This window comes from Buteo buteo, chromosome 16, assembly GCF_964188355.1.
Source record: "Buteo buteo chromosome 16, bButBut1.hap1.1, whole genome shotgun sequence".
In the NCBI taxonomy this organism is placed as follows: Eukaryota; Metazoa; Chordata; class Aves; order Accipitriformes; family Accipitridae; genus Buteo; species Buteo buteo.
In genome coordinates, this window is record NC_134186.1 from 4,470,470 (window position 1) to 4,534,158 (window position 63,689).

At 48.6% G+C, this 63,689-nt stretch overlaps 1 protein-coding gene and 1 long non-coding RNA gene across 6 annotated transcripts in view; both read left to right on the top strand.

Moving 5' to 3' along the window:
• Positions 1–986: 986 nt before the first annotated feature.
• On the top strand, positions 987–44,370 carry RPS6KA1 (ribosomal protein S6 kinase A1). 5 transcript variants are annotated; one of them, XM_075047531.1, is made up of 23 exons: positions 987–1,129; positions 8,129–8,173; positions 25,059–25,112; positions 29,851–29,967; positions 31,079–31,160; positions 31,457–31,537; positions 32,336–32,415; positions 33,027–33,133; positions 33,737–33,774; positions 33,908–34,050; positions 34,604–34,674; positions 34,924–35,012; positions 35,213–35,277; positions 36,281–36,383; positions 36,693–36,820; positions 37,294–37,419; positions 37,885–37,974; positions 38,217–38,375; positions 38,596–38,757; positions 39,395–39,471; positions 39,642–39,759; positions 40,182–40,319; positions 40,660–44,370. In XM_075047531.1, the coding sequence occupies exons 1-23, from the start codon at positions 1,067–1,069 to the stop codon at positions 40,780–40,782; spliced, it is 2,259 nt and encodes a 752-aa protein (XP_074903632.1). In that variant the 5' UTR covers positions 987–1,066; the 3' UTR covers positions 40,783–44,370. The 5 variants fall into 5 exon arrangements, with proteins under 5 accessions (XP_074903632.1, XP_074903633.1, XP_074903637.1 ...); XM_075047532.1 differs by lacking the exon at positions 25,059–25,112; XM_075047533.1 differs by lacking the exons at positions 987–1,129; positions 8,129–8,173 and adding an exon at positions 22,575–22,713.
• An 11,964-nt stretch (positions 44,371–56,334) lies between these two features.
• The window catches only part of LOC142040633 (uncharacterized), a 15,886-nt gene continuing 8,531 nt past the window's right edge, over positions 56,335–63,689 (top strand). The window contains exons 1-2 of the long non-coding RNA XR_012653244.1: positions 56,335–56,566; positions 60,278–60,364. This is a non-coding gene — a long non-coding RNA (uncharacterized LOC142040633). The remainder of the gene's footprint in view (positions 56,567–60,277; positions 60,365–63,689) is intronic.

Genomic DNA, 63,689 nt, shown 5'->3' on the forward strand with positions numbered 1-63,689 from the left:
AGCTGCCCTCAGAATGCAAAACCCCAGCTGCATATGCTTTTACTTAGGCTCATTAAGTATTTCCAGCCACACCTTGATGAAGTCAACCCTTAGCGATGCACCCTTTTAAAAAGATATTTTTTTTTTTTAACATATAATTTTATAATGAAATATGAAAACATGGTGCTTTGGGGTTTGGTAAAATGTGAGCAGAAGAAAACTTTTTCCTATTTGAGAAACCCAGCAGGTGAGAATAGCCATGAATTATGAACACTTGTGCTTAAGGCACCTTTCCTCTGAGGCTCTCCAAACGCTGTAGAAAGGTGGGTATGTTTTTTTATCCATGTTTTGTAGGGAAGGTGGCGGAGGGGGGGAGCACTGCAGGTGGTGATGAGCAGTGACTCATTGCACATCTCAAACTTGGAATCCGGATTTCCCAGAGCAGCTTCCTGCTTTAAGCAGCAATATCTGAATTGTGTCACCGAGTTTATCCTCACCACCTCTTCTTCTGGTGATGCTACACAGCGTTGCGCGTACAGTGAAGCAGCTGGACGCTCCTAGAGTTAAAAAAAAAATCTTTCCAAGGCACAGAAGAGTGGGACATTGGGGTGCTGGGTATTTTTCTGCAGATGTTTTCTGCTCAAGCGTTCTCAGTGCCTTGAGGATTCCCTTGCTGGACAGGAGCGAGCGGTACCCTCCCAACAATTTTAAACAATCTTTGCTTCCAAAATCTACCAGAGCAAAACGCCCAGGGAAGGGTGCCGCTGGCAGGGAACAGCTCACCCCCCCGAAAGGCTGCATCTAGCATCCACGCCCACCTCCTCATCTTCCTCCCCCCCCGAAACCCACCACAAACTGGGAGAACACCCCGCCGCCTCCCTCCACCTGAAGGGAACCCCCAGACCCCCCCCCCCCCTTCCCACCCCGCAGCCGAGTGGGCGGAGCCTCCCAGCCCCGCCCCACCTGGCCCCTCCCCTGCCCCGGCCCCGCCCCGCCGCTCCCGGCCCGGCCCGGGGAGCCGGTGCCCAGCGCGGGTCTCCGCTCCGAGCCCCAACCGGAGCCCCCTCGGGGCAGCCCCGCCGGCAGCATGCCGCTCGCCCAGTTGGCCGAGCCCTGGCCCAACATGGAGCTGGTGCATCTGGACACGGAGGTGAGCCGGGGGCGGCGGAGGGGGGGGGGGGAGGGAAAGCACCGGTCCTTCCCGGTGGGGAGACGGGGACGGGGGGGCGGCACGGAGGTTCCCCCCCCCACCCACCCCCCTCGCCTCTCCGGCGCCTCCCCGGGGGTCTCCACCGAACAAAGAAGCGCCCGGCCCGGCTTCCCCGCCCCGCCCGGTGGGACCCTCCCGGTTGCGGGGACCCCCTCCCGGCTGCGGGGACCCCCGCCCCGTCCGCTTCCCCCGGGTTTTGGGGGGGGCTGGTGGGGGTTTGGAGACCCCCGGTGTGCGTGGGGGGGTCGCAGCCCGCCGGAGGTACGCGGTGCCGGGGGCGGCCGCCGGCTGCTCCGGTGCGGTGGGGCACCGGGGGCTTCCCGGCTCCGCTGCTGCCCTTGCAGGCGTTGATTATTTGGGGAGCGTGAGCAGCGTGCGCCTAAATCCCTTCCCAGACCTAGAGGAAAACGGCCGCCACTGAAGGCCCAGGGAATAAATATCTTGGATTTTGAGTCTTTTTTTCCCCGCAAGCTTCCTCGCTATCCGCCGCCCCAGCTGCTCTCGCAGGCCTGTGTTGCAAACTCCGGTCGTGGTCCTGTGTCACTTTGCTGGATGTCTGCTCTCCCCTCCTGCTTTGCTCTTTTCCTTCTAATTAAGACCTCCGAGCCAGATGTGCAGGACAGCGCACAGCATCTGTCCACATCTGCAGGCTTGCATCACAGCCATTTCAGAATAAAGGGGACAGCTTGTAGCAGTTTTCACCCGTTGCAGAGCAGCCAGCTGAGGCACTGTATCCTGGCACTCTTTAGTTAAACATCTTCTCATCCAAATTGGAACTAGCAGCCTTCCTGGAGAAACCAGAGGGATGGTGGGGATTTTGTCCCAGGCGCTTTACTCAGACTTGGTGCTTTCCCATCATTTTGGCTGGGTTCGATGCTGTCACGCTCCTCTATCCTGCCAAGGGATGTCGCGACGGTGAATCAGTCAGATTTACTCATTCTTATTTAAAATTGCCTCTTAAGAGATCTCTGCTTGGAGTGGAGGCAGCGTTTCACCACTGCTGCAATGACAGCGGGGAGGTCTGCTGGCAATCAGAGGTGAGGTTGCTTCGTTTTCATCGGCCAGATACGGCACGACTTCTCGTAGAAGACCCCCCACGCGGGTGGAACGCTGTGCTGAGGGTCCGCCTGTGCGGACAGCCGGCACGAAGGTGCGGTGGGCTAAGAGTATCTGCTCTGAAGCATCGCTCGAGTCACGAGAGTGGGTTTGTGCTCGAAGGTGGGAGATGAGGGAAGTCCTGCGGCGACTTGATCGCGATTCCTGAAACCACATCGTGCGCCCAGAGCCAGGGTGTAGGTTATTGCTGCGAGACAGGGCTTTTTGGTTGCGGTTTCTCTCTTCCTAAGTAGGAAGATAGCCTGAAAAGCCAGAAAACGCAACTAGGCTCGTTATGGGAGGAAACTAATGCCAGTGCCCAGGGCAGCGAATGCCGTGGGCGAGATTCATTTACTCCTTAATCCCAGGTCTCCCAGGTGCCAGGCAGGCGCTGTGTCAGCATCACGGGATCTCTTCTGAGCGGAAGCGGCCAGGAGGGTCCGGTGTATTTGTCAGCCCGAGTCAGCTGCGAAGATCATGGCAGCAGCAAGGACTGTTTTCCCTATTGCATTAGTAACGGGTGTATTAATTGTAAACTGAAACTGGAGGGCCTGCCTCTGGCTTCTGAGCTATCCCATTCCCCCATCTCACCTTGGCCAGAGCTCTAGGTCAGGGTCAGGAGCTGCCTGCAGGCGATATTTCTGCAGATTAGTCTTTTTACGTCTTAAGATCACAAGTGGGACATTAGCAATTTACCTCCCTTTGTTTTAAGGTGAGCAAGTATGTGCGCTCAATTCCAGTGAGGAAAATAATATGGGCGTTCTTCACCTCCAAACCTGATGTGAGGTTGCTTCGTTTTCATCGGCCAGATACGGCACGGCTTCTCCTAGAGACCCCCCCTGCCGTGTGGCTGGGGTGCTGTGCCGAGGGTCCGCCTGTGCTGCGGGTGTCAAGCAGCCGGCACGAAGGTGCGGTGGGCTAAGAGCATCTGCTCTGAAGCATCGCTTGAGTCATGAGGATGGGTTTGTGCTTGAAGGTGGGAGACGAAGGAAGTCCTGCAGCGACTTGATCGCGATTCCTGAAACCACATCGTACGCCCGGAGCCAGGGTGTAGGTTATTGCCTGGGTCCGATGTTAGAGTGTTCCCTGAGATCCAGCAGCGTATCTGCGGAGAGGGACTTGGGCTTGGGGGGAGTTTTGCACCTTGAGGCTAAAATCACCAAGGGTAAGGGCCCAAGGAGAAAGTTTTCACCACTCCTGGGCAAGGTGGCACCACTGAGAAACCAAGGAGACTTTTCTGGAATGCCAGTTACGTGAATTGCCCTGGGATCGCTGCCATCCAGGTTAGAAACCGGCTTCCTCCAACCTTTGCTTTCTGAGTCATGGAGCAGAGGTGCTGTCACCATGCTGGTGGAGGCATCAGTCCTATTGTTAAGGGATTTGGGTTTTTTCCACTGTGCTCTGGGAGTGTTGGCTGTCTGCTGCTAGAGATGGGTCATGGCTGGTGCCCCTCGTCCCGGCCCGCCGGAGCTCAGCCTGGAGCTGTGCCGGGGAAATGCATGGGAGTGGGTGGCAGTGGGAGCTGGAACTGATCCCTTGCAGGAGACAAGTCCCTCTGTCCTGAGGACTGAGCTAGCTTCGTAATACTTTTTCCTTTTTTTTTTTTTTTTTCCCCCCTCCCTGTTCTCTCTGCTGCTTATATTATTCAGAATATTGCTTATGTAGTAGAAAAACTGGGCTGGGGCAGAGTACAAGTGATAGAGAGTGGAGTTGAATGACTTCATCACCATAGCGATGGATACTGTCATCAAGGCTATGCTTTTCTTTAAACTCTTGTTACACAAACATACAGCAACACAACTGACGTGGGATTACACCAAACCCAACCACTTCAAGCTAATTATTTTTGCCCGTATATGTGTATCATCCTTTATTGAGCAGGAGATATTCATGAATAACTATCTTTTTCAAGCATCTTCAGTGAACAATGCATAAAACAATGATCAAAAGATAGGGGAGGAAGCTGAGCAACTGTGGTCTCCGATATGCCTTGTGTGTAGACTCCTCAGTCTGCTTGGGCTACGTGAGTTCTTTTGGAGATCTTTATTTTTGCAGAATCATTTCCTTTCTCTGAACGGCAATAGGTAAGATTCATAAATTCCACTTAATAATAATAATAATAAAATCCCTTGTTCTTGTGTCAAACTAGCAGAAGCTCTGGGGTGAAGGGTTTCTTCCCCCACTCCTTTCTGCCTGAATGCTTCATGGTTCATCCAAGTTGGGTGAAACTGCATCTCTGGGTACCTGGTACCCTTGCTGTGTTGTGTATAGGCATCTCAAAAGTGACTAGTCAAAACCTAGAGGTCCAGAAATAGCAGCAGGCTGCTTTCCTAAGCAGAGCTGTCGATAATCCGGGATGACTTGTGCTGATGGTGCTAACTATAGAGCGCAGCCCTTGATGGCAGCAGGAGTGGGCACGGTCTCGCACGGTCCTGCCAGGGGTGCGACTCGTCCTGCGTGCAGATCAGAGCAGCACCGGCCTGTTCTGTAAATTGCTCCCTGTGCTGCGGATTATGTGGAATTAAAGGGATTTAAAATGCAAGATGTCCTAAGATAAATATCTCTCAAGTTCAGCCAGGCTGGCAGTTGCATAACTGAATGCACTTGTTTTCCAATATACTTTTCTGCGTGCTATTAAGAAAACTTATTAGAGCAGCGTGTGTGCAGAAGGGTTTTTGCGTTACCTCTCGGGCAGTTTTCGCTGTCGCTCGCCCAGAGGTGCCCTCGCTGCCAGGCTGCCGCTCCATGTGCCCATCAGATTAGCTCTGTAATCCCCATTTCCATTCGCCCCAGAGCAGTGCTGGCTGGAAAGCTGCAGGGACAGGCTGCTGGCCCCCAGTGAGGCTCGTGCCGCTGCCTTCTCGGTAGCCCAAGCCCTGCTCTGCCACCAGTCTGCGTCGGCTCCTTGCTGCCCTGGGCACCCAAGGGAAGTTGCTGTGCCTCCCTCCTGCAGCAGGTATTGCTTGGTTACTGCCTGCGGGGAGATCTTCGGGGTTGCTCTCGGAGTAGGACATTCAGGAGGCTCCTTTCCAACCCTGAGAACAATGTGCTGGAAAAGGGTATCTGGCACAGAGACAAACACACATGCACTTGCTAACACACTGCGCGTGGTATTCAGGGGGAGTGCAGAAATAAAGCATTTTAAAGAGACAAATGTCAAACCAAGAAACCCACAAACTATTTCAGCTCTACTTACAACGCAATGAATGGCTGTATTTTATCTCGGGAGGTGATGAGTCTGTAGCTGTGAGTGTGTTTCCATCTTCGATGCTTACAAATGGCTCTTGAATTCCATATGAGGGAATAAGGACTGGGTTTGCTCTGGGGTAGAAGGAAAGCTCTTGGCTCTAAATACTGCAGTTCTCTCCTTATACATCTGCCTTATGTCAGCTTGAGAAAGTGACTGTTTCATCAGAAGCTTCATCCCTCTAAGACTATGGACCTACATGCCCAGGAAACCTCCCTGGCACAGACACTGTTCTCTTTCTTTCCGCATCCCTTCCACCCCCAGGTAGGATGGATTTCTGTCAACAGCAGCGTGTAGGACAAGTGTTCCTCGGGGTAGGGAGCTGATGAAACACAGCGGTCTGGCAGGTCCAGAGGTAGCACCCGGTGTCTCCTGGCTTATCCTTGAAGCCGAAGGGTTGGACGGACCCTGCACTCGCTCACCGTGTGCTGGTCTTCCCAGGGGAATAAAAGAGCTTGTCCTACACATCAACTCACCCCTCTCCTGACACGTGCCTTGTAGATCTGTTCTCCAGCTCATGAGCCAGGCACTGCTTCCCTCTGTCCAACAAGGAAATTCTGCTTCTTAAGCTGTTTTAGACATAAACAGCCCTCCCTGAGCTATGGTTTGGATCAGCAGCAAGTTAGGAATTGTTGATCAGTGACAGCTGAGCCAGTAAACATAAGCATGTTTCCAAGTCTGGTTATCTTGAGCACAGTGTGTCCCCCCCCTCTATGTGGAGGCTATACATAAACACAAAATCTTACTTCACTTCTTAGCTATTCTTTGTGCTAATGGTACCAAGAGCTCCGTGTAAACATCAGGGCAACGTTCCTCTGGAAGAACTTGGCTTGCATGGTAGTGCTATTGCTTTTTTCAGTCATTGGCTGAAAATACTTAGGAACTTAAGCCCAGTTTAAGTTGGTACCGAGGTGAGTTACTGAGCTCCGAGGGGATCCGTATGAATGGAAATATTGCAGGGCCAGGGTCAGGCCGAGAGGCAGGTGGTCTTCTCCCCAGCTGGAGCGGTGGAACTCCACGTTGTGGTAGGACTAAGGTGCTCTGAGTTGCTGCAGGTAGCACAGGCTGGGCTGAGGTGGGAGTGGAGAGACCTAAATATGAAGATATATGGAGACTCTGGACTATTGTCTCTGGATTTGAAGTACCTGAAAACTAAACTTGTGCTTAAATTTAGCTCTTTAGCTTTACACTTTTTATTGTGAGCTAGCCATGAGCAGGTAGCCAAGCGGTTTAAAACCAGCTGTGATGACCTCCTATGGGAAGCAGAAGAGTGTGAACCTGGAAGCACCCAGTCAATGTTGTAGAAAGCAAGTGCAGCATTAGAGTGAGGTTTTCTCAGCAGCCCCTAAACTCTCTCAAGATCAACAATTGCAAGTTTTTCTTTGTATTAAAAGGAAGTTAAGTTCAATTTGGCCCAAGAGGGAGAAGGGGATAGTGTAGTTCTAAGACAGATGTCAGGGTGATGTCCTCTTGCTTCTCCAGGGAAGGAGCTAGCTTTGTTTCTGTTAGATTCCTGAAAGGCTCTAAAACCCAGGCATTTAAGTAACAGTCTGAGGCTGAAGTACAGTTGCATTGCAACTCTTCTCTTGGACCATAACATCTGAAGAGGAGTGAATAAATTTGCCTTGTTCTTTCAAAGAAAGAGAGGAATTCCATGATTTTTGGAGCCTGAGACTGTAGTGCAAATAGATGTCAAAGCAAAATCTTCTTGCCCTTGTTTTTCTTCACAGTCTGCAGAAAACCTTTTGTACGGGCTTATCCTGCTCTGAGTATCTGTGTCTAAGTAAATCCCACCCGCTTCTGCTCCCACTGGCTTCTCCAGGCACGGTGCTGTGCTGAACCCGATAAAGTCTCTGGTTCAGTGCCGAGCGTGACCGGCTGATGCTACTCCAGGCAGTTCAGGTCACCTGCTGTGACTTTGGACAGAGCTCCAGCAGCAGAAGCTGGACTTGCAGGCTAGAGGTGGCCTGGAGCCAAGCAGGTGGTGCAGATTTCCTGCAGCGGTATCAGCTGTGGTAGGGTAATAAATAACTGATAAATGTTCATGTTAAAGCCAACGTCATGGTAAAATGGCTGTTGACTGCACTCTAGCACTGCTTTCCCATCTTCACCTGATCTTCCCTGCTTGATTCTTCCAGTAGTCCCGGAGAAACAGTGGAGTGGGTAGCCGCAACGCGGGTGCGGGAGGTGGGATGGTGCAACCACAGGGCTGCGTCTCTAGAGCAGTTTCTGCAGCACGTGGTGCCGAGGGTGGGAATCCTGCACCCACCGCCCTGGGGATCCGCGCCTGAGGAGTGCAGGGGGGGCGTTCGCCCCACAAGCGATGGTCGGTATATAAGCAGCCCTAATTTCATCTGTGGGGAGCATGGAGAGTCTTTGAACAAGAGATATTTTTTCCCAAACAACTTTTTTCCTTAGTAGAAAGTGTCCCCTCGGTGTATGGGGAGCGTTCAGCTGTCTTGTACCGTGTCTGAAAGTGGCATCCTCCCTTGTTTGTCCTGCATGAAGGGCTCTCAAAGCCAACAGCCTTTGTAAGGGGGTGTAAGGAGCGGTCCCATGCCTGGCGTGTGCTAATGGCAGGTTCTCTTCCTTTGCAGAATGGGCAGGCTGCTCCAGAAGAAGGTGGGAATCCTCCAGCCAAGGTAAAAATGCTCTGGGGTTACGTCTTTAAGTCATCCCTCTGAGCTGCGTGTGGGGTGTGAGCTGACTTGGTGAATGGGTTGGGGACAACTATTTTTAAAGCCTGTAAGCTGCTGCTTTGTAATCTGGATGAGTGCATGTGGGAGTGTAAGGGTCTGGAGTAGGGGAAAAGATAAACCCTCTTTCATCCTGTCCCTTTTGTCAGCCAAACATATCTGGAAAAGTTTCCCAAAGGGCTACCTCAGTCCAGCACCCAGGAGATGGACTGGAGGCTGTAGCAGAGGGCTAGAAGTGAGAATCCCTGCAGTGTTCCAGTGCCGTGTTTACACCTTTCTCTGTGTTGTGATCTTGCCAGATGAGATGAGAAATAAAAGAGTATTTGATGGTTGTGGCACAGCTGCCCTTGCTGAGCTTATTCTCTTGCCTTGGTGGGGCTGGGAGAAGCTCCACTTTGGTCGAGTTGCCCTCTGTGTCCCCATTAACATCAGGTGGGAATGGTAGAGGGAACTGAGCTGCTGTCTTCCATGTTTTGGGCAAGGGTCTTAATCTGCTAGACCTTCTTCAGACACCTAAAGCTCTTGCTGCTCCACACATGGACAGCATGATGTTGAAGGACTTGACTTCTCTGATGTGAGCTCTCTCCAAGTATGAGACCGAGGACCGATGTTAGCGCGGGTATTTCCTGATTGTGTCCATATTTCTCTGTCCTGCGAGACACTGTGCTGGGCAGAAGTGCCATTTCAGTACCTTGAAACCCTAAGACTTTCAGGATTTCCTTTTCTGATACATACATGCTGTAACTGTGAAGAATGACACAACATGTTTGATTCGGCTTGGGAGACCTTGCCGAGCGGGTTGTCAAGAGTTTGTCCTGCGCCTTACCCTCAGTGTGTGCCCTGTAGCAGATTCTCTCTCTGAGTCATCGTCCGTGCTATAGGCCATGGGGGCTTGTTGTATTGTTTTTCCAGTTGGTTGTTGTCATATTTTTAGTAAAAGGAATTTAAACTTAAAAAGCGATTGTCTGCTTTTCAGGCAGTTCTTTGCCAGGAACTTATGCGGGACTTCTAGCATTGCCGTTGCATCTCTCCTACTTGTTCTGTATTTCTGTCCCAGTTGCTGGACTGGCACTTTTCCAGGGGGCCTGCAAGAAACCTCGCGTGGGTCAGATGAACTCAGGTTAATGGGACTGTGCACTTCCCTCCCCTGAGAATAGTGGTTTTACAGTTCTTCACTGTACCTGCATCTCTGACATGGGAAAAAAAAAAAAAAAAAAAATCTCTTTTCTGGTTGGATTCCAGCTGGGCTTCTAAGACTTGAGACTTTGCCTCTTTCATCTTCAAACACTTGGCTAAACTGGCCTCCTGTAAAAGCCGCTGAAGGATGTTGCTTTAAAAATAATTGAAGATTATTTTTTTTTGAAGGACATCACTGGGACAAACCCTGGCTGATTCCATCTGTAGATGCAGCCCCACAGAACGATCATGCGATAGAGGCCAAAAAGCACTTGGGGTTCTCTTTGCTGCTCTGTGTCTGTGTCTGTCCCTCTGTGGGACAGGGAAGTGAAATCCCCATTGCAGCTGGGGAGCTGGAGCAGAGCAGCAGGCAAGTTGTCCAACATCCCACAGCAGGGAAACCACAAGAGCCCTGTGCTGCTTGCAGGTGTCTTGCTTTCCGCTTTTCTGAGGCACCGTGGCCAAAATGCCTGTGAGCGGTGTCTGACAATCCCATTTTCAGTAACTTTTGAACATGTGAAGCCCTGCTACGTGCTCCCGAAATAACCTCGGTCGCCTTTTCCAAGTTTGTACAAGGTACGTTTGCTAGCAGCACAGACAAATGAAATCCCTCCTATAAACACATACCTTCAGCTTCAGGGCCAACTCTGGCACTCTGAACCAGCTGCGATGCTGCAGATGGGGGATGCAGGCAGCGCACTGAATATCTATGTATTTTTCTGCTCATTTTGGGGGTAGGTGTTGCTAACAGCAGCTTCTGGCACTGGCTCTACCTACAACATGGGCTAAGGAAGGAGAAGTAAACGGCAATAAACATCTGAGGTTGGCTATTCTCAAGTTGAAGGTTGCTCAGGATCCCTTCCATGCCCTCTGTTCTAGCTTTGTGTGGAAAACTGTAAGGGGAAGAGGCACCTTTATTCTAGGTCTGTACTTGCTACCGTTTTGCAGCTAATTCTGTGATCTCTTCTAAAAATAGCCTGAAGCAGCGACAATGACGATTACTCAACACCCACGCAGAAGTGCCATCCCTCCCCCCCGTCCCCATAAGTAGGATGCTGCCAGAAGTACAATCGTTATTTGCCTGGGCAATAACCAAAGACGCTTTGCAAAGGAGGAGATCCAAGAGTTCCTCAAAAGAGTTGGGAACTTCGCAGCTGGTAGTACGAGACTGATGCAGTCTCATGCCTCTGTCATCACCTCACCTGCTGTTGTTGCACATTTAGGGCCTTTGGGCATGAAACATGATGAAATGGTCACTGCAGAGGTAACGAGGGGATGTTTTGGGCCGGGCTGGCTGTGATCCAGTACTTTCTAGCTGCCTTTGTAGTTCCAACTCAGCTTCCTACCGAGGACAGCTGGTGCATTTCACAACTTCTTGTGGCTTTTACTCCTGTGTGGATTCCCACCTTTCAAGAACAATTGTGGTACGCAAGTCCCTGCAAGCATCGTACCTCGGTGTGTTTATCTGAGTATCTTGGAAATGCCTGCAAGATCCTACAGGTTGGGCAGAGAGCCGTCTGGAGCATCTGCCTCCCTTTGCATGGTGGCAGGGAAAGGAGCCTGGATCTGCAGTCAGGGCCATCCCAACAGCATTCCAGCTCTGTGGCCACAAGGAATTCCAAGCCAAACCCTCTCCTGACAGCGAGCAAAATCCTAGATTGCTTGTGCCTGAATCCTTGCTTGTCTGGATGTTCCTAGCGTGTCCCTACCATAAAAGTCTGCGATCTGCCAGGCAATCCTGGCCACATCCCTAAACCCAAATTGCTAATCCAACGCTACGTTGAACAGGAGCCTTTGGCAAAGATAGGTACAAGGATGACTTTTTTTTTTATCCCCCCTCTCCTGTTTGGTGGTGTTTGACCCTGTTTAAATTTGATGTTGGCTTTAGGATAGCAGCAGCGCAGTTGGTGCGAGGTTTCAGCGCGACGTCTGCGGGCTGCTGAACAGAAAAGCTCCTCTTTCACGTTCGTGTTGGCGGTAGAGGAGCAGGATGGATGCTCGCAGAGCAGGACTGCTGCCCCGGCATCCTCTGCATTGCAGAGAGCTCAGGGCCTGCTTTCTTCTTGTTCTGTTTCCTTTGACCCAGCCTGGGCTGACACCGAGAGAAACTTCTCCTGCGAGAGCCTTGGGTTGACCTCAGCTGCATCTCTGTGCAGGTCAGGAGCAGAAAGGGAGGTCTCTTGCCTTGCTCTCAAAAGCTGCTCTGCCCCAGGGGCTAATCAGCAGCGCTGTGCATTGGTCCCCAGGTACTGAACCTCGTTCTTTCCTATGTTCTTTAGATTTTAATTGTCAGGTAGGCTGAAGATTGATCCTTGTTCAGCTGCGGAACGGCAACAGAGGGCTTGAATTCAGTGGAAAAATGGAACCTCTCATAATTGGGGTTTTACAGCCTGCTCTGCAGCCAGCTTGGCTGAGGGGTGAGCTTGTGCTCCCTGAAGGTGCCAAGTGTGAGGAATTATGCATGAAAGTACAACACCCAATTAGTGAAATCACTTCATAATGAAGAGCAGAGGAGTGGATTTGCAGTGCTGAGCGTGCCCACTCTCTCTGGAGGTAACACTGGCTCAGGCTGGGAGTGCTGATCAGCTTGTTCTTGGGTGATAATCACAGTGCGCAATGGAAACTGGGGAAGTGAGTAAGTAACCTCTTCCAGCTCTGCTTTGCACCATAAAAGAGACCTTTGAGACTGGAGCGAGGGCTTTGCTTTGCTGCACAGACCAGGCATGAGGTGCCCCACCTGCTCAGGCTGAGCCTTGCTGTTAGGCAGCAAACCATAGTGGGAATGCAGTAAAGGGGAAGACACGGCTCTTTCCCAGATCTGTATAGCTCCTGCTGATTTATCCTTGTGTTCTGCCCAGGTGAAGCTTGCAGAAAGGTCTTCCCCTGCGGCATCTTCAGCAAGGGAAGCTATAGGCAGGAATCCTGGATGTGGACACTTCTGGCCAGAGAAATACCCATATCACCAGGGTAAACATTAGTTTGTGGTGTTCTGGGTGCAAACCCCTGCTATAACCCTCTAGTGATGACGAAGTACAGTTGCAGTCACAGCTCTGGATTGTAATTCTTTGGGATGACTTGGAGGAAACAGGGTCGTAGCCATCTACCTGTGAGATAGCTCGGTGCCAGTCCTCTGTGTGGTTCAATAGCAGTCGACTGCTGTTAGAAATAAGGCTGGATCTTGGTTTTGCTACGCTCCTCCCGCACCTGCTGAGGTACTCGAGACCGGCTCTTCGCTCCCGTCTGCAAACTGGATGCAGCTGGAGCAGCTTTCCTGCAGGCTGGGCTTCACTGCTGGTGAGGAATCCTGCTCTGACCTCTAGTCATGAAGTGGGAATTCTTCACGCTCCTCCAGCAGGATGTAAGAGGAAGGCTTTCTGCTGCTCCATCGTGGCATACTGCATTAGTGCTTGCTCAGAGCTCTGCTTTCCAACAGTACGTTTCTCTCCTTCACCCACTGCGCGTCTTGCTGTAGGCTTCGCTGACTGCCAGAACATCTACTGACAGTTGTCCTGTCTTCTCTGGAGCTGCATCACTAAGTCGGTGCTCAGAGGGGAAACTTGAAGCACCTTCCCTTCACAGGGGGGGAGGAAGAAAGAGTCACCCGAGACCTGCTGGCTACCAAAGGGCAAATCCTGTGTGCCCACCCAGAGTGCAGGTGATGGAGGGCTCTCGTTGCGTAGGCTGCCGGCGTTGAGCGTGAACTCCAGCTCCAGGCCGAGTGCGAGACAGAAGACACGTCCAGCGCTGCGATCCTCATCAGTCTTGGACATCACTCTAATTGCAGCCTCTTAACATGAAGGGGTTTAAAACAAACAAGTGAAACGCTCTGCTTTGAAACACGCCTGGCGTGTTTGCACAGCTGCTGCTGTTTTCTCCAAGAACTGGAAAGCTATCGAACGTGGGAAGAGACAGGTACCTCAGCAAATCCCTTCTCTGCCCACTGCCCCTCTTCCGTTGCTTCCAGCCACTCGGCCAAGAGTGCTCCGGCCAGTCTGGTCCCCCAGGACTGGGCAGGACCTGGGATAACCTGGTGGGAGCAGAACATCTTGAGGATGGCATGGTGCTGCCTGGAAATCTGCCTTCCCCTCTGCGCCGCAGGGACTGGGCTGCAGCTATTGCTACTCTCTTAATGTTCAGCTTTTTCAGCCTGTCGGTAGTAAAGCTCTTAAACTGGCTGCTCCGTCTTGTCAGTTGAAGTAATCAAGTGGGTTTGTTTTTAATGTAATGCCTGACAGCTGCCTGGCTCGTTCCTGCCAGAGCGTTTGCTCTTCGTCCTTGGCAAGGCTGGGCTACGGTTAAGAGCAAGCTTCTGAGCTCTTTAAAAAAAAAAAAAAATCCACAAATAAATGCCTGTTTGAGGAGCAGAGTCTCTGATGAGCTGCAGACTCTAATGAATAATTGAAGAGGGGTCAGTTTACAGGACTTGCACATGAGGAATGCAGCAGAGTCTGCAGAGCTGGCGAGCAGCACTCAAACAGCCCTCACGCATGGCGCGCCGACCCATCAAAACTGCTCCGGTTTCTTCTCTTCCATTTCCATCCCCCTTGTGGGTTCATAGAAACTGCCTCAAGCTTTGCCTCCAGAAAGCTTCTTTTACTGAAAAAAAAAATTTTAAAAAATCTCTTACAATGTGCTGTAGCTGGAGGAAACCCGTGTCATCCATCTCCCCGTCAGACTTAAAGGAGTTCTTGAGCCCGCAGCAAAGCGAGGGATCCTCCTGCCCACCCCTCCTCGGCCAGGCTTCTCCCGGCTGTCTGAGCTGGGGGGGCGGAGGGCACGGGATTGCTGAAGTCAAGTTTTTTGTGGACCCAGGAGGAAGCGTGAGCAAGGCCAGAGCTCTGCCAGCACTTCCCCGGAGGGATGGAGGAGTCGCAGGCTCCTCTCTCCGATGGAGGGAAGGGTAGATGGGGACCGGCCGCAGGGGATGGGGGGGTGGCAGCTCCCTCTGTGCCAGGGACAGCAGCCGAGGGCTGGCACCGAAGAGCTCAAACCGAAGAACTTATTCACATTTGATTTTTGAAGGGGTCAGTGCGGGCTTGGGTCTCTGGAGCATGCCACCCCAGCAACTGGGAGCATTGAGTCCCCTTGGCTGGGTTTATTGGGGGGGTCACTGGCTCGGATGCTGCTGCAGGACTCTCCCTGCACACGCAGGCAGTCTCTCTGAAGCTCCTGCAGCTTTACAAGTCTCAGCTTTATTTGGAAGCTGAAGCCTAGTTTTGACACGAGCCGTAAATTCCTTCCATAGCTCCAGGTGAAGCTGCAATAACTTTTTGCCCTCCCTGCGGCTGCACTGTGCTGCTTGCCAGGGGCTGCCACAGGGCTGGAGGAGACTGGGGACCATCCAGGGAGGATAATCCCAGCTATCCCCTAAGGAATCCTGTCTTGCCCAGAGCCCTTCTCCTTCGCCCTTAGGAAAAGCCGCTTGCTGGCATTGCCTCCCAGAAACTCCAGCTGATCTCATTGCAACGATGCTCTGAGGCAGAAAGGGTTTCCCGACTGCAGCGTGAAATCCAGGTCCTTCCCTTGCCAGTCCTGGAGCACGCAACAGGGAAATGTCACCCCTTCGGATACGGAAAATGAAGGCATTTATCCCTCGTTTGTACTTGAAACCTTGATCTCGGCAGAGCTGCTGGTGTGGCTCTGGGAATAGCGAGCGGACTGTGAACACAATCTTTTTGTGCTCCCGTAAGCACTCTGAGATGTGGCAGTATTGATTTCCTCGCCATCAGAGAGGGGTATTTAACCGGACGGCTTGGGCTGGCCAGGTTACGGATCAGGCATAGGCAGTGTCTGCTTACAGAGAGGGGGAGGCGATGGCTCCGCACCGTCATCGGGCCAGCCAGAGAGCACTGGGACTGGGGGCTGCGGTGGTCTTTGGGGGTCGCTCCTTTTGGGCAGCAGCACCAGGAGGGGAGCCCTGGGCTCTCTGGAGGGACAGAGCGGGGGGAAGAAAAGCTCCTTAAAATAGCATTTTTCATGTCTTAGGGGAACAGGACAAAACATGTTATTCCCAGTGTTCAGGGTGACTGTAATTCCCATACTGTGATGTTTGGGAAAGGGATGGATAGTGATCTTCACGTTACGGTCCCATCCCCGGCACGCAGGGCAGGCGCGTGTGCCTGTGTCACTGCTGAGGGGGCGGCCGCTGGCTGCATCAGTATTTTGTACAAGCGTTAAATGAAAAAATTGTGCGTTGCTACGGCAGGCGCTCATCCTGTATGCTCTCACCAGGGTGTTGGTAACACACAGCTCAGGGTGTGTTTTGGATGTGTTTTTTTTCTTTTAACGGTGCTCTAGTTCAGAACCACCATGCAAATGTGGTGATTACTTTTTTTTTCAATGTATCTCACACGTGTGTCTTTCCCAGAGGGTGGGAGAGAGCGCTGGGTTCTCCCAGCATGCACATCCCAAAACCTGGTAGGTACCAAGCAAAGGCTTTACCAAGTCCTGAGACCACTTTTCATGTGTCTTGCAACAAGAAAACCGCCGGCAGCATGTGTGCTGTGGGAGGAGTATGGAATTCCTGCGTGCCTGCGATAGAGAATAGTTTCCACATCCCACGATAACTCCAGGGGCAGCAAACAAGTCTCAGTTCTTGTTGCGAAACCAGCATTATATTTTATAATTTAGTTAGAGTTTTCATCTTCTGTACTGAAAGTAGCAAAACTGCATCATGCCTAGATGGTGGATAGTGCTTTAATGCTGGTTCCTAAGAGTAATATTCTTCATGTAGAAAAGCCTGGGATGGGGTGGCCTGGTTTTACCACCATCAAAGCATGAGCTTATCTGAATTTGCTGGGAGTGGACCTTTCCTCCTTGCTGGGAAACATGTGTAGGGCTGCAGGAAGGGGAGGCAGAATCCTTGTGCTTTCTAAATGGAGACTGATTTGTTCTGTAGAAGCTGCATAATTAAGTAGTTCCTTATCTCCTGGCAGTTAAAGGTATTTTCCTTTCTGGCATCTCATTTCACTGGGTGCAAAGTCCTCCTGGCTGCAAGTGCTTCTCTTGCAGCTCCGCAGCAGGCTGCAGTGGCACCGGAGAGCTATCGGAATGTCTCGGTGGGGTTTGGGAACTTCTTTTGCCTAAGCTTGTATCTTTAGCCCAAACTGCTCATTGTCAGCTGATCCTGGCCAGCTGTGGCTTGTAGTGCCTGGAAAGAATGGAGAGATTTTATTTAATTTTTTTTTTTTAAAGAAACTTTCAGGATCTGGTGCCAAAATGCCCCTGGAGAGAGCCAGGAGCAGGGAGGAGACTGGGGAGTGCAAGGGGGATGCCTGTGCCTGAGCCTCTCTGCTCTCTCCATCCCAAAAGGGACCTGAGCCCTCTGGTGTAAAGCAGGTATTTTGGTGTTCCTGGTCAAATGAGTCAGGTAGTGACCGAGCAAATCAAAAAGGATGTTGTGAAGCAGAAGGACTTGCCTTGCCATGGGAGCTCTGCTGCGTGAGGCCACCTTTTCCCTTCTTCAGCCTCAGGCTTTGCTTGAGAAAACATCTCATCCCTTAAGCAGTTCCTAGATCCCCCTTGGTTTAGGGGTGCTCAATCTTCCCGCAGAGGTGTTTATGAAATGGGTGTTTATGAAATGGGTCCTTTTGGCTCTCACCCTCCTGTTTCAGCACAGAAACACTTTTTGGACATTAAAGATGCTCCGAGTGCCACCTGCTGGAATGTGCTCAAGGGGGAGCCTGGCAGGGTGCCCTGGGCTCTCAGCCCCTTTGGGGTGACACAGCCTGTCCCACAGCTGCACCGGTACCTGTCACCGCTGTCCCACCGTGCTCTGCCGGGAAGTCCCCTGTGCTCTGTTACTGGTGCTTTCCTCCTCGTTGCCAGACCGTGCTGGTGCCTATTTGTGGCCTCCGGGATTTTGCAGTGTTTCCTCCCTGTGACAGCTCCGTCCACCTCCACAGATGATGATGTAGGTCACTTTCTGACATACAGAAGAAGTGAACTTGCTGGTGAGAGAAGGGGCCCATGGAAAGAAAAAAGGGTGGAACTGCTCCATCTAAACACCAAACAGGGTAAAACTGCGCTGTCTCGGTCTGAGTCTTCCCTTTTTAGGGATCTGCTTGTTACCCCCATTGCAGGGAGCCACGATCACTGCTCGGAGCAGCAGAAAAGTCTTTCTCAAGGGTCATCAAATTAATTTTACATTAAGCATTTGGCTGCCTCTCTGAGTGGAGGGGAATCGCCCCGAGGAAGATTGCCGGATGCTTCTAGGATGCTTGGAGTCTAAGGCTTTTGTTTTAAGCCATATGGGAGGAGGTTCCTGGTGTTATCCGTGCCATGATGGAGTTGGTCATTCACTTCTCTTAGCTGCCTTGGCCCCATACGAGTTTGTACATGAAGGTAGTGATGAACAGGATTTCTAGACGCCAGCGTTACCGACACCCTCGCTGTGCAGAGGTCTGACTGCGTGACCTGGGTTTGTTCTCCCTCCCTCGCTTTTGGTTTGTTTTGTTTTTCAGGAGACCAATAAAACAGTCCTTGGAGATGGCGTAGGGTGAAACGTGCCTCTTTTCTACCGCAGCACTGTTCCCTCTCAGTATTCCCTTGCCGCAAACCTCTAGCAGCAAAGCTCCTGCCAGGAATCCGCCCCCGTCCTTATCCACTTATCGGGAAGTTCCAGTTGCCGAAGTCTCCAGTGCTCCTTAGCTGTGTTTGTAGAAGTGACTTTGTCCAAGACTTCCATCTTCAAAGCCACCCCGCGGTGGGCCCTTCCTCCCCCGGGCCCTGGCTGCCTCCCGAGGCTTTTGTCTGCCAAAACAGCAAATGCCCTTGTTCAGCATGAGTTTAGTTTAAAGGACTAACGAAGCCGTCTCTTTCTCTGAAGATCCTCTTGGATTGCTCTAAGAATCTCCCTCTTCTTTTAAGCTCTGTCCGTGACCCCAGGCATTTACGCTGTCCTGTTTCTCCCTCCTCCTGTAAAAAGCTGTTGCTGATTCTCTGACGGCTCGTAGGGGCACAGGCACACCTCTTACCTCCATCTGCCACCTTCTTTTTTAAAACCCTGAGGACTGAACTCTTCAGCAGCTTTTCCTGCTCTGAGTGTGGTTGGAAGTGGTTGAGGAGCTCCAGTGAGAGGTCCCATGTCTCTTCTTCCCAAACTTTTGCAGATGCAGACATGCGCATTCTAAGCAAAAGTAACCCTGTCTTATAAAACGCAATAAAACGGTGGTCAGACCTTTGCTTTCAGCAGGCAGCCCTGCAACGATGCTGGATCGGTGATGTTTGGGATGATGCTGGAGTTGGGAAAACCAGAGCCCACAAGGTTTCATACCTGGAAGGGAGAGCAGCCGCGGGGCTGCGGGAGCTGTATGGCCCAGGGAGCGTGGACTGGGATTAAACCCATTGGAATACTTGTGGGAGAACAGGACAGAGTCTGCTCTTGGGCAGAGAGGTTTTTAAATCTGCTTGAGGTTTCAAGGGTTTTTTTCCTGTAATTGTGTGTGGTATGTGTAAGTACAAGAGAGATGGCTTTGGTGCTTAATCTTTGAATATAACCTTGATACTACAATGCCTGCTGAATTAGGTAAAGTGAAACTCTTGAATTCTCCCAGGTGTTTTTTCTAACTTCGGCAATTGAATGAAATTGGTACGATCTCACAAAATGTTCTGCCTGGCTGGACTTCTGTTTTCAACTTCTCTCCTAAGCTGTAATGAGTGACAGGCCAGGAAAGAACTCCTTTCCCGAATAAACACGGAGCAGCAGCACCTGCTTACTCTGACCTAGCTCTTGCTCTCCCCTCCCAGCGAAGCCCCAGGAGTGGCGGTGGGCTGACGTGGTGACCGTCCCACGTGCAGGCTGTGCACGTAGCACAGGGACGCGGTGACATTTCTCAGCTCCTGAGAGGTCCCGGAGCAGTTGCAGACTTCTGGAGAGGCGTTGCTCAGAGGGCAGGTTTCCTGTGGGGGTAGTTAGCATCGCCTGCCTTGCTTTCCTGGAAGTCGGTGGATGGCAACAAAGCGAGTGAAAATCTGCAGCTGCTGATATGACCATCTCGTTGCTGTGGGCAGCGTTTCCTCTCGTGTCAAAATGGCTCTGCCTCGAGGCACGGTTCCCTTCTCTCCATCCCATCTCTCTAAACAGGTCCAGCCCGTCCTCCGTGCTGGCCGGTGGGTCCGTTCAGACGCAGGTACCGCAAGCTGAAGCCCTGCGCTTTGCGAGGCTGTGCGGTGTCTCTGCTCGGGGAAGAACGGTGCTGCTCAGGGACGAGCGTCCCCCAGGATTGCTCAGGCTGGGGCCAAGTCTGGGGGTTCCCAGGAGCACTGAGGGTGATCCAGCAAAGAAATGCACACAAAAGTACGTGGTTCTGGCCAATTCGTTGGTTGCAAATGAGACCAACCGTCAGCCTTGCCCAAATAAGGCCTTTGCAGGAGGGCAGGCAGTGGCTGGGGAGGTTTCTTTGCTTTTTTTGTTCCCCTTTTTGAGAACCACCGCTTTAAAAAAAAGTTCCAGACAGAGCAGCCTTTGCCTCTCTGCTCTTAACAGCAAAAGCAGACTTGCTTCCTCTGCAAAGCTGCAGCATCTCTTGCTTCCCATTTATTTCAGGCTCCCTCCAGAGCCGGAGTTGCTGCTCTGCAGGGAGGTTATTGCTCTGGAGTAAGTTGCATAAAATAACTTCATGCAAAAGTTCAGGGGCGCGAAGCTCCCACACTCCTGAGGCTGGCACCCAGGAGCGGTCGGCACTGGAGGGATCTGCCTGTGGTCAGAGGTTGTCTTCACCCAGTGCTTCCTGGCCAGCAGCTGAAACCTCTGCTGAGACATCCCTTTGGTCTAGCGTGGGGCACCAGTCCCACTGCTGGAGCACATTGACGTGACAGCAGGTGTCTCGCTTCGGGCAGCAGTTCTTCACACCATCGCCTTCCAGTTTATGAAACCCCGATCCTTCCCTCCCCGATGCTGTTCCCAGTGCTCGGTGGGATGTAACTGGATCCTGGCAGGAGGCAAAGGCAGCCCCTGGTTATTCTGATTTAAATCTATAGGGCTAGCAAGTGTCCTGTTTTATGGAGCTGATGTTGGGACTTGCTGGAGCTTAGTCCTACAGTCTTGCCTGCTGACACAGAATTGGATTACAGCATCTTTAATCCATGCACTGGGAACCATTTGTATCTGGTATCACTGGATTTGGGGATCATCTTTCCTAGGACTGATGTGCCAATGACAGCAGGTTCATGCAGAGTTTACAGCCAGGTCTTGGCACTTCAGTGCCAGCATCTGCTCAGACAGCATCACCCCGCTTCTCCCAGGACCCACGGGTATAGGAAAAGAAAGAACAGAATTGGCAAACCCACTTCTGTCACCAACTTTTTGCTTTTCAAAAATATGGCATAAGGCCTAGAAGTGACTTAATTCTGCCCTAAAAGAGTCAAACCCACCCAGGATGTGTAAGGTCATTTGGAATTGTGATGGAGGAAGCCTCTTGCCTTGGCTCAGCCTGCGTGTCTCTTGCCCTTAGACCCACAACCTGCTTACTGGTGTGCAGCTGCCTGCATCACAGTTTGCTTTGGTTTATGCTTCTTGCTACAGATTTATTGCCTTATATTGGGATTGTTACCTGTTTGGTTGGTTCTGGTCCCTTCTCTTGGGAGCAGAGACAGCAAAGCAATGGAGGTTTGCACTCTTGCAGCAGCCTTTCCTTCCATGGCTGTTAGCTGCATCTGAAGCAAAGATCTGATGGCTTCTGCTTCTGACCCAAGACTGGTTTATGATCTCTAGGTTTAGCAGGGGGGCTTCAGGATGAGCCTCTTCCTTGTGAAGAGCCTCAGGAATTCAAAGCGTTGTTTCTAGGGGCAAAAAGAGGCAGGTAGGCTGAGCCAGACCCCTGGCAAGGCAGGATGGGGTGAGGATGCAATTCTTTGTGCTCGTGTTAACGCACAGGTCAGAAAACTGATCAGAAGAGAGGCCAGACCACAAACCAGGGTAGTGCATCATCCCATCTCACGCTAGAAGCATGCCTGCCTTCTGCAGCTGCTTTAATTCCTTGCACGAGCTGTAGCTGCCCAAACATAACTTCCAGCTTCTGTGTTTCTCTGCTGCAGAATCGTTTTGAGATCCCTTGTGCCTCCTGCCACTGAGGAGGGAGCGATTCTCCCTGGGAAACAGGCTCTAGGAGTGGGAAGGAGCTATTGGGATGCTCCGTATAGACACAGCTGCAGCCTGGCAGCAGGTTGAATGCTGCAGTCCAGGGCAGCACTAAACAGCTTAACAGCTGCAAAAGTTGCATGGATCTGGAAAGAAGTTCGGCAGGAGCTATGATTTAAGGTACAGAGCGGGGACAGCTAAAGGGATTCTGTAAAACAGCAAAGGACCTTGCAGTGATACTGGTGAAGCAGCTGGGTAACTTTTGAAACCATCTAGGGTATCTATTTTGTACAGATGAAATGCAGATGGCCTCTTGACAGGAACTGGGAGTAAGCGTGGGGCTCAGTCTTTTCCTTGCAAACATAGAAGTTGGGAAAGAATTGATTCAGAGCTGTAGGGACAAAGACCTTCTCACCTCTCCACTCCGCTCCCCGTGTCTGCACTGTCTGACTTGGCCAGTGCCCATCTCTGGCCATACAAGAGCAGGGTGCAGAGCAGCGTCACGGTGCAGGAGCTGACCGCTGAGCAAGAGGACAGGATTGTGCAACCCCCCCATAAGATGTCAGTGTGCAAACCTCACGTGGGGCCTCGCAGCAGCGTCCCAAAGACCTGATGCAGCAGATGACCAAGCGGTGACTCTGACATGGGGCAAGGACAAACCAAGGGAGGATGCAGAACCTGCCTCCTCCTGACCCCTTCCCTGCAGACCTGCAATTCAGCTGATCCTCCAGGGAGAGCATTTGTGCTGGACTCGGCGTTTGTGCTGCTCAGAGCAGGGGCCGCATAAGTTTGAGGAAGAAAGCTGCACAGGCTCTCAGCTGCTTGTTGCTGCCTCGTGTAGTGACTGAAATTGGTCTTTCTCTGCCTGTTTTCCTGTCTGTGACATGGGGGACTGTACTGATCCTCTTGAAAAGCCTGCTGAGATTTGCTGATGGAAAGAGCCATGCCTAAGCACCCGTAAAGCCATCCAGTGTTTTCATTTGCCTGCTGGTACTGTGCAGCCATCGCCACACAATGCAATTTCCCCATACGAAACCGCAGTTTCCTTTCAGTGAAAACTCCCAAAATACATCCCAGTGACATAACTACTACACTCGGGGTTCTCGTGCTGGTCTGGGTGCTGCAGAGTGCTCTAAGTTCAGAAGCCAGCTTGCAAAGTATGGGAGAATAGCAGCCTAAAGCTCTGGAGATGCTGAGGCTCCTCTTTCGCACCAAGCCAAGGATCCAGGAGGCAAGTGTCTAGCTGATAAAATATCTGCTCTGCGTACAGTGCTGTGCTCTGTCTCTTCTGCAGGACGCAAGAAGTTGGTGAATCGCCTGACCTCATAGAGCCAGACCTTATCCAGTATTAACTAACGACTTCTCTTTTGGAAAAGGCATTTCTGATGGTAAAACTGCTTTCTAAGGAGTGTCTTTCCTAGGTGCTGCCAGAAATTTGGGAGTGTTTTGGGACCAGAGCATGTGTTGAAGCAACAGAAATTAAAACAGCTTCTGGTTAGTTGTTGATGAATAGGAAGCGAAATGCCAAAAGCGTAATCTGTTTCTAGCTCTTGCAGTTTTTTTTTTTTTTTCTTCCTTGCATTTAGATGTGACTGTCTCAACCAGCAAAGTGACAAAATGCGAGCAAAAACAAACCTGTCTCTTGGCTTCTGGCTTGTAAAATCATTCCTCAAGAAAGGGGAAAGTAGGAAAGAGGACTTGTATTTTGAACTTGGTGCTGCAAAAAAACCCACCCCATATGTATGTTCCCAGCCCTGATCTAGGGTGACTAAGCCATCTGTGCAGTTCGAAGACGGCTTTGGGAAGTTCAGAAGAAGTTGTCTCCTCCTCTGACTTGAGTGACCTCCTGGGCTCAGATCTGCCCAGTGGCCGGGGTTTCCTTTTTATTTTTCAGGAACAGCAAATATCATTTCTCAGTGGTGCAGGAATCTGTGTAAAATGGCCTCCCCCGAGGCTGCGGGTGTCAGAAGATGGCTGGTAGCTCGCAGAAGCAGTGTCTTGTGCTGGTAGGGTGGACCTGCAGAGAGATCCGTGCTCGTGGGAGAGAAATCAATCCATCCCCATCCAAGGCAGGGTTTGGTGCCTGCTCACCGGTCGGAGCCGTGAAGGAGCTGGTTTCCCTGTGGGTGGGTGTGATCCCCGGAGGGGACCACTGAGGTTTTTGTGATCGCTTTGGGGAGTTCAGGAAGGGGTTTAGTTGTGGCTTTGGTAGATGTGTCAGCTGGCTGCCCCGGGCATCCGCTTCCCACGGCGGCAGCGGGACAACCACCTTCTCCCAAACCCAAAGAGATCCCGGCTGCTCCCGCAGCAAGGGCAGAGCAATGGAGGGGAGGAAGGGAAAGAGGTGACTGCAAGGACCCCCTCCGATCTGATCCAGTCCTTCCAGAGCTGAAAATCAGTTAATGCTTAACTCTAATCTCGCTGTTTTCCCACGGCTCCTCCCTTCCCTCGAGGCTTGCTTTTTCTTCTCTTGCCTCTCCATAGCTCCTGTCCTATTTCCAGGTCGCTCTGCCTCGCGCTGCGCCCACCCGGTTGACGTTGCTGGCGCCGAAGAGCCCTGCCAGCGCCACGGGCTCCGTTGTGCTGACAAACTGCTTGAAAAGACATAAGAGAAGTCACAGCTCGAGTCTCTCTTACATCCCTTCTGTCTGCAGTCACATGAGTTTTATCTCATCTGCAGCCAAAGACTTGAACCTCTCGGAGGAAATGTTTCAAATCTGTTTTGATTTTTCGGGGGGGTGATTTTTCTATTCAAACTTGGCTCATTATCTAAAAAACAGGTGAAAGAGTGCCTAGATGTGATAGCAAATCTATGTACGTTCATTAAAATACAGCAGGCTTGGGCATTGACCTTGCAAAAACTTACTTCTTCCCATAAGTCTGAGTTTTGGGGGGAGAAGGAGCCATACCCTAGCTCAGAAGCAGTTGTTTTCTGAGCATCTCTTAAATGCTTCTGCATCTCTCCCTGTAAGGGTTCACAGAATTGCATCTGGCCCCAGAGGCAGCATAAATTGACATTTCTAATGCTGCTCAGGGACCTGTCAGAGCAGCTGGGCTGGCCCTGCCCTGCCCTTGAGGGATGTGGTGAGTTTTGGTATTTGAATATGTTCCTCCTGTTTGCTTTAGAAACGCTGAGCGTGCCCCTGGAGAGGAGCCCTCTCTTTGCCACGGGGGTGCCAACCCAGGACACCGCTGCCAGAACAGATGCTTTTGGAGCTTGTCCATGTGTAGCTGAGAGTAAAATCTGATCTAGACCTTAATCAACCTGCCAGAAATTAATTCTCTCTCCTTGGCGGTGGCGCTCCGATTCTTGGGAAATGCGTGTAACCAAGCGCCGGCACCGTGTCCTTCTCCACCGCCCGTCAGAGTTTATCAAAGCCTTTAACAGCAGCTGGCTCCGACCGCTCTCCCGGAGCCACCATCAGAGCTCAGAATCGCATCCCGAGGAGCGATGTCTGGTGGGACACCACCAGTGACTGGAAACAGCTCACCTGGTCTTGCTAAACAAGTTCTTTGGGAAAACTCTAGCAGAGTATCACAGCCCCTCTGTGCTGACACTCATTTGTTGTCCCACAGGCAAAATCAGACATCACTTGGATAGAGAAAGACCTTGTGGACTCGGCAGACAAGGTAAGAGAGCCTGCTGCAGATGTGCACCTCGAGGAGACTCGTGCATTTAATTTGCACTTTGTCCCATGACGGGTCGTCCCACGTATGCGAGGGCGTAAGCAGAGCTCGCGAGGACCTCTCTGAAAACCAAACCTTTTCTGGCAGCAAGCCCCTACCAGCCCGTCTCAGCTAGGTGGGACTGCTAATACAGAAAACAGCTATTACTCACTTGCTCACGTGACATCCTGGACTTGATTTCATCCTCCTCCTCCTTCCTCCCCACACCAAACCCCTTTCCGTGCTGTCATTTATGTCTCCTGTGGCTTTCTGATCTTGTCAGCTTGCTGGGGCGGGCGCTCCAGCGTTTTAGTGGCAGGGACATACAGTGGGGTTTTTTGATTGCTTTTCTGAGGCTCCTCTCCCCGTGCTGAGTGCCTGATAACGCAACATGCAAAATTGTCTCGATCGGGGCGAGATTTATCAGATCTTGCCAGGCCCACACGCAAGGAGAGCTGGCTGGCTGCGCCTCCTGCACAGCTTCACTGAGCAACGTAAAGCTTCCTCGGAAGCGGTGATGCTCACCTTCGGGCGGCACGTTGCGGACACGGTTTCTGCTTCACTGGGACCGTGGCAGAGCGAAGGAGGTGTCAGTATGAACCGAGTCTCCTGGAGACTTGTGCTCAGCAGCTGCACGGTGCTGTTTCGTGCTGCTCGCTGGCACCTGCTCCCTTGCTTTGGACCTCATCGGCTATTGAGGTTCCCTCCGTGGAGCTGGGACCAGCTGCCTTGCTGGTATTAAGTCATTTGTTTCTTTCGTTATCGGTTCTTAAAGAGCACATTATGGGGGCGGAGGAGGCAAGACAGTCATAAGTAGTTTCTCTGGGTCCAAACCAAGAACCTCTTTTCATACTCTGCGCTCTCTGGAGAAATTCAGAAATCAACGCTGACACGGGGTTATTTCTAATTGTGAAGGTGCGTGGGTGTCTTTTTACTCATTTCAAGGGGTTTCTTTCTTACCTGCGCTCTCTGGGGTCTTGCTGCAGAAAACATCTGTCTGTCCTGACCCAATGGAAAGGTCAAAGGGGAACAAGCTTGGAGGGGAAAGGAGGCAAAACAAGCGATCTAAATACCTCTCCTCTGTTCTGCCAGTAAATCCGAGCAGCAGTGGGTTCAGAAGCTGTCTGCATCAGAAGTGCCCTTAAAAAATACCTCGCATGGAACTTCCCAGGGTGGCTGTTAGATAACTCCAGCGTCCACAGCAAGTACTCCCGTGCAGCATAAAGCAAACGACGGACTAGGTGCAAATCCTAGTGATGCTAGAGGATTTGCCCATGGGATCGATGCACCCCGAATCCCATCATGGGTGACTTATCATCCCTGTGCCAGTGTGAGAGCAAAGAGATGTGCAGCTTTCCGAGGTGGTGTCAGACTTCTGTGTGAGGTTTCATAAGTTTTTCTCTTCCTTTTTAAAGAGTAAGTGGCTTCTCAGAATATTCCCCCATTGTGGAAATACCCCCAAAGCTCACAGCCTGACATGAGATTCATGCAGCACTAGTTGGAAGTCACTTTAACTAGACCATGTATGTTTTCTGTCAGCATCTTGTCTGAACCAGGGAACCCAAATGTGAACAAGGAGCTGTGAGATTTTTTTAAAACCAAAACCAAAAAAAAAAAAAAAAAACCCAACCAAAAAGCCCCAACCACAAGCGCTGTTGCTGAGGAGTGGGAGCATGAATGTGCCTCTGCAACCGAGTCGCTTGTCTCCACTGCGCATCTGCCAGCTGGGCTTTAACCACCTGTATCTCCTCCATCCGGCAACCTCAAGCGTGGGGCGTCCATGCAGCTCCGCGGGAGCCTCCCCGATCCTCGGGAACCCACCGTGCTTCCCCGGGATCTCGCGGGGGTGACGGTTACCGGGGCTGTGCGATGTTGATATCGGGATGGGAGAATGGAGAGGGACCCTAAACTTCCTCGCATCTGCGCGTTCCTCACGCTCTGGCTGCAGAGGAAACATCGAGCCAAGCCCTGCAGCCTGCAGCTGCCTGCCCCCAGCCAGCTCTCCAGCCCGGTCAGTACTGCCGCTAGCTCGCTTTGCTTCACTTGGTGTTGCTGGTGGCTCGTCCAGGTGGGCTGCTGCTTCAGATGGATATTCGGAGCAGTCTGGTTTGCTTTTCTGCCTTCTGGGATAGTTCGCTTCACGGTGCCATTGGAAGAAACTTATGTCGGTGCAAGCAGAGCCTGTTTGTGCTCGGTGGCACGCAAGTGCTTTTGTGCTAGAGACTTGTTCTGGTGCTGCTAAACTGGCTGTAGGAGCTGGTCCCCAGAGTCCTAACTGTTGAATTGCAAGTTACTGGATGAGTCCACGGGAGAAAACCTCCCTTGTGTCAGCAAGATGCCAAATGGCATCTCAAAGCTTTTCTCAGAAACCTATCAACAATGTCTCTGCTGATGCCACTTTTGGTCTTGTTGGTATGTATATATGTATGTGTGTTTGCTGATGTGGTCTGGCTGGCAGGCTACGTATGCAAATCTTTGTCTGCCTTTAGATACAGGTTGGGCTGCTGAAACCACTTGTAGTTAAACACCCTGGGTCTTGCTATCGGCCAAGGCAAAGAATTCCCACAGCTGTGAAAATACATCGCTCCGCAGCTCCTGAAGAGCTGTGGCAGGAGAATGGGTCCGGATACCTTGGAGGTGGATACGAGAGTTCATTTGAAATGTTCCTCTCTGCATAGGTGTGTGATGCTACAGGGTGAAACTTGCATGGTTCTACAAGCGCTGATGCTGTGTAGTCCTGGTTTCTCTCTAGTGTTTTCATGAAGATGGGGGGAGCGGAAAGAGCCTACAACTTCCACTGGTCCCATCCCTGGGTCTCTCCCTGCTGTGGGGTCACTCCCTGGAGAGCTGAACAACAGGGAAGGACCAGCAGGAGAGACCTCTTGGCTGACGGCCCCTCACGCTCTTGGCTAGAAGTGGGAAGCTGTTCCTAACCAACAGCTGTCTGCTGTGGACTGAGCCTCCAAACGAAAAACCAGAAGTGTAAGGTGGCTGATTTAAGCCGGGAGAGCATATGGAACATGAAAACTTGTTGTTACAGGGATTATAAGATCTTTCTTCTCTGTGATCACTGAGACCAGCAAAAGGCAGGATAATACGGGAGGAGCTCCTGTCCCCCTGCCCTCTCCCCATGCTGCACCGCTGAGAGCACGGGCTTCCTTGCTAGGTCTTAGTGTCTGAATAATGCAGGATCTTGAGAGAGCAAAGCTACCGACATGGGAACAAAGCCACTTCCTAATCTACAGAAAAGCCAAGCGTGAGAGCGGGAAGGGAAGGGTGCTCGGTGCAGGTAGGCGACCACATCCGCGGGCGCTTGGCAAGGCCACCCTCCCCGAGAAGGTGCTGGGAGGGTGGGGAGTGGGCTGGGGTGCGGAGGAGAGGCAGAACCAAGAGAAACTCGGTTCCTGTTGTTTTTAAAAGCTGCTTTGATTAGGCCGTGGGTTCCAGACCAAGTATCTGAATAGTTTCAGAAAACAAAGCATCACTTCCCCCCCCCCAACTCTGCAAGGGGAAAAACTAAATAGTAGTTCCAGCTTTCTAGCAGTCTCCGATGGCCGCATCTGCCCTAGGGTCAGAGAGCAACCATGTTTAATGCCCTTTGGAACGTAATTGCTGGCCTTCAGGTCCAAATAGCAACCAGACTGTATCTAATGCTGGTTAATGTGGCACTGAAGTGCTAAGAAGCCTGGACTTGCCCTTACAAGATGTACAGCTACGAAAGATTTCTGTCCTGAGTAAGATTCACGTCTGTAGAAGTGGGAAGTTTGAGTCCAGCCTGGCCTGTGGGTTCTCCCCGGGGTCGGTCGGGAGAGGGGCTGGAACAGGTCAAGCTCAGAGGAAACCTAAGTACAGATATACTGGCTAGGTATGATCAAGAGAAGTAGAGGGAAAGGCACAGCTGGAAGAGACTAGTAGTGCAAAAAGTCTGGCATGCAAATAGAAAGCAGCACAAGGTGTTTCTGTTGAGCTGAACTCTGAGCTCTATGCACCAGAGGTACGGACGAGGTTTGCTGGGGAAAGGAGGGATTTCAGCATCACCTCAGGGTCTGTGGCTGTTCCTGTGTGCTGGCCTAGCTTCACTGGTGAGTTTATTCTAGATACTGCTGATTAAATCTCTTTTTCTTCTTTATTTTTTTTAAATAAAAGAATGTGTTTTAAACAAAACATGTGCCAGAGACCTTGGCTTCCCCTCAATCTTCTTGAAGGCTTGAGTCTGTTAAAGCATCATCTGTATGTGCTGAAGATGCACTAAGACTTATGTTGCAGAGTTGCTCAGATTGCTGAGCAGATGGGCTCCAACATGTCTGATTTTTGCCAGCCCTGGCCGTGTTTTGACAACAGTGCCGTATTTTTGTGTTGTGGGATTTTTAGTGGCATAAACACTCCTGTTTTTGCTACCAGTGCCTTAAAAAGGAAGGTGCTTTTCAAGCACTCTTCTGAAATGCAGTTCAAAGAAATGCAACACCTGTGGTGTGAGGAGCGGAGCCTTTGGGGAGAGTGCAGGATATTTAACAAGGCTGCCTGATGCGAGCCTACCGATGACTTATTTATTCCAGATGTTGAAGCCAGGAGATACCTGTGAGAAGCACCAAGTTTTATGGTTCTCTCAGATGTGGTTCCTGTGAATCTGTAGCTGCAATCCTTGTTCCTTAATCCAATAAGGCTTGCTTTCCCTTGTTCAACCGTGTCCCCTCTTTTTCAGGGCGAAGGTGTTGTGAAAGAAATCAACATCACACACCATGTGAAGGAAGGCTCCGAGAAAGCCGATCCTTCGCAGTTTGAGCTCCTGAAGGTGCTGGGACAGGGCTCTTTTGGCAAGGTGAGTTCACTTTCTTCCTTTGTGTCACGACAGATAAATGATTTTGATGACAAAAGGGACTGTGTCCCTAAGGAAAAGCACTTTCCCGATTCCCACCAGATTGTGAGAATCTGAGTGAAGAGCCCACTTAGCAAATGGTTGCTCCTAACTTGAAAGGCAGCTGTAGCAATGCCGTCTCACAAGGGCCAGCCTCTATGTCCAAAGCTCCCCTGTAATTCTTTTTTCAGATGATCAGGAGGAAAGGAGTAGTATCCTGCCCATGAACACAGGTGTCACGCAGGGCAGAAGGACCTCCTGCAGCTCTCTAGCTGGCTGCCAAGCTGTCAGTTGAATTGAGGACTTGGAGGACTTGGGCATGTTCCTCTCTTAGAAATAGTGCTGTGTGCCAGGGACTGGTTTTGGCCCCTGTTTACGGTCCAGTTTCACTTCTGTGAAGGGGGAAGGAAGTAGCCTGTAACTCTTATCTCTTTCAATGTGTAAATAATCCAGGTCTCTTACAGACCATCTGCTCACACATTAAATCAACTTCATGTCAATCAGTTACCAGCGCTAACAGTGGGGGCTTGTACACAACCGTGTGCTGTTGCCAGGGCAAATGCAGCAGTGGCTTTATGCAAAAGAAAGGTGGTGTCTTTTTGAAGCTGCCTAAAAACAGGTAGAATGGGACATCAGGGAAGGGAAGGAGGTAAAAATCCAAAGAGGATGCAGGACGTGGATAATAAGGAGTTGATCTGGCTGTCAAACCAGCAAGTCACCAGGAGGCTTTGTGGTACATGGCAGCATCAGTGCTTCAAGTCACAGCTCCCAGGCATCAGCCACAGCCCCACGAGAACTGCAAGAGTGAGCAAGAGGTGTGGAAGACTGGAGAGGAGGAAAGTGCGGTATAAAAGCACAAGTGCTGTAATGGCTGGAGGTAGGGGGTGAGAGGAGTCTGCACACAGCACTTTCCTGAAAACCTCATGGGGTTTCACATAGAGAGCTTGAGGTACATCTTACCAGTCCTGCGGCCAGCTACTTCTTAGGGTTACTGTGAGGTTTGCCACTTTGGGAGGCATCCAACTCGTACTGCTAATGTTCAGTGCTTGGCAAATGTGGTGTTCTTCTGCCTCAGGTTTTCTTGGTGAGAAAAATAACACCGCCAGACAGCAACCACCTCTATGCCATGAAGGTGCTCAAGAAGGCGACGTTGAAAGGTACGAGACTCTTACAGCGATGCTCTTATCCTCTGTGTCTCAAAGAGCACTGGGGAAATGTGTCAGCAGTCACTGCTGGCCGCAGGGTGGTCTGGGTGAAAGAGAAGTATCTTTATCTCAGCCAAACAGCCTCCTTTTCTCTCCATCTCTAAAAGCCTCTTGTCGCAGTGATGGAGGTGAGAAAAGCTCTGGCTCAAGCTGCCTGGTACTAAAGGGTTTAAGGCTGGGGACAAGATTGACACCAGGGTACTGTGTCCCTGCTTCAGTGTCTGAGCTGTTCCTCCCTTTTTCCACAGTGCGTGATCGAGTAAGGACAAAGATAGAAAGGGACATCCTGGCTGATGTGAACCATCCCTTTGTGGTGAAACTCCACTACGGTGAGTGTGGAGCTAGCTGGGACACTGGGAGAAGGGCTGCAGGCTCAAACAGACACTGACTGCTTCTAAGCACAATAAAGATGCTACTACAGGCATGCCTGCCATGAGCAGGTAGATGAGCATGAGGCATCCAGCAGCAGGCTGCTTGGAGGATGCTGAGAGCCTCTCGTGGTCCCTGACAGGCTTCTGGAGATGACTGAAATGGAGAAGAGGTCTGGATCAGTCTGTGTCCCTCAATGGCTGTGCTGCTCTGAAGCCTTCACAATCCCCTTAACACAAATCCTTTCTTGGAAAGGTCTTTGGTCCCATGCCTGCTCTAGCTACTGAATGGGGAACAGAGCATAGACCAGAAGGAAAGGTTTAAACATCAAATCCTTGCGATTAAAACGTTAAATCAGGAGAAACTGAGAAAGCAGAGTTAACTAGTCAAGCCAGGGTTTTGCAGGATTAATGCTCTGACTCTGAGGAAGGTGAGGACAGCTTCTTTCCCTGTAAAGCGACCAGTGCCTCTCTCAGGAAAACAGCCCTTTCAGAAGGGCATCGCTGGCTGAAAGGGAACCAACCCCCCCAAAAATGAGGATTTTCTGCAGTGCTAGAGTGCTGCTGGTGAGCTCCCATTTCAACATCACAGACAGGCTATCTCATTTACCCCAAATAATTAGCCCTACCTGTGTTTAACCTAGTAACCATGCAGGGCATCTGCACAACTGGAGCCATTGGGATTTAAGTGATTAATGTAATACCATGGAGCCTTCCCTCAGCGGAGGGGTCTGATTCCTGCTCCGGCTTGTGTTTCAGCATTCCAGACAGAGGGGAAGCTGTATCTCATCTTGGATTTCCTCAGAGGAGGTGACCTTTTCACTCGGCTTTCCAAAGAGGTGGGTATGCTCTGGCATCTTGGTGGTTGCTGCGGCTCTCAGTTCATCTGCGCTTAATTGCCTGGAGAAGTGATTGACCCTTGCAAAGTCTTTGAGGGGGTGAAAACAACCTCCAAGCTGCTGCTAGCCCAGAGCTGGCAACAGGAGAGGATGACTCAGGAGCCCTGTCCTCTGGCAGAAAAGCAGCAGCATAGGAGGCAGGTCTCACCTCCGCAGCAGCTTCTGAGCAAAACTTAAGCTTAAAACAGGCGAGAACCATGTTCTGCTGCAGCGTTGGCTGGTTGTGTTGCCTCGCTGGGATGGGGCAAGGGCAGGGAATGGGAGGGGTGGCGAGAAGTTGTGCCAAGCGAAGACAGCTGGGAACATAACCTGGTTAACCTAAGCAAAGAGTTTTTTAAAAACCTGTCTGCTGCTTAGTAACCCTGTTTGTTTTTTTGGTGTTGCTGTTTAATTGATACTTTAGGATGGCGGCTGAAGCCTGGGAAACTTGGGTATGAAAGGGCAGGAAGGAGCAACATGGCTGTGAAAGGTCTCGCATGGGTGCAGCGGAGGTTGTCCCGCTGCCAGCGTTGTAACCCCAGCACCTGTCCGCTTCCTCTCCCTTCCTGCAGGTCATGTTCACCGAGGAGGACGTGAAGTTCTACCTAGCAGAGCTGGCTCTGGGGCTCGACCATTTGCACAGCCTGGGAATCATATACAGGGATCTCAAACCAGAGAAGTACGTGCAGCACAGCTGAGGCAGGGAACCGAGTCCATCAGTTCAGTCCCGAGCCTGTAGGCAGCAAACGGCGCAGCCTTCTTCCGCGAAGGAAAAGCTGAATGATGCTCCGAGGCCAGCCAGATGGAAGGCGGCAGTGCCAATCGACAAGGCTCCTGCTCCTCAGATCAGCAGTTACGGCCAGGAGCGCTGCGGAGGCAGCATGTGTGCAGCACATGTCTGAGCAGTAATCCTTGGCAGTCTCTGGGCTCCAGCTTTAAGGAATTGAGAGCCTTCCGAGGGAAAAGGCACCAGGCTGGGTCTCTGCAGAAATGCATACCAGCTGCACGACTTGGTTGTCCTTTACCTGGGCTATGTGGGGGATCAGAGGTGGTGTAACCTGCGTGGGTCATTCGTTCAACGTGAAGTTGAGGGCGTAGAGAGAAGGGAGCTGCTCTTGGTCCCGCTCGTGTCTTGGTGATGGAGCTTAAAGCACTGGGGGAAGGCACAGATAACCTTCTCTGGATTCTGGGAGCCTCTCAGACCAGCCTCTGCTCTGTGTGTTTGTTCTCACCAGCCTTTATTGCAGACAGTAACAACTTGTTTTTTTCATTCATGCTCTAGCATCCTCTTGGATGAAGAAGGGCACATCAAACTCACAGGTAAGGGACTCCACAAAAGCCTTGTGCTCCAGCAAGGTTGGTTCTTGAAATACGGAGCTTCTCTTAGGCCTCTCTGCTCTGTGTGATTGCTCAGAGCATGTGGGTGCACGCTGACAGTTTTTCTCTTACGTAGATTTTGGCTTGAGTAAGGAGGCTATAGACCATGAGAAGAAAGCCTATTCCTTCTGTGGGACAGTGGAATATATGGCACCAGAAGTTGTGAATCGCCAAGGCCACTCGCACAGCGCTGACTGGTGGTCCTACGGGGTCTTAATGGTATGTACCCAGCTAGAGGGTTTGGGGACCTGGCTCGGCAGCTGCTCCAGCGGTAGCTCTGAAACACCATTACATGATTCTGCACGTCTAGCAGATGTGCTGACCTGGGGATGTTCTCCAAGCTCCCTGAAAGGGCTCTGTAGTCCAGGCATCCAGCCAGGATCGCGTGTTTCTCGGGGGAGGCAGAGTTCCTGAGGCTGTTGTCCCAGTGAGCGCTGGGGTGTGCAGCATGGGGTGCGTGGGGGTGTCCGTGTCCACCCCAGCGCTGGGATGTCGGTGTCTGTGCAGATCTGGTGCCACCGTCTGGCAGTTGCTGAATCTGAGGGCTCCCACAAGAGAAGGCGCTGGGTTGAACGTGTTGCCGCTGCAAACTTTGGGAACCAAGCTCCTTTGGAGAAAACATGATGCCTGCGATCGTTTTTAGAGCTAGGCTTTTGATCCCTTGCAAGCTTTTCGCTAGCTTTGGCGAGCTCCCAGATGAAGGTGCGGTGGGATCTGTGCAACCCTCAGGCTTGCTCAGACGTGACCTCCCCTTCTTCTCTTTCCCTCCTAGTTTGAAATGCTCACCGGCTCGCTACCCTTCCAGGGAAAGGATCGTAAGGAGACCATGACCCTCATCCTCAAGTAAGAGGAGTTTGTCTCTCCTGTATGTACAGGAGGCGAGCTTCTGCTCTTTCTCTAAGCGTGTTGCAAGTTGGGGGTTCTCGCAACTTAATGGCATTATTTGGCAAGTGGGTTTGTATCAACAGTTAGTTTGAAGGGTGCAGTGCGAATGCCAAACAGATGATTGTACTTTCGGGGGTGGAGGTGCTGCAGTCGGCTTGTGGGTTGACTTCTTTAAACCTGCAACTGATTGCATAACTTCCTCTCCAGAGCAAAGCTGGGCATGCCACAGTTCCTGAGCTCTGAAGCACAGAGCCTCCTGCGAGCCCTTTTCAAAAGGAATCCAGCCAACCGATTAGGTAAGGCATTTTTTTGGTTTCTGAGTACACCTGATGCTGTGTCGGGGCCTCTCACATCCTCGTGGGTCAGCAGCATGTTCGCACTTGTGCTCGGTTAATGGGCTCGTTTCATTACAGCCGGGTTTCCCGTAATACCTGGCTGTGCTGCATACTTGGTGGTCCTGATTTAACGCAACATGCTTTGCGGGTGCATCTTCCAGGTTCTGGACCAGATGGGGCGGAAGAGATCAAGCGCCATCCTTTCTACTCTACCATTGACTGGAATGTGAGTATCAGAAACATAAGAGCAAACTTTTACACCACTCGGCACCGGTAACGCACTTCTGCTGACTGCAGTAATAACACGGTCGTGACACCCGCATTGGCTATGGGAGAGCTACCAGCCCCTGTTTCCATCTCTTCCAATAATCCTTCCCAAAACTAAAATTCTGTTTGTCATGTGAATAACTGTTTCATACCTGAGTTGCCTATGATCTCACCTTAGTTTGAATGTACTCATCTCTCAACAGTAAAGTGCAGGTTTTAATTGGGGTTTGGCACAACAAGGATTGTCTTGCACAAAGTGGGAAGGAATCACGGAAACATTTCTGGCAAGGAAATACCTTGTTTTGTACAGAGAAGCAGGGCGATAACTGAACCAGCATTTCCCAATTGCTTCTGGCCAACTCCCTACTTTACCACGTAATTTTGTTTCTTCCCCGTTTTCCCTTACTTGGTAAGGGATTTTGAAGATCAATCTTTTAATGCTTTTGAGGCACACAGCAAGCTGCTAGACTGAACCTCCACCAATGCTAATAAAGCTTATTTCAAATTTTTGCTTCAAGAAGCAATTTAAAAAGGCTACTTGTGGGAGTGCTGGGATATAAGTGCCCTCCTAGGGCATCTCCTCTGGCTGTCCCTGGGGAGGTATGTGTCAGCAAAGCCCTAATGGGAGTTAGGAGGAGGTGGAAGAGCCTGGTGAGGTAAATACTTCATAGATACTGCTTTTGGACTGGGGCCAAGCTGCATATAGAACACTTTTGCCCCCATGATTTAATATATTGTAGAACTTGTAGTATTTCTCCACAAACTGACTCAAAAGCACCCCACTGGCCAAGAATTCTTCCCTCAGACTGCTGAGCTGCAATTAAATGCTAAGCCACAGAGCTGTTTGTAGTTTTGCAAAATCTCTTCTTGGCCTCTTGTTCCTAGCAAGCCTTTGCATCCTTCTGAGCGTGTACGAGAGCGTTGACCTGTCGGAGCACTTTTGAGCTGTCTTTGTTTTGCAGAAGCTGTACCGCAGGGAAATCAAACCGCCCTTCAAGCCTGCAGTAGGCCAGCCAGATGACACCTTTTATTTTGACACAGAATTTACATCACGTACACCAAAAGGTTTGTATGTATTCATGCAAAGCCAAAGTTTCCTGTGTGAAATGATACTGTATGACTTAATACTGGTTTGCCGGTGCCAGCAGGGCAAGGTTCGCCTCTTGCTGGTGCTGCCACCTCCGGCTGGTTGCAGCGCTGAGGAGGTGACCCAGCCATAGGTATGTGGGGTGTTAGGGATAAGCTCGGTGCTGCGTGGTGCGGTTCTAGTCTCGAATAACCTAAAGAAGAGCCGTAGCTCCTGGGGAGCAAGGGGAAGGCTTCTGCTTCTGCAGGGCTAGCCCTCTTCAAGTTGTTTCTCGACTCCTGTTGCAGATTCCCCAGGCATCCCCCCTAGTGCAGGGGCCCATCAGCTCTTCCGAGGTTTCAGTTTTGTGGCAACCGGATTGATGGAGGATGGCAAGGTGAAACCTGCCCAGTCGCCTCTACATTCAGTGGTACAGGTAAGAAGTGGGGACAGAGGAACAACTGTTGGAAGCTGCAGTAATACTCCAGAGTGGGTCTGCGGGACCTCTGCACCATCTGGAGCAGAGCTAACAGGAAGCCTGAGGCAGCGTCGTTCTGTTTTGAATTCTTGCATCCTGTTGTTCTTTCATTTCTATTGACTGTCATGTGCAAAGGCCGTCAGGGCAATGCGAGCCTGTTTGCTTTCCTCTCTCCAGGTGGACCCGTGCTAGCGGGAGATCGGTTGAAAGGTTCCACCGAAATGCGCCGTGCTAGATGCAGATAGTGTTAGCCTACTGACCTATATCTGCCTTGTTCTCTTCTCCTCCCTCTCCCCAGCCAGGAGGAGAAGCTGTGGGATGTAGCAGACAGCAGTCTGTCAGCTCACTCTGTGTGGCAGTTAACTCAGCACGTCGCACAAACCCTTCCCTGAACTCTACCAGCTCATCAACTCTCTGCTCTCCTCTTGCAGCAGCTGCACGGCAAGAATGTCCAGTTCAACGATGGCTACGTGGTGAAGGAGGCAATCGGAGTCGGCTCCTACTCAGTGTGTAAACGCTGCATTCATAAAGCAACCAACATGGAATACGCAGTCAAGGTCTGAGATTTACCATCTGAACTGAACTCCCCTGTTAGATTTCTGTTTGTCCCCATGATGACCACAATAACATCCAGGAATGAAATTGCTTTCCCTGCTTGTGTAGGGCCTAAACGGACAATTTCTGTGCTGCTGTGCATGTAACTGCATAAGCTTTCTTACCTAGGAATAGTGGGGAAGCAGTGTTCTCTCTCAGAGGGAGGATACTATCTCACCTTTCTTTGCAAAGTTTGCTGTAGCTACCTCAGCTCTTAACAAATAAGCCAGACATAAAACTTTGGGGTTTGGTGACACAGAACCGATGAAGCGACTAGGGGATTTCTAGAGCTTATTGCTAAAGAGGGCAGGGACAGGGAACGGCTCTGGTGCCAGGATCTCTGCAGGGCTCCAAACACTCAACTTGTTTGCTTCGTCCTGGCCCCTTTCCCACCCTGTTGTGGCTAATGCTTATCCGTACTCTTGCAGGTTATTGACAAGAGCAAGCGAGACCCTTCTGAGGAAATAGAAATCCTCCTGCGATATGGGCAGCATCCAAACATCATCACCTTGAAAGATGTGAGTGTGACTTGAATGACTTCTCCTTTTGGTTTAGGAAGCGCAGACTGGTCTATGGGGGCAGAACACAGCTCCAGCACGGGCAACCCAATGTCCCTGCTCAATGTATCGCTCTGGGGTGGGGAAGCATCCCCAGAGGCACCTCTGCATTGCTGATTTCTGTCTGCTTCTTGGCAGCAGAAGTACAAAGGGGAAGCTCTGGAAGCAGCTTTGGGTTAACTCCTCCGTATTTGCTTTGGTAGGTGTATGATGATGGGAAGTATGTGTATCTGGTGACTGAGCTGATGAGGGGAGGAGAGCTGCTGGATAAAATCCTCAGACAAAAATTTTTCTCGGAGAGGGAAGCCAGTTCGGTCCTGCACACGATCTGTAAAACGGTGGAGTATCTGCATTCCCAAGGGGTGAGTATGGTTATGTCTGTTTTCCTGGGAAGCTGTCTGGCATTGCACTACGCTCCCTCTCCTCCGGGGAGTAACTCTGCCTGTCAGGACTATTATTTCTTGCTGGTCTTGCTGTCTTGGCAAGCCAGATGTGGGGCCAGAGCAGGGGTTGAGTGTCCTGATGCAGCTTCAGACCTTTGTCTTCCAAGGGTTTGAGAATGGCACTTTCTTTGCTCCACAGGTGGTTCACAGGGACTTGAAACCCAGCAATATTCTCTATGTGGATGAGTCAGGAAACCCCGAAAGCATTCGCATTTGCGACTTTGGCTTTGCCAAGCAGCTGAGGGCTGAGAATGGCCTTCTCATGACTCCTTGTTATACAGCAAACTTTGTGGCACCCGAGGTAAGCACCTTATTGACCTGAGACCTTTTGGTAGCTCTCACGTCCCTCCCCTCGCCTGTGCTCTCTCTTGGCACAGGTAGGTCTGCCCTGTTCTTAACTCCAGCCTGCTCTGACATACTCTGTCCTGGAAGAGGTAGTTACAGAAATACCACTTGTAGTAATGAACAAATAGGGGATCTCAAGTGCGGTTACAGTGCAGTCCTCCAGCTTGTACTGCCTTGATGGCTCTGCTTAGGGTAGTGAGACTTTAAAATCCCAGTGATTTTCTAGGCTGCTTCTCTCCCTGATTAACTGACCTGTTAAAAGAAGTGGCATGATTTTCCACTCAGCTATCTTGGTGAGGAAGAAAGAAAAAGAGCCAGCACACCATGGAGCATATGTGCAGTGTCACCACACTGGAACATGGCTTCTGTCTCGCTTGTCGTTTTGATGTGCCTGAGGGGTTCCTCTGTTCCATGACACCAAAATCTGATTTGAATCCTTATCTTCAGTCCAAGATTTTGCTGTTCAGTAGGGCTCTAGAAGCTTTGCATACAGATTTGTATGCACACAGAGGTCAAGCCGCTCTTCACGAGCTGAAGTGAGCTCAACGAGAAGAACCAAACACAATTCTTTTGCCTTTGCCTACTCTGTTCAGGTACTAAAACGCCAAGGCTATGACGAGGGCTGTGACATCTGGAGCCTGGGAGTTCTCCTGTATACGATGCTCGCAGGGTAAGCGTCTTGGTCTTGCTGGAAGGCAACAGCGGGGGCTGTGACCACCTTGCTCTCAGACATGCTCCGCGGTGGCAGTTGGACCTCTCCTCGTCGGTCGCTGCTACCTGGAGGTGCTCCCTGGCTGGGTCACAGGACAGTAAATCAAATGGTCTCTCTTCTCTCCTCAGCTGCACTCCGTTTGCAAATGGTCCCAGTGACACTCCAGAAGAGATCCTGACCCGGATAGGCGGGGGCAAGTTCTCTGTCAGTGGAGGCAATTGGGACACTATTTCTGACATGGCCAAGGTATGATTTGATATTCACCTGTGTTACATTAAAGGGTTGAGGTCAAGCATGGCCAGATGCTGTGAGGCAAGTTTAAAGGAGGCTGGGGAGGAAGAGCAGAAGAGAGAGGAGAAAACCAGCAGTGTAGCTTCTACCCCATGCCTATCTCCCACTCAGCAGCGTGCCTCTCCCTGCCTTGTTTTATCTCTGGCTGCGAATATTTGCGTGGAACACCAACCTCACGCTTGACCCACTCTGGGTTTGCTGCTGTGTTACGCCTCCCAGGCCTACTGAAAACATATTTTGTACAAAAGGAGACTGATGTCTGGGGACTTTAAACTTGGCCTCTGAATTTAAATCCTAATTTGGGGGCAGACAGGTGGTATTTTTGCATTTGAAGTATGAAATCTTCTGAAGTCTAACTTTCCAAACAATGCCCTTAGGATCTGGTATCAAAGATGCTTCACGTAGATCCTCACCAGCGTCTAACAGCCAAGCAGGTCCTGCAGCATCCCTGGATAACCCAGAAGGACAGCTTACCCCAGAGTCAGCTGAATCACCAGGACGTTCAGCTTGTAAAGGTACAAAGCCTGGGCTGAGCCTTCAGCTGGTTCCTCGGGTACCTTGGGTTCTTTGGAAAGCAGCGGTCCAGGTGGGGTGATGGTGGTGTGGGCAAAGCAGGATGGAAAGTTGGAGAGGTGTGGGCCAGGGGAGGCAAGACAAGACAACCTGTTTTAATGGCAGGAAAAGCTGGGGAGGTTCTTTAACAGCATGTCAGTACGGGAGGGAGATTTAAAGAAAAAAGGAAGATGCTCCTAGCTTTGTGTGTGGGTCTGGCTACTCTGCTGCCTCAGCTTGTAAAGCCGTGAGTCTGAAGTACTTCTTCTACATCTAAACGACTTCTCGTGCCTTCTCTCCAAGGGGGCCATGGCTGCCACGTACTCGGCACTGAACAGCTCCAAGCCAAGCCCCCAGCTGAAGCCCATCGAATCCTCCATTCTGGCACAGAGGCGGGTGAAGAAACTTCCTTCCACCACACTGTGAAGCTGGGATGGTCTGCAGCCGCACGGTGCGGTGCAGGCACACCAGACTTTGCACACCTACCGAAAACGGGGGGCAGGAGATTGGGCGGTCAATGCCTGCACAGGAGCTCCCTTGAGGACTTGTTCTCAAAAGGCCAAATGCCTTCCTGTTTCTGAAAGATGGGCTCCTCCTTGTACGGACTGATCTTTGCTGAGAGAACTTCACTGTAAAATTTTTTTGAAGTGTAAATTGTCAATTTTTAAAGACATCCATCTGTGTATATGAGAACTAGAATGTATAACTGATGTCAAGTGGCACTAAAAAGCAGCTCTGATTCACCCTTTCCTGTGTAGGGCCAGGTATTTGTTGTAGCTACATCATTTCTTGGAATTGATCCTCTCCAACGCCATTGCAGCTGGAAGGCTGCATAATGTTTGAGGCTTAGGCTTTGGGGTTCTTCCTCCCCTGAACCTTTGGATGCCCTTCCCAAAGTCAACCTTGCAGACTCCTAACCAGCAGCACTCATGTTTGTAAAGGACTTCCCTCCCCTTCACTTCACTTTTTGTGCATCTGTGTTCAGTGTAAGGTCGATTTTTTAGACTCCGTTTCTTCCTCTCTCCTGCCCTCCCCCAGCCCAGACAGCAGTTCTCCGAGCAAAATAAACTACGGGTTTTGCAAACACCCCCTTAGATGCTCAGCTGTCCAGAATACCTGCTAGGTTTGGCTCATTCCTTCCCTCTGCCCTCCCATCTTCACGTTCTCCCCATCACTCCCGGGGGAGTTTGTCACCCGCACACGTGGGGATGACAAAGGAACCTTCTCCTCGGCAAAGCTGAGGCTTTGGGCTGGCTCTGGCTGCTGCTTTTACCATTTTTGGTTTTCCTTTCCTTCAGCAGGAACCTATGAAACAAACCATCCTTTTTTTTTTTAATTTAACTTTGTTCTACAGTTGGTAACTCAGGGTTTCTTTCTGACTTGTACAATAAACGTGTCATTCAGTTGACGTTATTTTACTGACTGACTTTTAGCTGCAGAATAAGTGACCCCGGTCATTTCCCCACGTTGTACAGGGATAATGTTTCTTGCCTGCCTTTTGGGAGATCTGCAAAGCTTTTTCATCTGGCCCTGTGATGGGAAAACCAGCAGTACTGTAGTAGGGCTGTATATTATGCCACCTTCTCTCAGGTGCAATACCTCACTTTGCAGTGGGAAGTAATTAGAACCAGTTATGGAATAAGGCAGTAATCAGCAGGAAAGATGGCAGGATGCAGGCTGCGGAGGGGAACTTCTTACTCTCAGGACATTTTAGTGCTAATAGAAACCAACACTTGGAGGCAAAATGTGCTAGACATAAATTCCGGACCCATTCTGACTTGCAGGGAATTGCTGGAGCTCCCTGATTTGGTGGTGGCTGTTTCTTGGGAGGAGCAGGAGAGCTACGGGGACTGCAAACGCTCACGTGCTCAAGGATGTGTCTAAAGCCAGGAAAGGTTCTCATGTGAATTTCTGCTACTTTGGGCTGATGGCAGTGGCTGAGAGGGGGAACTTTCTTTTTTGGCTTTTCCCTTTTGCTTAGTCCCAGTTGACTCTAAAATGAAGAATTCCATAAAAAAATTTTCTCCGAGATGTACAGCTCTGTCCTCCTCTACCCTCATCCAGGCAGGTCCTGTTTTAATCCCTGGAGCAGCCAGTGAGAAGCTGCAATAGTCACAATTTCTTTCTATGTTTATTCCAAGTGCTGCCCTAATGTCCAGTGCTGCTGAGAAGAGGCAGCCAGTGCCAGTGCACACTGGATTTTCTCACTGGTCTTGCCACTGACGCCCAGCAGAGCTGGATTTAATGTTTTAGTCATAGCTGGGGAGGGGGACACACCACAAAGCAAAATGCCTTCCTTAAAAATACTTGCTTTCTCCTCTGACAAGATGTTTGCATTGGTGCCAGTGAACCTGCCTACAACTGTGCAGTAATTCTCATGGCAGTGAAAAGGTGTGCAAATTTTAGGTACCTGAAAAAAATACAATAACTATAAACAGCTTCTTTCTGGAGCTGCGGTCAGTCCTCTGGGCACTGTTGGGATTGAAGCAGACACCTCGACAGTTTTTCCGAATATTTCCTACACTGCATTTCAAGGCTGGGGTCTGAAATGGTGGATGGTGTTGGACGTGTTGGTGGTGATCACCACTCACTGTGAACCTCTCAACAACATGGACTGTCAGGATGGGTCTTGAACCAAACATTCGCCCTGCTTGGATGGTAGCTGGCTTGTTTGTATGAAATTGTAAATGTTTTCAAATATCAGTCAGGAAAAACATTACAACCTTTGCTTGACCCTCCCTGTAATGGTGCTGGTGTGAGGCCAACTAGTGACAACTCAAAGATGCCTAGCACAACCAGGTGTAGAGCTCTGTGGGCACAGGGAGAGCAGCCCACAGTTGCTGCAGACTCTGCCTGGCCGTGAGATGATACCCAGGGCATCAAACCCCGATACCCGGAGCGTCAAACCCCTCCGCCTCACTGGGGTCTTCAATCAGAGGAACTTACTTTGGTGCAGTTGTAGCTTCTGGGACCTCCATCACTTTGGAGAACAGAGTGAACAAGAAGGGCTACACCTTGCTTTCTGGGGTGCTTTTAACCAAGTTGTTTTGAGTGATTTTTCCATAAGTTAAAATAAGTCTTGATTTTTAGTTCCAAATCAACCAAGTGCTGTTACTTTTTTAATTCCAGTGCTCAATAAAAATGGACTTGTTGATCTTTCTGCGTATGAGAACTGTAGGTGTTTGTACCAGGTCGAGTGGGCCCCCTCGTTCCCTTTCTGGTTTTGTCCTGACAGCATCAAACCTTTGCCAAAATACAGGTGGGACCAACTGCTGTCAACTGAAATTGCAGGATTTGAGGTGAAGGTTGGGCCTATGGCAGGCTGGGTCTCTAACATCTGTTGGGGGAAGCTAGTGTCTTAGAGAAGACCGAATGATCTGCTCTCTCAGAGTTGAGGTCATTCAGCTTTAACTTGGGACAAAGAGGATATACAGCTTACCTTTGTCTTGATTTGAAAAGGGACAAAAATGTATTTAACTTTAATACATAAGGAAATCTTTACAGGGAAAACTGCTTGTGTTATTTTAGGTGTTTCATGGCTGACTTGACCTTTAAGATTTTGTCCTGTGCGTCTATATGAAAGCTCAAGGGAGCAGAAATCCCGGAATCCAGCCTCAAATAGCTGAGTCTACCTGGAATTAACCTGTGCAGAAATAGTGTGTTAATCCATAGGCAAGAAGCCTGAAAATAATATTGAGCGGCTCTCTTTATGTAATACAGGTTCTGTATAAGAAAGGCTAAACTTTACTATTTTGGGGCATAAATCGGCAACTTTTCTGTTGTAAAAGAGGTTGACCCAGCTGAGAGGTTGTTTTTCTTCTTCCCACTGTGTGAAGTAGTCGTGCCTTCCTCTTAACGATGTGACCCCTGTCAAATTAAAAAGAGCATAAATAAATGTATTTTAGCCTGATAAATTTTCCCATCATGATTATTTAGGCTGTCTTTAAAACTGAAGGCCAGTAACTTTCTCAGCAATTATCTATTTTTCTTAGCGAAACTTCACTAAGCAACCAATCAGCTTTTTAACTGTCCATCCAACTAATGCAAATAACCCTCTTCAAATCCCCACCTTCGAGTTTGTTCACATAATTCTTTTTCCTGTGTCTTTTGCCATTTGTGGACAGGGAATTGTGCAGCTGGTGGCCTCCTGGGTGCCACCAGCTCCTCGTGGCAGCCACCGCCGCCTTCCCAAACACGTGGGAGGCTTCGGAAATATTCGCTGACCACAAGCGTGTTCGACGGTGTGTGGGGCGGATGCTGCGCTTTCATGTAATATTCAACAATTTAATCCCTCTTTTAATGCAATGAAAACATTTAAAATATTTGAAGGTCTTCTTTTGCAAGTACATAGGGGGCTCTGAATAAAACCTTCATTCATGCTATGAAAGCTGGAGGTCCGCTGCCACTCCATTTTCTTGCCTCTGGTTATTAAAACATCAAGCTGTCTTACTACTTAAGCTCAGCTAACTTGCAGCCTTCCTCCTTTTGTGTTACACTGGAACACCTGCCATTAATACTAATTCTACTCTGGAGAGAAACTCCCTTTCAGATATGCTTGTCTGAAAATAAATTGACATGTAAAAGGTCTCTTTTGTCGAGAAGTGCATGTAAAGTGCTGGGGTAAGAAGCTGATCGCTTACAAAAGGAGCCACTGACTCTTTAAATGATGTATGTGGAGGGGGTTATAAATGTTAAATATGGAGGACGATGCTGTAAATGGGCTGACGTGATACGACTAGAGAAGGATCGTGTAGCTGTGTCCTCTGTTTGGTATTAGACTTTAAGATTTGGGGTAATTTTTGTCTAAACCTGCGGTAATAAAACTACTGCATTGTCTCGGGGTGAATGGCTGGGCTCTCTAGAGACCCATTAGGAGAAAATTCTTTTTTTCTCTTAGAAAAAGTGTTGTTATTAAGAATACCTCCTTGCTTTTTAACACATGCAACAAAAACTAACAGCATTGGTGGTGAGTCCTTCAATTTAGATGTGTAATGAACTCCAGGGCTCTGTTGTTTTTCCTGGGACAAAAGTTTGTATCATCACTTTCGATTAGGAAGCAGTAAAAGAATCCTTGGGTAGAGTTATTTATTCTGTCATACAAGAAGCAGTATGACACAGCAAAAGGTAAATATTTTTAATAGAAATAATTATTTTCTTTGAGTTCCTCATACCCTGTGGAGGCTATGGCTCTCTCCTAAGAAAAAGTTTTTAAGTAGGTTCTTTGGGCCAGGCTTTGGAGTGGAATTACATCGCTTCGAAATCTACTTCTGAAATCTACTGAAAAAGATGGGGTCCCGTAACTGTGGATGAAGATTTAAGTTTTGTGGTGTGGACCTGGCTTTCAGCTGCTGCTCGTTGGGTTTTTGGGTCTTGTAGCGAATAAATAATTCACTTCATAATTAAGATCAAGTTGAAATATGTTCAGGGCTTGAAAGAACAAAAGTGAAATGTGCCAATTACACAAACCTTCTAGATTAGCTGGTGTCACTTCTGGTTTATCAAACAAGTACAAACTCTCCTGTGCTGCTTAGCTCAAATGCTGTCTTATTTTTAAACAGCAGATGGTGTTAGAAACCTGTAACAGGTGGAACCTCTTCAGTTTTATGGAGAGATCAGAAGTAGCAGCAATTTCTCGATTCCCTAAGGGTAGTTTCTTCACCAGATAAACAGCAAGCTGGCCCTCTACTTGGATATTTATTACAGAGGGAAAAAACTCTTGAGTCACACATGTTCATATGAAAGAAAGCAATTCTGGTTTGACTTATTCTGGTTGTAATAAAAGGAACCTGGTAATGTTCTCCATAATCCTCTGTTAGCAACTCTTTTAGAGAGATGTAGCAGGAGAAATGAGCTGTGTTTGCTGGTGTGCCTCAAAATCCGGCTCCAATCTGCCATAGTCTATTGGTTTCTTGTCTATGAGAATAGCACTTCACATGCTTGAAGTGTTTTATAAACATTTAATTACTGCAGCATTTGACTCAAAGCCAGGAATCTCTCATTCATCTGCATCTCGCAAGGTTTGTGAAAATGATATTTGAATTACTAGAAGGGCTGAGTTCAAACTTTAGTTAAAGAAACCTCCGTTAGTTGGCATCGCTTGTCTCCGCTGCCACATCTGCAAAGTGAATTACTTCTTCAGCAGTGGAAACGGTAACGTGGTTTTGGATGCCTATAGATTTGAGGATTTGTCAGTACCCCAGGACAGGGAGCTGCATTTTAATCATATTAGGGAAACGATATGCTAAATTCTCCTCAGCCTGTGCCGTACGAACTTCTAAGGCAGGCGAGGATTGCAGCTGTGTCTAGACTAGAGTCGTGTTTGATCCCTAGTCCCCGCCGTGTCCTCTGCTGCCATAAGCAGTAGGAAAATCATTATTTGTTAAAAGTCGCTTTTTTCCCCCACCCACCAAACTACTTGTAAGTTTAACATGTCTTCTCCACCCCAACTCCCAGCTCTGTTTTTTAAAAAAGGTAGAGCAATGCAGGCATACGGCATGATTTTTCTGCTGTGCCGTCGGCACACCCGCAGCCTGCCTTCCTCGGTCAGCTCAGTGCCTTAGCCTGCGGGGAAGCCCCCAGTAGTCGTGGGGTTTGTGACACCAAGTGGAAACCACAACTAAAGGTAAAAAAATCTCATATCAGATTAATAATTCCTATCCAAACATCTGCCTCTTTCACCAGGTCCCTCTTCTGCACAGCAGATTGTTAAGTGCAGACTGGGCATGCAGTAATAGAAATCATTTACTTTCCATGAAAAAAACGAGTTGTTGGCTGGCTGTGCGCGCGTTTTTGTGGGTGCACGCAAATGATCGCTTCTGGCCAGGGCAGGAAACCCAGATGAGAAGTTGTTCCTCTACGAGACATGCATGAGCTGACCCTGATCTCACTGGCTTGAGGAGGGGTTATCCTAAACTATCGAGGAGAAAACCAAGGTCTGCAACTGCTAACATTTCTAGTCTTTACTGTCATTCTGAAGGCATAGTGTGAGCCCCCTTTAATAAATGCCATTGCTGGCAATTAGACCTTTTTTAATGAGACAGACCCCCAGTTTCAAGGCCCCAGATCACTTGCTGCTACACTTGCTCTCTGCTGCGAGCACATGATGAGCAGCAACTCCTGAAGTAAAACAGGAGTCCCTTTTCCTGCTCTGTTTAAAGAAGGGGTAGGGAGTTCTTCTGATGTTTCATTAAAGCTGGCTTTTCTCCTTGTGGCAGAGCAGATTTAATCAGACCCGCCTCCTAGTTCCAGCTGCTGGGTTTGAACGCTCTGATCTGTGCACTGGGTGCACGTCTAATTATGGAGGCAATTCCCATGGATACCAAGAAGAATTGTCTGTACTAGCAAAAATGATCCCAGCTGGGAAAATGGTGAAGGAAAATGTGTTGAAATATTCGGGAAAAGACTTCAAAAGTTTCTGGAAATGTAAGTGAAAAGCATTTCTGGTGTTCTTGCACCCCAATGTGCAAATCTTCATTGTTTTAAAACTAAGGTACAGGTTGTTTTCCTTCGGGTTTGCAAGAGTTGCGGCTTTTTGTGTCACTGGAGGATTTACCAGCACAGCAAAACTGAATTTGGTCCCTCCCTTGTTACCTGCATCCACTCGGGACTGCTTTTTCACCCTTGCTTTTGTACCCCGCATGGTTCCCTCTGCTCCCCTGTACAGCATGAGAAGTGTATTTCAAGAAAATGGCCAACAGTTTGTGTTTCCATAAAGGCAACACCCTGGGTGAGGCTGCACGCTCTCCCTGGGGAGACGCCTGCCGAAGGGCTGGTAATTCTGGTTCCATCCGCAGTGCTGGTGCTGGTGTATGGGACTTGGGTAAGTTACTCCCCTTTACGCCTCATTCTTCTGAAATGTTTGAATTTAAATAACTTATTTCTGTATAAATTAATGTTTGAAGGGTCTGTTCAAGGAAAAAGAGCACTCCCTGGTATAAAGAGAGGGGGAAATACCTAGTCAAGGGATGCTCAGATGTGGAAAATTAAACAAATAGTATTTTAAATTATTTTGTAATTGTTCAGCTGCGAGGCCTTATGTTCAAACTACATAGGGAAAAACCAGATTTTTCTATTTAACTACACAAATAAAAAAGTCTTTTTGAGGCTTTTTTTTTTTTTTTTTTGCTTTGGGTCTGTTTGGAGGTTTTTGGGAACATCCTAATCAACTACACAATGATTGTAACTTGTATTTATTTCACTAATTTGTCTCCAGCAGGAGCTCAGACACTTTTCAAGATGTTGCTAGCTAATATAAACATACAGAATAAGAAAAGCTGCAGTACTATTAGGTTGGATTTCCATCTCTTTCTCATCCAGGGCACCTGCTCCCCTTTCCCTCCCCCCCCAGTCTTCCCAGCTGTCTGTCTGTCTCATTTATGTCAATTAGAGATTCAATGCTGCCTGATTTAATTGGCCTGACTTTCCCCTCTAATAGAAACCCAAGTGAAGGCAGGGCAGGCAGGCAGCTAGCTCTCCGTGGGCTGCCCGACCAGGGAAGGAGTCTCTCTCGCAGTTGGGAGGGCTGGGGCTTGTTTGCGGAGCAGAGCACAATAACCTGTTTGTTACCATCTGCGATGGAGTGGTTGGTGACCTCCTAACTGGGATGGGACCCGGGCAGTGATGTCATTTGAAAGCTTGGGAGTGTTTCTGAGCGGTTAAGGAATTTGTGCAACCAGTCGCTCACCTCGGGTTGGCTTTTCATGTGCTGTAAAGGTTGAGATTTGCTGCCCGAGCCGGCGTTTCCTCCTGCCAGGAGACCGACTCCACGTGCACCGAGGTCGGTAAGCAACACAACTTCCACCAGCCGCAGCCCCAGAGGGCTCGTCCCTCCTCTTGAGCCTGAGCCACCCCCAGCAGTAATTAACCACAAGCAAAGTTGACCAAGACCTGGGTTTCACGGGGTTTACGTGAGGGCCTGACCCCGTCCCCCCTTCGGACAGCAGACCTGGAAGCAAACCAGCTCAGATGAGATCTTTGCCATCCCTCCGCTCCCTCTCCGACAGCCGAATCCCTGGAACCAGATCTGACCTACTTCTTCTCCCTGGCTCCTCGCTTGCATCTCCCTGACAAATTACACGGCCCTTCTTCAGCTCTCAGCAGAAATGTGAGTTTCCCAAATAGCTGGCCCACAGAGGCGTCAATATTAAACAGCAACAGTACCATCTAGTGACTTTGACTTACAGAGAGCATCATTTAGAAGGGGAAGAGGAAATCTGTGAATTAGGGAGGCCAAGCAAGGTCCCAGATCTGCAAATGAGATCCTATCTCTGGGTTCATTTGGATTTAGGAACAAATTGTGCTGATGCTGCAACAGTCTTTCTTTTAGAGAGCTGTGCTGTGACACTTCCTTGGGAGGCAGGCCCATTTTTAGCCTACTGACTCCCCGCTGAACCCAGCCCTGACCCACGCTCCCTCTGCTGGTAACGAACTAATTGATTTAATGTGTTCACAACTTCGCACACACCCACTCACACGCACAAGAGCAAACCCTTGCAAATGCATGAGATGAAATTTAGGGCCGTGGTGGTTTCTCAGTCCCAGTAAATGTGCACCTTTTTGCTCTGATGAGCCACTAGTGAAATCCTGAATTGGACGTGTGAAATAAATAGATACAATTCAATTTACTAAATCAAAAATAGGCCCAAAACTGAGCGTAAAGGGCCCACTCCATACAGATCTGAAATTACATACTCTCCTTCACAGATGATGGGAGGAAACCAAATTAGAACATTTCCTTCTCCATCAAAGGACGTTAGTCCTGATACAGGCCCGTTACGCCTCGCCATCATTTATCATGCACAGGAGTTATCCCTGTAAGGATTCCGGTTGGCCAAGGCATCGTTTGGAGGTACCAAGTTAATGATGGACTAGGGCGTGTTCTGCACTTAAGGTGGCAACTTTTGACAGCTGTTTTGCAACACGCGTGTGCACGTTACCTCTTTCCCAGTGAAAGAGGCTGTTATCACATACACAAAATGCACTGGATCAAGAAGTGTCACAAAACCCATTGCTGCAGAACTTCAATGCTAAAACACTTTATTAAGCCTCTTAAACGCCATTGGTACAGGCAGAAGAAATTGCTTTGCTGGCTAATCAAATGCGTCCCCTCTTTGCTGTCAAGAGTGCAGTACTGCCCTAAGTCCACTCAGCCTTGCTCGTGGGCTGATGAGTGCCTGACAATTTTCTGGTTTCAAATTAAACAGAAAACTAAATTAGCAAATTAATTGTTTGCCATGTTTTTCCATGGTCCCCATCAGCTGCCTCAGGACCTGCAGCCAATCCAGAGCCCCTTTCCACAGTCCCGAGTAGAAGGTGGAGCCCTGCGCTAGGTCCTGCTATCTACCAAGTGTCACTCATGTTAATTTTAAATTACTTTTGTACAGCTTGGTGTCAAAACGATTAAAGCATGAAAAGAAAAACTGAACTAGAGGGAGGGAAGGGGGAGGGAGAGAGAGAATGAATAATTTACCTTGCATTTACAGCAAGGACACTTAGATTTCTTTAACTCCTCAACTCTGAGAAGCCTGAAACTTTTACTTTGACTGTAACCTGCTTGGTACTATGCTGGAGCAGGTGCTCTGGATCCTCATAGTCTACAGGGAGGCAATAACTGCTTACAGCACAAAGCCATGATTTTATCTCAGTTTCTTCCCAGGTAAGACTTTTCTCTGCACTGTACGCACCGATTGTTGAAATCACCGACACACACAAACCCACCCACAGGCAGACCTTTTCTCCCCTTCTCAGTGCACTGCTCCCAAGTGGGTTTACTCCATAACCCGCATGTACTGTGCCAGATAATTACATACTCAGAAAATATACAAATGCATAATCAGATACGGCCTTAAATGTGCAAGAATCACAGTTGTAGGATTGCAGCATAACATCCCTGTAGCTCTCTGCATCTAGTTCACACAACCAACCTATGTGCATTGTGAAAATTTTGGGATTGGGCCACAGACTGCTTTTATCTCTCTTCTTAACTCCATCCACGGCTTCTTTCTCTTTCCAGGTACTGAGTGGTATAATCAGTGGTCTTTGAAATATCATTCTAAATTTGTTGAGGCCAGAAGAACAGCAAAAAGATTTGTAAGAGGGCAACTTGACATCACCACAAAACATAAAACAAGTTTAGCTACTTCTATTGGTGTCTGCTGTGTCTTCAGCTCATGCATAAGAGCATCTTCCATTCATTAAAAAGAGGGTATAAATATTTTGAATTCTTTTGTCTTGAAGGACTACAGCTTGCAATGAGGTGCCTTTGACAGATGATCACTAGTGGGGTGACAGAGCTGTTTGGAAATACAGGCTAGATAATTGAGTGTAATGTATCCTGCAGGATGTGCGCGGGCTTGAACTGATTTGTCAAATTTGAGCAAAGAAAACAATTCCACTAATGGGTGTTTTCTGAAAAATGAGCATGCAATTTTTGTGCTGTCTTGTGCTGTCTTCTCACTACCTCTCCTTGGCAGCCATGGAGAGGAGACACCTGTATCTTTTACCTGCTTTTTACTTCTTTGGCCTTAGGACTAGTGCAGCCTTGCCAGATCTCAAACAGGTCCTGCGATGGGTTGAAAAGTGTGCTTGAAATTTCCTCCTCCAAAAGTACCTGCCTGACTTCTCTAACGTGTTTGCTTCAGCTCGGTAATCTCCACCTCTCTTCATCCTCATGGCTATAGTTCCTGTGACCTGCAGCGTAGTCTCCAGTGAGAAGGAGGGGAAGGCAAACTCAAGCACCCTTGACAGTAGCTCATTCAAACAAACGATGCCATTCTCTCTGCTCCCCCGTGTTTCTACTGGCTGCACATCGAGCACGGAAATGGTGTGGGCTTGCACGGTTTAGGAGCTGTGACCGGATTACAGTGTTGCACGGGCTTTCACTTAAGCATGCAGGCATGGAAACATTTCTTTCATTAATAGCGGGATTCCCTTCACATGACAATGTTTCTTCAGCTGCTGATTCACAAATACATCATTTAACTGGCTTTTTTTTTTTTCCCCTTTCCCATTTGGGAAGCTCCTGTAAACTTCCCTCATCCTCCGCCAGAGGCCTAGCAGGAGGCTCAAAAGATGAAGAGCAGCATCTCTTGCAGTATATTTCAGTAATATCACTTCAAACGTACCATGTGGGAGTACCGAGTATCAAGTACTCCGGTCTGATAACCACAGCTTTCCCTGTTTAATATGCACTTAGCGCTAGAACAGCAGCTATATAAAACTAACACCTTTTTTACTAGATTCTGCTAGTCTGGATTGAGAGTGATCTCTGCTCACTTGATTAACTTCAAAAATAAAAAAATGTTGTCAGCTGGAACATTAAAAAAGCAAGTGTAAATACTACACTGGATCTGGTAATTATTTAAAATAAAGCACAATTCTCAACCAGATTATCTTTTTTTTCCCTAACCAAGCAGGACTCCCCTTCTACCTGGCAGTGGGGAGCTAACAAAACAGCGGGAGAGGGATATGTATTGGATCTATTATCAACAATACTGTTAAATCACTTCCAACTGCAAAATCTTTATATATTAGTTATGAAACGGTTTCAAATTCTAAATTGTCTGCCAGCCAGGCAATTAACATCATTAATTGAACAAAATTCAGCCAGAATAATTGATTTATACTTAATCGCAGAACCTGAACCTTTTCAAGGTGCATCTTTACATCTCACACAGTGGTGCTGAGGATCACTGTGCTGGGCTGTGCGTGGGGGAGGCACATTATCATTCACACAGTTCTCAGGAATCACTGAAAACTCTCAAGTGGTTAATATTAAAGTAGTCAATACTGGAGTGGTTGCCATAAAAACAAGAGGACAAACAATAACTTACTCAGACTAGAGCACACTAAAAGGACATTTAGGAATAAACCACTTTTCCTCAATTAAGAGTTCATGAAATCAGGGAGCTGTGGGCTTTTTTTCTTTTTCTCTCCAACACTCAAATTTCCTGCAGTTGGACAAGACTTTGAGTTCTTCATTTTAATGTGTTGGGTTTTTTTTTTTAGGCTTTTGATAATCCTCCCATGATAATTTAAACTATCTACCAGGCAATGTAAAGCTTTTCAGTCCAGACTATTGAATCAGCTCTTTGTGGGTAGACACTTTATCCCCTTGAAGTATCCAGGATGATTTATTCTTATGGGACATGTAGACAAAGTGACATTTTCCTATCTCCTGCTATCTAAACACAAGATTGCAATTACTCCAAAACAACTAGCATCAGAATGTGGTGCGCTATCAGCTTTTCAATAGCAGCTGTTTATTAGCTTTCCCCAGGACCTGCCTTTTTTATTGAGGAAAAAAAAGGATCTGGAAACAATCCATTCTCAGTCAAAGTTTTTTGAAGGAGTTGTTTTTAATTTGCTGACTTGCTCCAAAGAAAGCTGCCTGTGTGTAAATTCGCAGATCTGCTGATGAGTAATCAGTGAGCTTTTGTGTTTTAATATTTTGATGGTAGAAGGGAAGCAGCGCAAGACTGACAGAATAAATACATATATTTACAAGACGTTCTGTACTGATTGGAGTACAAAGACCGAAATAATAAAAGTGCAACAAAGCAAGCAACTAACTAAAAGATATTAAAAGGGAGCTGAGGCCTAAAACAGAGCACAGATCATCTTTAATTGACTGGTGCTGGAAGAGTGTGAAGCCGATAATGTTTCTCTCTTTGTCCTCAAGAGCTGGAGGCTGCTCTTTCCAGTAGACCCTGAACTACAAAATTCAGAGCTAAAACTGATGAACGAGACACCAACTTCAAAGAGATCAGGAGGCCGAGGACAACCTTCACCCTCAATTTACATTTGGATTTTAGGTTTGTAAATAAAGCCACATACAGGTTTAGGAATGGTGATAAGGACATGGAAGCGTATGAAAGGTGCTGGGCATCTAGAATCAGGAAATTTCTATGGAAATGCTTGGTCGCTAACAGGATTTACGGGTATCTACTTGCTATAATGGATCCTTCTCTTCCACATAATTTCATTACATGTTGCCTGCTTTTCGCGAGTAGTCCCAGCAACCCTGAAACTCACGGATTCAGCAGAGGAAGGGGGGGGGGAGGGTGTCAAAGAGTTGCATTGCAACACCAGAGAGGATCAACAACTCCACACTTGAAGGGTGGTAAACTCTGGGAACTGGCAGAGCTGGAGAGATGAGCTTGTAAAAAGCAACAAGCTAGAAAAGGCAGAGGAACTAAGGTCTTTAACCGTTAGGCAGAATCACTAAAGCCCGTATCTAATGAACCATACGGTATTTACTGATGCTGTGTGTCCTTGTTTGTGTATCACGGGCATTTATCAGCAGACTTGCTTTCCCCTCCTGTTTTTTCCACTTCATTTTTTTTGCGGCCTGCATACGCTATGCATTCTTACTCGTCTCGTTAAGTAATGCAAGTACTAAAGTGTAGACCCCAAAGCCCTCTCTACTTGCAGGTAACCTTTAGCTGAGTCTAACAGGAATGAGTTTTAGCCCCTTAAGAAAGCCTGTTGTTTGGAACTGGGGGGGGGGGGGGGTGCATCCACACCCAGGAAAAAAGGATAACTTATTGTATTCAGAGCAAGAAAAGGAACACAGGCGTGAGAGCTGCCCCCCGCCCCATTTCCCCAATTTCTTCACCCAGGAAAAGACATGCAAGTTCTCCTTCTGCTGTCTAAAGCGAGGAGCTCTGCGCAGGAGGAGGTCCCGGCTGCCCAGGTCCCAAGGAGGGCAGGCAGGGCCAAGGCTCCCGCAGGGTCCCGGTGGGTTCAGCAGGTACCAGCGGTCCCTTCCACAGTCCCACAGCCGGCTGCAAGCGGCAGGAGCCGGAGTTCAGCGGCCACCGCACCGCACGCCTTACCGAGCGCAGCGGCAGGCAGAGGGCAGCAAAGGGAGGGTTTTTACTTTTTTTCTTTCCTCTTTTTTTTTTTTTTTTTTTTTTTTTTTTGTTCTCAGCCCTTTGCAGTTGGAGCTTTCCAGCCCGATTGTGCTAAATGCTTATGTACCAGTGTTTCCATTTACAAACTCGGCCTCCCCTCCCCCCCCCCGGGCGCTCAGCCGCTCTCGCATTAACTCGCCGCCGCTGCCGCTCTGCCCTCTCCCACCGCCCTCCCGGCCCACGGGGGGCACGGAGGGGCGGGGAGCCACCGTGGGGCATCGTGCACGCAGGGAAACACGGTGTGCGTGGGGGAAAGGGGCAGTTTTGGAGGGTCGCTGCCCCTTGCCCCCCTCCCCAGCCAGGCTGCTTCTCCCCATGCCTCCTCCCTGCCAAGGCCGGGATGAAGGGCTCTTCGTCCCCCGGCCACCCCCTCACGTTCTCCCGCTCCCTCTCTTTCGGGGGGGGTACTGAGGGACGCTCCCCGGGTTATGAAGGGGGAAAAGGGGTGCCCGCCCCCCAAGACTGCACGGCTGTTATGAGGGAGTTTATCCCTCACTTCTCTCTGCTCCATCTGCACAGGAAGAAGAAGGGGGGGGGGTTCGTTTGAGGGGTGTTAGCGGCCGCGGGGGCTGTCCGGGCTGCGTGTGCGCGTCCCCGGTGCGGCGGCGGGGAGGGGGCTCTGCTGTGCCGTGTGTCCCCCCCCCCTCTCTCCCCGCCCGTTCCCGGCCTGGGACTCTTTCTCTCCCGCTCCCCCCCCCCCCCCCCTCGCTCCTAAGCGGGAGTTTCCAGGAAGCGCTGAGAAGAGCCGCAGTACCGCGCAGCCTCTCGCACAGCGAGCTCCCTCCGCCGAGACCGTGGCAGGAACGCCAAGTAGTCCCAACCGCCTCTCCTCCTTCACCCGGAAAAAAAAAAGCTCCGTCCCGCTCTCCCGTAGCGGGATACCGTTACAGAAACGGGGAGAAAAGTCTTCCTCTCCCCCACCCTCACCCCCGCGGCCTTGGCCGGGATAAGTCGGGAGGAAGCGGGGAGGGGGAGGGGAGGTGAAAAAGTGCCGGCTCCGGCGGAGGGGTCCGGAGTCGCGGAGGAGTGAGGAGGCACGGGGAGCTCTGCGCGAGGGAGGGGGGTGAGCGGGAAAACGCGGCGCGGAGCCGGGAACAGCGCCCCCTCCCCCTCCCGTGGCGGGGGGGGGTCTGTGAGGGGGCGGCCGGCAGCCCGCCGCCTCACGGCTCCCCTCGCCGGGGCGAACGGCAAAGTTCCGGGAAACTTTCCCCGGGTTTAGGGTGAGGGTCTGGGGTCGTGCTTAAATACCCCCCCCTCACACACACACCACCACCCGCGACGCGGTGTCTTCCTGGCAGGTGAGCGCCCTGGGAGCAGTTTCCAGGCGGGCCCCGGGGCTGCCCCTTTCCCTTCGCCTCCCCACCCGTGTTCGGTTTTCCACCCCCTTTCTGAAAGGCCCGCGTTTCTGTCAGCACACCTGGGCCCTCCCTCCGGCCCTCACCATCAGCCGGGGAGGCCGCTCTTCCTGCGCCCTACAGATAAGGAGCTGGGCTCACCCCACCCCGCTGATGGCCACCGCCAGCCCACGGGCAACTTAGTGGCTCATTTTTCTGGATAAGCAGACTTCTGAGTGGCCGAAACGCACCGCCACGTTTAGGGAAGTTTGCCCCAGGTCGCCCCCTCCTCCCCCCCCATGTTTGACTTTATACAGGACCCCACAAACCCTAAAGCTGCCCCTAGACGAGAGCTTCACATCCTCCCGTTAACCCTGCAGGGACAGCAGGGCACGAAACTGTGATCTAAGGCCTTAAACCTCCCCCCCCCCCCCATCCCCTCCCCCTATCCCGGTTACACAGGCTTCGTGTCCTCCTATTAACCCTGTGGAGAGAGGACAAAAGCTAAACTATGATCCTGCTCTGCTTCCCCCATCCCATTCCCAGCTACATGAGCTTCACATCCTCCTGTTAACGCTGAAAGGAGAGGAGAACAAGAGCTGCTGATGATTGTAAGGCCTTGCTCTGCTTCTCCCCACCCCCTCTGCCAGCCCCATCCCCCACTGCAGCTCCCATAGACTTGTATCCCTCCCATTAACGCTGAAAGGGGAGGACAGGAGCTCTGATGGGTTTTTCTCAGGCTTACTCTGTTTTCTCCCCCCCCCCCCCCCCAACCAATACCAGCTCCACAGCCCTGCAGAAGTGCAAAGCATGCATCTGGCTCTGCTAGCAGATCGACTGAATGCCCCCTTTCCTCTGAGCTCCACAGCCCTGCGAGGGAAAAAAAAACTGATTCCCCTCGTTTTGCTTATTCATTATATGGGGCTGGTAGTGTGCTTTTTAAAACGCGTGATCTCTTGTTTTAGAAGCATCTGTGCTTTAAGAATAAGGTTTTGTCTTCCCTCATCTTGAATGTAGCTCTTCATAATAATCTCTTGAAGTGCTCCATTTTTGTCCTTAAAGTTCTATTTTATTACCTCTTCTGGATCAGTGAAGGTCGGTTTAACCCTTTATATATGAAAATCAGCAGTCACTGTAGAAAAAAGGTTGCCCTTTTCTTTACTAATTCATAGTTATAATAATATTTTATTGAGTGAGGGTTTTTTCCCAGACCAGTCCTGATGCATGCTGAAAGAATTGTGTGCTTCAGCACTGATTAAAGTCATGTATGAGTTAATGAGAAGCTTGCAGAGTATGTGAAGCAAGAGAAAATCTTTAACCAGCTCTGCTGTTCCTTCTACATACCACAAACTTGGAAGCTGTAACCAGAAGGTGGATTGAATATGTGTGACATGCTGCAGTAGGAGACTCTTGTAATTGCATCACAGGTGGATGCTTACTCAATTAATGTATTATCATTTTCAAAATTCCTTAAAGTTGGGTGGGTTTTATTTTTTTTTTAAAGTGTTTTGAGACTTCATATTTAAAAGTACATTGAAAACCTTGGGTAAGAGATGCTACAAGCCTACAAAGTATTATTTTCTGGATTGTTTTTTTAAACAATCGCCTTGTTTTTTTTCCTATGCTAACTGCTTCCCGTATTAATAGATTGATAACACATGAGAGACTCTTAGGTGCTGGAGGAACGTTAGTGGTGGTGTCAACATTTTAGTTGTGGGACTTCTAATTTAAGAAACATATTGTCATAAGGAATAAGATCAAGGCTGAATCCTGCTTGCATTTAGGTCCAAATATAAAATACACTTTGGAAGGAGTCCCCAGTGAACACTGAGAGTAATTAAGTAAAAATAAAACCTTCCACTTCAGCCCCCCCTCCCCCTTTTAATATAGACAAGTAAGTGCAACACTGTTTTCATTCCACCATTTTCATTATGTGTCCCGATATTTCTTAATTTTGTTTTGCTTCTTAAATCCTCAAGTGACTTATAACTTCTGTGATTTTGGGGTATTTCTAGACTATAGTTTTAAAGAAGTCATCTCACTGTGTCCCAAAAGGAGCTATTGAGCAGTCATTCTCATAAAAAGGACTGAACTTCTTACAGCTTTGCCTTTCTAAATGCTTTTTTTTTCTCTGTAATTTTCATACTTAATTGTTGGATTCCTTTTTCCTTACATTAAGTAAATATTTATTAGTACCAGTTGGATTTTTTTTTCATCTTTTTGAAAGAACAGAGCCTTGTCACTGAGACAATCACTTCATACTGTATTGAGGAGATGACATAAAAAGTGAGGGCAAGTTGTCTTGTGCTGGGAACGTCAATGCCATTTTTGGAAAACAATACTATAGGAAATGGAAAGAAATATACGTTTTATGCTGGTGGGAACTTGTAATGAGGCTAAGAGAGGATTTGATGTCTCAGAAAAACAATTATTACAAGGGAAAAAGCAGGACTTTATCATCCATTTGTAGAAGTTCTCTGGCTGAATATCCTTTTGGGGAACTGAAATTTGGCTCAAGTCTGTTTATGAACATCTGTTGAATGGAATTTTAAAAAGGCACAGATTATAATCTTAGTTTCTGTCGACTGTTTAAGATGATAAAATACAAACAAATGTATCTGCAAATACTGGTGGGGTTGTTTTTTTTCAAATAATGAGCTGCATGAATGTTCTGTAGTCTATACTACTGATTACCTGGTTGTATAAGTGTTTTCCATACATTTTTCTCTTTAGCATATAAAATATAGCCTCTACCCCTTTCTGTACTTGTTTAATTCTATTTGAATACTTTCCTAGTAAGCTTTCAAGTTTTATTTTTTTTTGTAACATGAGACTCTTGGATTTTGGTGTTTCTGACATTTTTTGCACAAAGAATACAGTGATACATTTGAGGGAAAATTTTGAGAACTGTTGGGTATTCCCAGAACTGTGGCCGTTTGCTTAGATTCACATCCTGCCCACCTGTCTTCTGCTAGGTTTCTGTAAATGCAATCACTTTGTGTCCACTCTCTCTGGATAGTACTACTTCAGCATCTATTTCTGCAGTGTTTGTGACCTCCTGTTATTCAGGGAGGTCTTCACTGTAATTTTCGCTCCTATTATTTTGCTTCTTTTGCAGCCTGATGTTTTTGCTGTTGTTTTATATTCCAAGCAAGGATCCTGTGAATGCTTCAGCTCAGAATTTAGGTCATCTCTGATGGAAGAAGGAAGACCTAAAAAGTAAAAATAAGATTTCAATGTGCCTTTAAAAGTGACAACTCTTTTGGAAAAAAATGTACAAACTCATCTGTATTTTGTGGCTGTATAGACTGGGGAGAATGGAGGGTGCCTTTTTTGATTGCAGAATGAAAGCTAAGTAGCTTCATGTGAGTGTGGTTTCTTTCCCATGTGCTTTCCTGGTCTTTTTCATTTTCACACCTGCTTTGAGCTTTAATCACTCAAATTATTCATAGACTTGCCCTGGAAAAAGAAGAGAGTGACCTCTTCCCATCTGGAGTAGATGGATTTACCATCAATAATTGTAAATGGACTTGGATGACTTAATAATGGTTTTTATACTTAAAATTTTTAATTCTGTGATTTCATTGCATTTTAAGAATTCTACACATGGTCTTTTCTGAACTGGTAAGTTGAAGTTATACCATAGAGACTTATTTCTTGCAAATTACCTCTTAGCATTGGGCTGCCATCTACAAAGTGCTGATGATCCCCCATGAACTGCTGAGTCATCAAAGAACACGTGTCTTTCACAGGACCAGGCCCGTAAGTTGCAGTCGTCTTTTTTCTGTAATTATATACAATGTCTTTCATGACAAAGAACCTCAAGACAATTTATGAAATCAACAGCCACAAAAGCAATGCAGTGCCTGTTGGGGATTATGTATTTGCACTGATTACAATTTAGCAGTCCCTCAGCCAGAGGGTATCTAAGGGGACGTAGAGCCAACTGCTTCTCAATTCGTGTGTGTTGCTATAAGCAGCAAGCTGGAATTGATAGATATCTGTTGCTATTGCCACAACTCTTGCTTTTCTGCTACTTTAGCAGCTTAATTTAAATTATTGAGAAACTTGTGAACCTGTTTTGTTTGTTTTCTGCTCTTCCTAGCAGCTATCTGCAGTTTTATATGTATTAAATGTGATAAGCTTCATCTGGCCTAGATGTATAATAAATACCTTAGTAAATGCGGTTAAGTCCAGTTTCCTTTATTAACTCAGAAGAGATTTGTTTCTTATCTGAATTGTTCCTCCATTCAGAAGGAGAGAAGCCTTGCATAGTCAGAGTTCACCTCATAAATCACCTAGACAAATTGAACTTGGGGCAGAACAAGATACAAAATGAGAATAGTTGTGATTTAGACTCAGTGACCTTTGTGGTGTTCTGCTATGGAAATGTGCTTGGCATGAGACAGAGGGAGAGAGCCACCTGTCACCAAATGCATCTTCGTAATGGAGGGAGCACCACGAGGGTGAACTTCCATGGGCTCAGCAATCATGCAGTGTGTTTAGATAGTTGTCCCATATTTCTTTAATGTTGTCTTTTGCATACAGTGCTGCCATTTTCTCTCTGCTACACTTTTTTGGACGCTCAGAATGCAATGAAATTTTTCAGTAGCTGCAGACAGGTTGTTGGGCAGTTTGGTGTCTTCTTAGTGTGTTCTCTTGGTTCACAGAACAAGGTATGTTACTTCCTGACACTGATGTGGTATTCTCCACAGCTGCATGGAAGGGCCACTTCAGAAATCAGCAGCTCTTCAGCTTCCCAGGTTTTATTAACTGAGTTTATTTGGTGATTAGTAAACAGACATGTTAAGAAAATCTGTGGCCCAGCCTTTCCTCTTTGCAATTCCTGAGACTTGTCAACCAAACTCTGCACCCTTGCCATCTACATTTCAGTATCCCTGTCATCTTATTGCAGTTTCTGGCTTTTCTGTTGGAGATGGAGACATGTAAAGACATCTTTAAGATGGTAATATTTTTGGTGGAAACAAAGAACGAAAATGCTCTTCAACTTCTGAATGTAGGTGCTAGGTGCTCTTGTAACACCAGGTCACTGGTTTCTCCTTCCCCCTGCCTCCCACATTTGGTAGAATATTCATTGGGATTAATTCTAACAACCTGATAAATTAGTGATGTATTTCACAGGCCTATCACTGGCTAGAACAAATCCCGCAGGAAAAGAGGGAGTAACTGCTTTTTTCCCTAATTTCTAACAACTATTTGAAATATAAATGTTTAGAATAGTTACTGTTTTCCAGCTATTCCTTCAACTGAATTGCGGTTGTCAACTAAGTCCCACTTCTCAAGTGTGCCTCCCTTCACCTTTAAATATCCTCTACATGAAAGTAGTATTTATTTGGTGACTTCCATTTAACAGTATTGGTCTGTTACTGATAACCTTTTGATCAAAAGATTAGAAAGACCTTCTTGGTCTTCACCCAGACTCTGCTATGATATGCAGATATGTCATCATCTACTTGCTAATTTATCGGGCTATATCATAGAAGACAGAGCTACCAGACAGCAATCTGTGCAGCCGCAATAATTCATATGACTTGGACTGGAGGTTCTGTACCAAATGATGCTAATGCGCAGACTACATCTCTTGCTAACCCCATAGTAATGCTGTGGCTGTTTCTGATGATTAGAACTCTTCTGATTAGTTACCAAGCTGCTCTTTGTTTGGTCTTCTGCCTAATTTAAACAATTCATCTTGTCTTTATTCAATACAAGGTTATTTTCTACTATTAGCTCTTTCACAATGTCTTCATTACTTATTGATTACAATTCTGAAATAGTTGGGGGCTGAGGGGGTTCTTTTTATTCAAACAGTGTTTGATGAATATATTTGTTGGCACCTGCAAACTCTGTCCTTGTTTCCTCCACTTCTTCCATGTTTACTTTAAGGACCCTTCACAACAATCTTGACTCCCCTAGTTATGATGGGTCTTTCCTTCTACTAGATTAGAGCTTCCTGTTGGTGTTTTGTCATTTCTGAGTAAGGAAAGTCTGATATCTTTCAGCTCAGTTGTTGCTGCTTCTCCCCAGCTCAGCTCTCCCAGGGGTCTTGCACGTGCTTTCAGTTCTGCCTTACGTTTTTGATTTCGTGAGGTTCCCTACTATTTACATATCTTCACATATATCCTCTTCATACCATCTGCTACCTTATGTTTTGCTCATCTCTGAAATTTAGTAACCATATTTCATGCAATGTTATTCTACGTTATTTTCTTAAAATTTAATTAAAAGGTTCTGAAAGAACAAAGCAAATTAGAATTCACCCTTTCTGTGTAGACACCTTAACTGATGAGGGAACAACTCAATAAAAACCTTTAAGTGTCTTGAAACAAATGAATTTATAACCAAAATTTTGTACGTTATTTATCGAAAAAGTATATCATCAAATCAGCTAGGAGAGTTTTATTACTGACAGAAGTTCAGGTTATTATTAAAGAATGCTGTCTTCTCTATAAACTCTTTTTCTTTGGAATTCAGCAATTCTTCTAAGTAGTATTTACTTTCGAGTAAGTGTGTGGCTGTGCCTTGTTAGATAAAAGCTGCAGTACTAAAACTGTTTTACTGAACTTAGCTCCTGACCTGCCTTCTGAGGCCATGTCTACAAAGGGATGATACATCAATCTAGTTTGTTTGATCTAATTACAGCTATTTAACTATATTGAGCACAAGTACACTCACCCTGCTTTGTTATGCTGATTTAAGGTATTTTCACTCTTGATTGGGTGCACGGTTCTTTCTTGTATTAATTTACCTCTCAAAATATTCTGGGCAGTTATCCCATGGAGTGGAGTTCTGCTACTCAGCGATATGTTTTTTTTCCACAGTGTGCTGACAGGGAATTCTCAGGAATTTGGGAATTCTGTGGGTCAACCTGACAAATCACTATTCCTTTTCTCCTGGCATCCATTGATTTTTGCCTATGCAACTTCTTTTTCAAAATGTTGCAAGGTTGCACGAAGAAGAAACTGGTAAATCCATTACAATGCATATTCCTGTGAGGTTGCACAGGTGGAAAGACTTAGTTCTGCAGCTTCATAATCAACCTGCTACTTCTGTACAGGATTTATCTGGA

Coding starts and splice junctions, on each gene's coding strand:
- RPS6KA1 (XM_075047531.1), top strand. CDS start 1,067: ATGCCGCTCGCCCAGTTGGCCGAGCCCTGGCCCAACATGGAGCTGGTG. Junction 1,130..8,128: donor TGGTGCATCTGGACACGGAG/GTGAGCCGGGGG, acceptor CTTCCTTTGCAG/AATGGGCAGGCTGCTCCAGA. Junction 34,051..34,603: donor GGTCCTACGGGGTCTTAATG/GTATGTACCCAG, acceptor TTTCCCTCCTAG/TTTGAAATGCTCACCGGCTC.